General features: G+C 40.6%; 1 protein-coding gene across 12 annotated transcripts; it reads left to right on the top strand.

Moving 5' to 3' along the window:
* Positions 1–320: 320 nt before the first annotated feature.
* On the top strand, positions 321–46,289 carry gab1 (GRB2-associated binding protein 1). Of its 12 annotated transcripts, XM_034543541.1 has the most exons (14): positions 321–793; positions 900–1,054; positions 29,803–29,931; positions 30,872–31,037; positions 33,952–34,177; positions 34,344–34,436; positions 34,851–35,536; positions 36,839–36,933; positions 37,667–37,970; positions 39,994–40,086; positions 41,374–41,467; positions 42,026–42,149; positions 44,222–44,350; positions 44,447–46,289. In XM_034543541.1, exons 2-14 carry the CDS (start codon positions 983–985, stop codon positions 44,603–44,605), a joined length of 2,370 nt encoding a protein of 789 aa, XP_034399432.1. In that variant the 5' UTR covers positions 321–793; positions 900–982; the 3' UTR covers positions 44,606–46,289. The 12 variants fall into 12 exon arrangements, 11 of the variants coding, with proteins under 11 accessions (XP_034399432.1, XP_034399672.1, XP_034400113.1 ...); XM_034543781.1 differs by lacking the exon at positions 34,344–34,436; XM_034544222.1 differs by lacking the exon at positions 39,994–40,086.
* Positions 46,290–60,948: the final 14,659 nt, after the last annotated feature.

The raw sequence follows: 60,948 nt of genomic DNA, 5'->3' as shown, positions 1-60,948 counted from the left end.
TTACCTTGAAGGTGAGATCATGATCCACACATAGGCATTCATGTGGCCTTTGTTAAACTGCGTTTTTTACCAAATAGCATAACTAGCCATGACTCTGAAAGTGTTAACAGACGAGCATATATAAATGTGACTGTTAAATATTAACAAACAAAGACTAAATAGCAAATGTACACGTACAATGTCAGTTTTAGCCGTTAACATCGGCGCTATATAGCCGTGTAAACTAACTTTCGGGACGATACAGACATTTATTTTGAAAGAATCGTTGAACATCCGCTCTGCCGCCGTTCGGCCCGCGAGCTTGACGCCGCCATGTTTTAGAGGAGGGTGAGTTCAGGGAAAGACGGAGCCACACTGTCAATCACAATTAAGGAACCATGGGAGTAAACTGGTGAGGAAGCTCGGCGGAACCACAGTGTTTACGGTGAAGATTGTTTTAATTTGCGCGAAAACGACAACTATGCACCGGCACACTGTGGGACATTTACGTCTGGTCTCGCCAACTGGGAATCGCTCCACTTTGACGGGAATTAGCATGAGACGTTACATATAACAACAGAAACTTAGCGACTTCCAGTTGCCTGTGCCTTTTTTTCCTGCCCTCGCAGCGTCCCAGTTTGAACAAAATACACAAGTCACTGGTGATATTTGTTCAAAAGGCGGTGACGCGGAGGTTTATATAAAATCCAAGCCCTGGATATACCCGTGTTTTTGACTCCCAACTCGGTGAAAATCTGGTCCGTGCATTTTAGAGAACTGCCTTGTCGGCGAGTCGACTTTCGAAGGAGTGACGGTATTTATCGCTCCCTAAAAAACACCAAAAATACTTCACTCGAACTTTTTATACACCAACTTCAACGTTTGAGCTTTGTGCCAACGTGTATCTTCTTCTCCCCCAGGTACAAGAAGACACTCCCAGAAACAAACGAAGCCAAACGGCAGTCTTCGCTCCAACTTCAGCGAGAGCAAGAAGGCTGCAGATATGAGTGGGGGAGATGTGGTGTGTTCAGGGTGGCTGAGAAAGTCTCCTCCTGAAAAAAAGTTGAGACGTTACGTAAGTGCACTTTATATCCTATTTGTTACATTGTATTAAAAAAACAACAACTCCGCATTGCACACAAATGTGCCCGCTCTGCCCGGGACACCTTTCGTGTGTGCACGGTTTCGGGCGCAGTGACAGACGTGTGTAGGCCTCGTTCTCGAGTGCATTTCAACACGTTATGCGTTTTGGCATTTTCTGTACCTGAAACCGTTTTGTGACTTCTCCAAACACAATTCCCTGATAGTTAGAGCGGCTTTACCAATAATTACAACGTACTGTCGTTATTGTTTTGCTCAACTGCACTTCAACGGGGAACTGTTGCTGTTGTTTAGGGTCAAACCGGAGGCTCTCCCCACACCCACCCTCTTTATTAACTAGTTCACGCTCCCGCACAGCGCTCTGATCTCACAACATTACCTCTGATAATCTGACTTTCTTTGACCAATAGATAACACAATACATTCATTACTTTTGGAAGCGGTGCTTGTGACGTCACAGTCGGTGCTCGGTGTTTCAAAGGTGGTAGATCAGAGATACTCAACCTGCTTTGTCTGGGGCCACTTATGCGAAATGACTGACGGCCAGGTTAGTAAACAAACAATATTTATTAGAGGTCCAGATCTAATCCTTTTGTTAAAATTATTTCTTTTTCAATTTGACTGACTTATCAACTTGACACAAGGATCGACATGAGGCCTACATGACGGATACATTTGATATTTTACTGCATTTAACAGCTGCAGCTGCATTTTAGTTGTGAATGCTTTGGGTACATTTGAAAGAGTTTATACAACATTAAACACAGCTGGAACGTCTTACGGTCATGCAATCACTAAAGATATAGCCCGGACCAGATCCTTACCTGGCACTTAAAAAAAAGAAGAAGTTATATTTGTTTATTTTTGATACATTGTATGCACTCTGGCACCTTTTTTTTTACATTATTAGTAAAAAGAAATGCCATTGCGAATCAACAAATTTCATCGCAATTTGGAAAGTGGTTGGTGGGTCGTAAGTCTGTGGTATATGGTCACACCAAGGATTAAATGATTTACAAATCAACTGTGGAATACTTTGAATGAGCTCATTCTTGGACATTTCAAACAGTGTTTGTGAAAAGTTGTCAGATTTGCATAATTAAGTTGTTTGTCAGAGCTACTATAACTATTATGCTTACTGACTGATCACCCATACCCTTTCGCACACATTTACTGTCACAGCCTGCAGTGACATTGATTAAGCAAAGAAATGTTATAGCCGAGCAGCGTTAATGCAAAATTCAGTTCCTCATGTTAGCCGTCCTGTCAACGTGCTTTCATTATAGCTCAGTGGATATCTCTGTTATTGATATTTGAATTACAAGGCCCGCAACTTGAGCGGAGGGATGTTTTTACAGAAACCACAGGTCCAAATGGAGTGTTTCTTCTGAAAGTAGTAAAGCGGAAATCTAGCCTTTAAGACAGGGTTTTCTCCCATTTATAACAGATTAAAGTCTGATTAGATGTGGAGGAAGTCAAAATCCTAGTTCACTTACTAATTGTAAGCATCTTTCTAGTTTTTCTTTCTGTAGATTTTCACCAAAGTTCGGCAATTGAATAGTAAATATCCAGCTTTCCTCACCAACAACAGTTTCTATAATAGAGCCCAGTCATTGCCAATATATTGACCCATATTAGCTCAGTGCAGATATGTCCTTCCCAGTACATTTATTGATCACGATTGTGTAAAACAATTTAAGGGAATCATATGATATATGTTATGGTTTGTGTCAGGGAAATTAATAATGGGCGTTATATCATTTTGGGATTTTAGTATAGATAGTATAGTATTTCACATACGGTGAACATGTACATTATTTGTTACCTTTAGTACCTTGTAAAGCCAAAGTGAATACACAAATGATTACTAAAATTTAAAAAAAAAGCCCTATTTTGGAAATCGTACTATCGACCTAGAATTGAATGAAATCTAAAAATAGTGATTAACAAAAAACGTGGGTGTTGGGGCCAGTTTTTCCCATCCTGTGAAAGGTCATACTGCTTTGTCACATGAGGCTCTGTAATCCATGGAAGTGCTGAGTCTTCTTTTTATGGCGTGTGACACATTGATCAAACGTTACCTATGCAGCAACTCACCACCAGCTGTTTGTGTTGATGCCCAAAATGAATGGTCAATTATTTTCTAAAACAGAAGTCATGCAGCCGGTAATGAAGCATTGTGGTTTTAGGCTGGAAAGGATTTGTGGGATACCTATAAGGCTGAATACAGGAATTGTTTTGGTACTTTAAATGTATTGTGTTGTATTTGATGTTGTATTAGTTAGTTAACTGTATTCACCTGGAATCACATACACTTTAGAACAGACCAAGGGATGCGCTGATCTGACTTTTTCAGTCCCAATACCAATACCAGGGCTTTGGGAATCGGCCAATACCGTTGTTTAACTAATAAGCTGTATGCCTCACTGTGCGGGAGTGACTGGGATCATTCTTTTATGTGTAAGGCAGCATCAGGCTTGACCTAAACATTGCTTTCCTAATTCTGTTCAACAAAATACAACTAACACACGCATAGATAGAAATGTACTGAGTGGTTATTTTCTTTTAAATAATGGTATCCGATACCCGATCAGCCCATTGTCACAGATACCCGATCCAGCTATTTGAGGCCGATATTACTTCGAGTGCATCTCTAATCAGAACAGAATCCGATGAGCCAAATGAGAAATCTAATACAACTCTTCAGACGTGTGTCTCTCTCCGAGAGGAGAAGCTGGTGATGTCAGACGCAAGTTAAACGTGAAATATTTTCACTGTCACATGTTGCTGCTTGGAAGGCGAGCAACATGCCACGTTACGGCTACCCTTTTCTCCACCTCGGTTTTTAGTTAAAAACCATTTGATTCACAAGCTTCTTGATCTCCCTTTTCAGATGTTTGCTCTGCTTGGATTGGTCTCCCATCTCTTATTCAGAGTCTGCTCAGAAAGTGGTGACATTACAGTTCCTACACGCATCAGACGGGTTTAAAATGACGATCAATTACTGCAGACTGTATAAAAAAAAACATCACGTTGCCAATCAAATGCCTCAACTAATTACGCAGTCAAAGTTGTATGCACTTGTTTCCCACCAAACCGTTTATCACAGCGATGCTGATGAATGAATTGATGAGGATTTTGATTTGTAAGCAGAAGAATCCAGGGTTTGTGCACTTTCCTTGTAATCAGACTACAGTTGGTGAACTGTTTTCAACCTGTTTATATTTTCAACCAGTTTGAACCCCGGTCTCCATGTAGTTGTATTTAAACAGATAATCAAGCTCATGTAGTAACATTAAAACCCTTTGGAGAGATAAGAATAGCATAGAACACATTACAATCGTACGTGAACATGCCAACACCTTCAGCTCTCTTTCATAAATAAATCACATCTCCAGACTGAGCAGCAGTAAACTCGAAGCCGGGGGCCCCTGCTTACCTGACTTACCACTCGGGGGCAAACTTTGTCCCCGAGGCTCTGCTGCTGATTGGTGGAGCTCAGAGGTGACAGCAGTTCAGCAGACCGGCCTGTGTCTGAGCAGCCCCAACCACCAGGAGCTTGACACAAGCTAGAAGATGTTGCCTCTCTAATTGTTACCAATCAAGTAAATGTGAGGAGGCAATACTCAAAACCTCCCAATTCTGGTCACTTTAACCTGATATTGACCAATCAATCAAAAAAGGGGATCAGTCTTTCATAGTCCCCCTTTCCATCCATTCTGAGCGACATATTGAAATCGGACGCTTCCCCTTGGTCTCTGAAACAACTCAGTCAATATTTAATAAACAGAATGTATGCAGTATGTGTGATACAGCCTCTGTAATTGATGAATTGTTACAGTTAATGGACACTTCCTGTCCATTAATGTCTCATTCAGGGACAGCATGATGGTATCTAACCAAAAATGGCTTTTGTCTGACTTTTCATGACTGTATCCGCTGCGGTTTTCCATTTCATTGACACAGCATTTTCCGTCTGGTTCTTCTTTTCTTCTTTAATTTCTCTTACCTTTCAATCTGTGAATTTCTGTCAATGTCCATTTGTAAAAACCTCTTCAAAAGAACAGCTTAGAGTCTGGTATCTCCACGCCATGCTATCAGAGGGACGTAAGGAGTTGCAGGGATGAAGTTGCAAGGTTGTTTTTAGCATCACTCTGTTAAGAGATAGTACACATACAGTATAACAGTTCATTGCCACGTGGTAAGATTATATCAATATAAATCCTATCTATCTATCTATATCAGTCTATCCATATACACACACACACACACACACACACACACACACACACACACACACACACACACACACACACACACAGTGAGGACTATTGCTTTTGTTTGAACACATAGTTCACTGCATAGTTGTAAGGAAGCCCCAGCTTAAATAATATATCAGGGTTCCCACATGTCCTGGGAAACACGAGGAAAACAAAATAGACTGCATATCTTTTAAGCCAGACTTCCACAGAGAGAAGAGGAACACATTAGTGTATGGCGCGATACCAGCGAGTTCATCTCTGAAGTGTGTGTGTGTGTGTGTGTGTGTGTGTGTGTGTGTGTGTGTGTGTTGATTTTTGATTATATTTCCTATCCTTAATTTAGCTGGGCAGTTCCTCGGTTCTCTCCTCCCAGTGCACATAGCTATATGGATGGACCATTATAATCCCTGTAGTCCATCGGCATGTACCCACTAGAAACGGATAAGGATTATGTTGTACTCTTCGACCAGCCCTTAATAGGGCCTCAGCGCTGGAGTAGAAGGCTGCTGCGTAGACCGGAAGATGGAAAATATTGAACCCTGAAGGTCCTCATCTGATGGCTGTAAAGGGAGATTGAGGACATACCCCATACCCCTCTCAGCTGAGGGGGAAATAAATTTACAGCGTACAATACTGCAGGCATAAACCAGTACATTCGTCTGTCTGACTGGAAGCGACTGTCATTTGCAAAGTGAAGAGAAATATTTACGCAACAAATGTGACGGGGAAACAAAACAAGGAGCCATAGCTCTTTGATTAAGTAGAGGATTCAATAAATCTGCTTAGCAAGTGGAACCGAGAACAAACACTCTAACACCCACTTTGTGTTAAACCCCCTCCCCACATGCTTGAAGAAACAAACAAACAGGCAAGTCGAACAGGATGCAACAGAGGGGCACTTGTGTAGCATTAGCCTCTTAGGCTAGCATTGAAAAATGACTGGACTGTGTCCAGGCTGCCACAACGACTCTGCTCTCCATCTGGAGCGGACACACTACTGTTGTGTGATCGGCCACAGCTAGAAAATGGATTGCATGTGCCATTAATTATTTAATGTCCATTACAAACAAATAACCATTAAATATTCATATCTGTGCTACTACAGTAGTTATCCTTACCGGCCCACTTTTGTCCCAGACAAAGACCGTCGTCATTGTGTTATACATAGGCGTATCATTTGCAACGGAGCCACATTGCAAACCAGAATGGTTTCAAAGTTCTGTTCTAAGGAGTCACAAACATTAGGAAAACGGTTTGATTCTCAATTTATCGGCTGAGCTTTTGCCAGAACACACTGGGTATGTTTCTTTTCAGTCGAACCAAACTGATGTTTGGGCCTTTTTTGTTTCAAAACACAACAGAATGGAAAATGACTGTCTCAGTTTTCTTCTGGATATTTATAGAGGGTAGTAAGCCTGAAATCACGTTGTTGCATCACAAAGGAAAACACAGCCACAAAAACAACACAGCCAGTTAGAGCAAAGCCCTCTGAAAGTTGGCAGTTTCGAGCATTTTTGTGACACGGTAAATATGTCACCAGGGTTTTTGCAGATTCACATTAGCGAGATTATGTTTGAAATGTACCAGGAACATCAGACGATCTATATTCTACACAGTTTTCAGTATTATATGTGTGTTATCCATCTTTATGGGACAGCAGTTCTGAGAGTCTTGAAAACATGAATTACACGTATCGCTCCCAATTACCCAAAGGGCCATCCAGTGAAGACCGATCGACCGCATGTATCTATTTTGGATCGCTCATTGTCTCTCTGTGGTCCTTACAGCATTGATTCCCTAGCATTGAAAAACTAGTATTTATAAAAGAACCTGTAGTGAGAATACATACTTCAGACCAGGTGAAATGGTAAGAGGAGCTAGGCGATAAGGAGATACAAGGTGAGAGACATAGTAAAACAAGTTAGTTTTTTGCCAACCTTTTTAAGAGTGGTGTATTTTATCATTCTTTTTATTTACATTCGTGCCACACCTTCCCCCGTGACAAACAAGTGACTCGGGTGTTCCTACGTCAATCACTGGCCTTCCGTGGCACTCAAGAGCATGTGACTCCAGACATTAACCATGGGGGTGACCGGCTCAGTGGTAAAGCAGGGCCGTCCGTCCTTCAATCGGAAGATCGGCGGTTTGATCCCCGGCTCCACTCGTCCATGTTGACGTGTCCTTGGGCTAAGACGCTTCACCCAAATTATTGTGAAGAATTAGAAAGTCCCTGCATGACAGCCACTTCCATCAGTATACGCTAAGTACAGTCCATTTACCATTGGGGTATACATGTTACACAAGTTAATTATGTTATTGGTTGAATTACAATTGCATGCATACTGGTAAATTCTAGTCAGTAACAAAAAAAAAAGACTCAAGTGTTTTCCTCTTGAGTGGTGGTGCTATGTGCAGATTATGCACAATGCTAGCATTTTGTAAACAGATGTGTCTCTTTTTGCCTGGTGCAGCTGTTTGCTATCCTGTGTGCCAAGTGCACCAGCAGCTTGCGGTGAGACTGTAGAGAACTGGTTCTTATGCAGACTTGGTTTTCCTGTTTGAATCTTGGGAACCGAGTTGTTTCTGTTGGAATATGATTCTACTGAGTTGTAAAATGATCCTTTTGTGCCGCTTGGCACTGCGCCAAGTCGACCAGTTTCAAGTGCAACTATTATTAAATGCAGATGACGGAAACCTCAACTATTTCTCAAGGCTAATTGCACACGTCATGTGTTTTATCAATTTGTGATGGATCAGGGCGTTTTTTTAAATTTATATACAATGATGTGACAGATTAAATTCAAAGAGGGTATTTTCTTTAAATCAAATGTCCCACATACTTGGTTTACATAGTCTCATGTTTCAACTGTTGCAGCTAATGACACCAGGCAGTACAAATAGTATGTGTCATAAGGCTCATGCTTTCTATTTCCAGAGAAGAGTTGTAGTCTGTTCTGGACATAAAACAGGGCTGGTAGGAGAACACAGATGGCCAAAGATGGTCTACACTAACCAGACAGAAAGGCTGTAGGGATCTCTGTTCCCATCAGATTTGTGTGTGTGTCGTTTTAAGAAGAAATTTAAAAAAAAACAGACAGACGCATGTATGATGATGTGCATTCCCTGAATTCTTGGGAAGCAGGGGAAACCTCTTCAGGGCTACTGTTGCATGACTATAGATATGTATGTGACATGCAGGCTGTGGTATAGCACAACGGCAAGCAATAACCTCGTCGTCATTGTTGTGGAGAGAAAGCAAATGGGATGGGAAGGACTGGAGTGCTTCTCAAAGCAACACCATTAGGCAGCCTCCAGTGAGAGCAGCTCTCTGTTCTCTCCCTCTTTATTTCCGTTCCCTGTGCTTCTTGGCAGTCGCAGACAGCAGGAATGTGATCTTGCTCTGTGCTCCTCTTTGCCGGTCTTGCTGGGCTGTGAGCGCCTGGTCCTGGGCTGCTGGTCGCTCAACATTGGTGAGGATGGTTTGACTGCACTGCACTGCACTGCACTGCACTGGCTGATTGTTGATTCTGCAGCAACGGGAGGGAAGAGGAGCCGCTCCCTGGCGCCCCAACAAGGCATAGCCGCCCCTTCCTGTGTGAGGCGCTGATGGCTACCAGATGGCGGTTGAAGAGAGAGGAGGAGGGGACCTGTTCTCCCTCCTGATCTCTATTTATCCTTTCTTCTTTTTATATTGTTCTTTTCTCTGCTTGTATCCCCTACTTTTCTCTCTCAAAATCTTTATTTCTTCTTCACCTCGTCTTTCTCTTTCTCTTCCCCTTTTGCTGCAGCAGCAAATTGTTCTCTTGATAAAAGAGAACAAAAGGGAGAGTGAACCTGATGTTGCTGGCATCCAGGCTACACACAAACATGTTTTACATACCATCAGACACAAAAAGATGACTCGCTGAATAGTTGTATGCTTTGAAAGCCTATTTGGGACAACGTAAACTCTTTAAATGTAACATTTTAACACGCAGCTTTATGGTCGCTGTAGCTGCAATTCCTATAGATGTCTGCACCTGTTGAGTAGGAGCTGAGAGGTACATGTGATGTTTGATTCTACAGCAAGAAGTCATGAGGACTGAGCTCAGTGACCAGTTGTCTCTCTCTGAAAGCCTGCTTCTCACCAACAGGAGGCCCTCTAAACTCATTGCACATAGAGACCACTATCACCTCGTCAGCTGAGTCCCAAGGGTACATACATGGTCACAAATGACTTAACGCTCCTGCTTGATGAAATTAGCTCTAATTGCCTTGTTTGGAGGTTGACCTGTTTGTGCTTTCATGCAGCTTCTTCCTCAACTAGTTTTAAAGAGACATCAGCTACATTGCAAGATCAGCATGCTGCATTTCGTTGTCTTATCTCATAAGAAGACTTGCAGAAGAAGTTAGAGATGGAAAAGAAAGCAATTATTTGCTGCTGTTGCCTCATTAAGCCAGGCTACTAATTAAGCTGGACTTTTGACAAGGGAGACCTGGGATGCACACACCTGATTTAATTTCACTGCTGATTTTATTCTCTATTAATCCATTATTTGTTTGATCTCTGTTGGAAGATTGTAAAAATATGTTGTTCATTATTATTTTTTATTTACATTTGGAATATATTAAGTTTACTATCAGAAGTAAGAAAAACAGGAAATATAAAAAAATTACATCTGGAAGCAAAATGGAAGCTGTAGCCAATAGATTTTGACATTTTTGCTTAAATTGACTTAAAGCAATACGTTGTTCCTGTTGATAGCCTACTGGATTAATTGAGTACTGGCTTCAGCTCTAAAATGACATGCATTTATAAAGCTTTATTGAATTGAACAGCAGTGACACTTGACATCACAAGTTACATTTGACTTGATGTTAACAGTGGAAATTGATGAACAAATGTGATGTTTATGATCTGAAGTTGGTCTGACAAAGACTCAAATGTCTTGTGACCTAGGTCACTTCCTCTTTGTGGGGTTCTCTACTTTTGTGTCAAAAATAAAATGTCCACCATGTCAATACTACTATTTGTGCGCCTCAATTGAAGAAGCAGATGCAAGACGCAGGACATCAAATGATTCCCAGAACGTTAATTATAATTTACAATCATTTTTAAAAAGGGTCTTTCCCAGGGAACTGTGGTTGTTTTTCTCTGAGAAGTTTAGTGCTCAAGAATGTTGGACGATTCCTGTGATCAGGTTTGAGGGAAGCGTTTGAAGGTAGAAATATGTGCGACACTATCTGTTCACATTTAACTCCAACGGTTCACCTGTCATTTCCCACACACATATGCAGCTGGCACTCTAGTCATGTGGTGCTGTGTGATCTGACCCCAGCCGCTGTGTCTGCAGCCCCTTAATATAGCCCACTGCTGTCATGGTAGTTTTTGCCCCTCTTCTCTTGCTCTGTGCCGTGTGTGCACCAATTTGTGTGCACGTTTGTCCCGGCTGAGTTAGACAGGGGGTGTTGGGGTGTCAGCCTGGAGACTAGATGTGAAATATTGCTACTGACCTGTGTAATTTCCCAAGTTACTGTGACTCAGACAGGCCTTCGATAAGAAAAATACAAAGAAATGCTGGACCTATCTAATTGTAATTAATTTGTCTTTTTCTTTAAAATTCAATCATCTAATTTAGTTTTACAAATCAGCTTCAGCATCCTCAGAATAAACAAATAGTCAGAGAAAGACAGATGGCTCTTTGCTACAAACCATTGGTCCTGTTCTGGCCACTGTCCCTGATTACACATTACAGTTACTATGGTGCTGTCCGATATCGTCGGCATTGCCTCAAGCCAGAGGACGTGGTTAAACTTGCACGTGTGTGTGTGTGTGACGTGGTTAAACTTGCACGTGTGTGTGTGTGTGTGTGTGTGTGTGTGTGTGTGTGTACACACACACTGAGAAATACACAGATGCAGCAGACCCCTGGTCTCAGAGAGGATTTGTTTCTAGCCTCATTGGAAGCTGGGAGTGTGGAGGACCTCCTCCCCTTGTCCGCCTCCTTTCTTGGCTGTTGTCTAAACTTTCCCTGGCACTCTGCTCTTCTTTTTACACTTCTTGCTGGTGTGTCCAAAAAACCAAAACCTGTGGAATACCTCAACCATCCTTATCTCGGCTCATGCCCATGGATGGCATTTGGATAATCAGCTACTAACTGTTTGAAATCCAAGCAGAACTCAAGGTTGGTAATTTGTATGACTTGACAATTTGGAAATATTAGTATATACCAATTGTTATTTAGGTTAGGAATACAGGTCATATTGGTAAATACAAGAGGAAATATACATTTCATAATTCTAGAAAACTTGATGAAATTAGCTCTAATTGCCTAGTCTGCAAATACAATTATTTTGTGTTGTAATATCCTAGTGAAGTCCTGCCCAATACTGTATGAAGTTGCAAAGGGAACTTCCAGCATAATCCTTTTATGATCAGCAGGATTAGTCACAGGTGTTCAGTGTAACAGACACTTTTGTAATTTGGGAGAATACTACAAGTTGCAATAGTGGAGTCAAAATTGGAAAATATCTTGCTCTTGTGTATTAAATATTTGAAGTCGATTTGCACATGATTATGTGCCACTGTCTATGTTCTACGGTGACGGTTATTTCTGAACTATTGTGTACACATTTGTCTGGACTGCACTGTTTGACGCGCGTACAGGCAAATAAGGGCTGAAAGGAGAATTGTCAGCGGTCAAGGAACAGCGTGATCATGTGAACCAAGTCTGCCATGCCAAAGGAATGTGTTGAATTCTAATGATGCTGCTTTGACAAGAGCATGTGACTCAAGAGCAAGAGCTCAGATTGGCGAGGGCAAAAGAAGCAAAGGCCGATAGAGTTAGGGGAAAACGGTAAAGGAGAGAGAGAGAGAGAGAGCAGGTAATCGCAAGAAAGAATGCAAGGGGTAAAAGTGTCAAGGTTGTGGAGGAGCAAAACATGTTGACCTCGTAACATTTGTAAAACCAAAGAACAAGGAGATTCTGTGGGAATATGATGCATGTTTTGGGGAGAAACATATCCTGAAGTCATATGAGCCAGTCTATATCTCTAGTACAGCTTTGGTTCTCATGGCTGAGAGTGGGCTGCCATCTGCACTCACACAGTATGTAGATTGAATCGGGCACTGGATGAACAGGGGCAATTAAGTGCATTGAGTCTGGGACATTTTCAGCAAAGATTCAGATCATATAAAGTAGCCAAAGTAATGTTGGCGTCAACGTCTTTAGTCATGGAATAACACTTGAGTTTCTATCAGGGTATTTCTTAGTTAATATACACACAGTCAGATACTTTGACCAAGAAATCAAAAAGAGTTATTTTTTCATATTCATGCATCAGTGTGAAAAGAATGTCATCTGATCCTTCTGTGAAATAGGCAAAAAAAGACTTGGAAAAAAGAAAGAGAAATGCTTTTGTTTAAGTTTGACTTTTATGGGTGTTTTAAAAAAAAATTCTTTTACAAAATGAACAAAAACTGGACCTCGTGGTTTAAGCACAATGCGCATAATGGATGCTCAACCTCCATGTCTTCAGCTTAATGCTGTTTCCTACTCTGTAGGGTAATAGGTATTGATTGGTGACCTGGATTTTACCCTTGCCACCACAAACCAATGTGAGTGCATTTTCACCATGCTGGAGGAGCAATAACTATAAATTACAAGAACGTGAGAAAGACACTTAAGTGATGGCGCAAATGTTGCCTCGCCACAATTTGTCCTTTTGTGATCTTTCTACATTTTTATGTTTGTCATGAAGACTCCTTATTTGAAGCTGATTAGTATTTTATTGCTGTATATTAGCAATCCCTATCATTTGCAGGGTTTATACAATCCTTTAGCATTCGAATACCTCATGTACAGAACCTGTTGAGAATATACTGGACCATTTGGACACAAATATCACTTTTGTGTGAAGGATATAAGCACTTAAAGTGACAATCTTTTTGATAGTTCAGTCTTGCTAGTTTTTGGTAGAGAATTGTTCTTGTTTACTACAATATTTGAACTGTCTTAGATAACATAAATAAATTTGAATAATTTGTTCAGCAGATTATCTATTATGGAGTCTTTTTCCTTGCATCATTGAACCTTTGAAGTTGAATATTGCAGCTTTAGGTTCACGTTTCCCTCTGTCTTCTGTAGTTTGTAAACATGTGCTTTTCAGCACCACTGTGTGTTTTCTTCGGTTGCATCCAGACTCGTAAGGCTCATTTCTTTGTGTGTTTTTTTAGTTTTTTTGAGGGTTGCTGTGGTGAAGACTCTTTGGTTTGGGATTTGTGGTTGGTCTTAGAGGTTGTTTCATTTGAAAGTAGATGGATCCATAAAACGTTCAACTTTTAAATGTGAGATGGCGAGTGCAACTGCGTTGAGTGCAAGCTTTTAGATCAAATCTCCAGGCATGCTGGCACACACACCCAGAGAAGCCACAGCTAAAGAGAGAGGATCATGTTTTTGAAATGCTGACATCTTTTTTTTTGGTCCGTTTGCATAATGAATTAGTTAGAAAAATGTTTTGCGGTGTTGTCCTTGCTGGCTTAAACTGAATTCCACACATTCTTCACTAAATGTGAATCACTGTACAGGAATCGCATGAACACACATGCAGAGCACAACCTCTGAGGTATGTGTTCACACCACGCACATTCACTTTCAACTGAAAGTGAAGCGGTATCAACTGAATGTGACATGAGAGCGTGGAGGTGTGTACCGGTTTCTGGGGACTAGTTGAAAAAAGGAGGTGTGTCTTCTTTGACTTAACAAGCCTCGGCATGCTCAACAGCTCAGCTCGTAAAACCGGACACCAAAATCAGTTAATGCAAATACTAAGAATTACCATGTTTTATTTCTGATCGTGAATAAATGAAAATGGTAAAATACGATTTGAAGCAGCACAATAATGACATCATTTACACATTTTTCATCCTTCAGATGTTCCTGTTTTCTTAGATAAGTTCACATTTTCATTGACTGGAATAACCTAAATAGTACCGTTCCATCTCCTGTTTTGCTGAGTAACCAGATGCCTCTTCTTTGAATGCAACACCACTGGCAACAGAGAAGTGCATATCAGAGTCCATTTCCTTATCTCTTGTATGGCATCTCAATCCTCATCCATAGTGGATGGACTCTAGCCAGAGAGGGGGGTAATTAGATCATGTCTAAGGCAACCTCTCACTGGCCATTAAATGCAATTTGGAATAATTTTCATTGGACTGATTGGATTAGACTGCTGCTGCTCACTGCATGGATACCGATTGGGTTAGACACACACCCAGAGTGGACTAACACAACATTAACAAGGTACCTACTACCAAGCTTTTTAAAACCCTATTAAATTGTAACCAATCAAAAAGCCGTAGAATATATAAACCACACTTTCTGTTGCTGAATTGGTGTGTAATGCATACGAAGAAAATTGATTTGAACATGGCCTCATTAAAGATGTAAATACACATAAGTCCGCACACTCACCCACACATGCTTTTCATGACTGACTGTGGAGAAGTCATCCATCTCGCCGTGCAGTGGTTCCCCTACAGGAAGCAGTGGGTCCATCATGAGTCTGCGGTCAACCCACAACCTGCTGTAGTGTGAAACCTTCTGCTTCACTGAGAGCTGAGCCACTGCAGGCTCTTATTGAAACATTTGATTTTGACTTTTGTGGGCACAGCTTGTTGAGTAGTGACTGATATTTGTGGTTTTACCCACCTATGTTGGGCCGGTGTATTGTAGCTGTGCTGTAGTGTAGAAGTGGTGCGTAATGGGGGTAGCGGTGGGCAGTTGTTGCCAGGGGAGGTGGTGTGTTATTTTCAGTCCATTGTGTCTACTTCCTGCGGGTCAGGGGTTATTGGAGCAGGGTGTTGCAGACTTGACGGAGTAAAGAGGAGGGAAGGGAAGTCAGCAGGGTAGGCAGGAAAGTGGCCAGACTCACTCGACAACAGTGGCTGCTCAGCAACTTGCTCACCTTGCTTCTATCACAATGTTTCCCGTTTTTATCCGTGCAAAGCTTGGACTCTTCACAACCAGGTAAAGAGCCATGAATTGCATTTCGATGATGGGCAAGCTTGTCATTTAGAATTTTCATTCGAATTGCTGTTGCCGTCAGGATTTTCCAAACGTCGTTCACTTGTTTTTCTCAGCAGAAGGTTGGAGACGGACTTAACCGTCAATTCGGTTCCTCTTCGGTGTGGAGATGTTTGTTTGTGGCAATAGCTCACTAAAAATATGGAAGATAGGAAGTGGATGGAAATTTGATGACGCATAACTTCAATAGCAACTTAATAGTGTGTTTGGATCCTATGTTACAGCTGAACAGATTAATTCATTAATTGAAGTGAATCGTAGAGAAATGCAATCGTAATTAAACCAAATGGGTACAATGCAGTGTATGAATGACCCTTAGTGTCAATAATAATGAATATGATGTTTTTTCTCTATTACATCCTATAAAGATCAGTGAGAGCCTTGCCCATGCAAAGAAACAGTGACTTCCAGCAAGTGCAGTGACAGCTCTTGAGTGAAAATGTTGAAATGTTTGCAATAATGCATTTAAATATGAAATCTTGAGGCCACAGCAGCCTGAAAGAAGGAGCAAAGTTCATTCTGTAATTACGTTGTCTTCTCTGCAAGCCTTTGATCTGCAATCAGGGGACACTTGTTTTTTATGGTTAGGGGCAGGCTCTGTGCTGTGTTGTTGTGCCAATACATTTGATTGATTATTGTAACATTCCCGCACACAGTGTGGATATATTCATTATTCCTTTTAAGACATCCCAAAGCCCTTTACCGGCAGATCAACAGCTCTAAAAGAGATATTTGAGTGACACATAATTAGCTCCACTCTGTTGCACTTTAACATAAAAATAAAAAAGACTGAATATTACAAAATTACACACTAATTCCTATGTAAAATTATGTTTAATTACGTCAAAAAATATTGTTGTGTCAGGGCCCCTCGATGTAGACCCTTGCGGTGATATCTCTGGCCTGGTCGGTCTTTCTAATTAACATACTTGGCAGTATACGTGCATGTGGGTAGCCAGAAACGATGACTTCACAATTGTCTTTAGTTTAGTAATAGCTACAAACAACGACATCAGTAGAGGAGCAAATTCCCAAAAAGGCGTTTTTTGAGATACCTCTATTCAAGGTACAACAAAGCACAACCATGTATTTCATAACTTAAATATGTCCAATGAAAATATAGGCTTCTACAGGGAGTGTGCCTTATCACATGTATTTCTGGAAATGATCAGAATGTCACCAATTCATACCGGATGTTCACAGACAGGCACTGAAGCAAATATTTCATCAATACCTTTGTCCATCTTTGAAATGTATAAACGTTTAGTTTTAGTGGAGCTAGAGTAAATGCTGCAGCAGGTTTACTGTGTGAAGTTAGTTGAGGAGTGTCATTTTACAATAAAGAGGATCATCTCACTCCCAAATAATATCACATTTCCTGACCACTTCCCCTAACACAAGATGTGCTGTTTAATGTGAGCACAATATAAAATGTGGTTATTGAGATATCATTGTACAGATGTGATTTGCTCTCTTCTTTGTCCACTAAAAGCATATATAGTAACGGTATTTGAATCAAATACCCCGTGTTTTTGGACAACGTATGAGACATAAGCTGTTGCAGCATTAGGTGAATGTTAATATAGAAGAGGTTCTAAAGTTAGCTCTCGACCGACCCCCAAACACGACCACAGTGACAAAAGGAGGCAAAAGCGGAAATTGTTTTGCCCAGAGTGTGTGTTGGGAACAGATGACCAGGAAGATAAAAAGTGCTAACAAAGTGGAAACTTCCACCAAGGGATGTTATTTTGCCGTGTGTGTGTGTGTGTGTGTGTGTGTGTGTGTGTGTGTGTGTGTGTGTGTGTGTGTGTGTGTGTGTGTGTTTCTCTCTCTCTCCATTTCTGTGTTGCACAAAGCTCCATGTTTCCTGGAAAACACAGTGAGAGGTAGTTGGTTTAGTTTTGAAGAAAAGGGCGAACACTGTGACTGTTGAACAGTTTCCTTCATTATATATAACTACTGACGCGTCTATACTCCCTCAGTCATACATGATGTGAGGTTTTGTTAATGTTTAAACCTGCTCCCAGTGAGTTAATGCTTTACCCCGTGAGCAGGGTTTAAGTCTGAACCTAACCTGTCTGAAAGCTGCGTGGAGAGGCCAGGGGGTAGCTGTGCTTTTCAGGGGACTTATTGCTATTCGAGGTGGCATTTGTCAAATGTGGTTGATAGAAAATTGATTGAATCATCCTGGTTTTCTGAAGGGAAACAAGACCATCAGCCACAGTGCAGAACTACCGATCAGTACCTCGTTTCGTCGTGCTACATCTTCCCCACCTTCTCCCGCTCACTCACCCTCTCTCTTGGTCCATCCCTCCCTCGGTCTGCGGATACTCTAATGAATGGTATGGAATTATTAGTCGACTGAGAGTTCCTGTCCCCGCCCTCGGAGAAAGTGTACAGCAACGACAGCGATTACACATTCGCCTGTCCAAGACAGTAGAGTAACAGCGGCACCGTGGTCCTGGGATGTATGGGGAAAAAAGACTATAGAATTGGTTGAGAAAAGATACCTTTCCGACAAAGCCACAGAGAATATAATACCTGCTCTTGACAACTTTGGTAAGCATCTCTATTTCCTCTGCAGATAGTTTTTGTCAAAGTTGTGCGGAAGAAGTGAAAGTTTGAAAGTTAAATTATTCCAGAATTTAACGGAGACCCAGTCCTAAAGACTGGGTCTCCGTTAGAATATTTGTGGAAGCAATAGTTGTTGTCTTGACATCGACTTGTTATTAGGTCACATGTGAAAAGCCCAAAAATTAAGAACACCTGTTCGCCTTTCGGACGGTCTTTCATGAAAATGTTGGTCTTTGTGTGCGCTGTTTGCAGAGATAGCAGTATGACTACCACGGTCTGTGTTCTTTGGACAGTCACCGTAGATTGTTAGGGCTGGGGTCAGATGGCGCCTGACTGGGTGAGAATTTCACAGCTGCAGATGAAAGAGAGCGACTGTGGGATGGTAAGTTGTGGGAGAGAGAGAGCGAGGGATTGTGTTGACGGAGAAGGGAGAGAACCGACTTGTTTTGATCATGGGTGCTGCTTATGGATCAATACACTGTTGATGAGCACATAGCGCTGGTGTAACCTACACACTCAGGAAGAGCTGATTTTGTAGAAGCAGCTGCTCAAAGTTACCGTGAAGAAAAGTTTCTTTCACTTTCTGACTTCAAAGCATTCGGTATTATCAGATATTTATCAAACATAAAAACATGTCAGTTTGCCATTTTTTTTTTTTTTTTTTTAATAAAAGCAAAAGTGTGACCTCCATAGTATTTGCCCAGTTCTGCTCTTTTTTTTGGTTTGGAGCTAACTGGTTTGCCTTTGTATCCTGTGCAGAGGCTAGTGCTGTCTCACATTGCTGCACCAGTGTATTTAATAAAGAAGCCCATCAACTTGGTTATGGAATAATTCAATATTATTATTCATAGTTGTTTCATATAATCACATTTTGAGGAAATACTCACATTTGCAAGATTATGGTTAACAACTGTTGTTTCTAAATGCACGATAACAATATTTCCACAATCTCTTGCAGCACAAGATTCCAAGAACAGAAAGAAAAACCAACTGTTTTTCTTTTCTTTTCTTTAATCATAGGATTTTAATCTTGTTAAAGCCATTCAACCCAATGTATGAGCATGATTTATCACATGATGCTGATAGTTATTTCTATATTAATTGTGTCCATGTAGTCCACTCCAATTCTGGCTGGGATTCAAGGAGATCGTTCAACTAGATAGATCATACACCGTTTTCATTTTAAATTTACATTTCCCAGCAGTGTACTGGCACAATGTGCAGCCAAAGAATGAGGAAGTGACAAAGTCGTTCCAAATCATTGATTCTTTCAAATCCTTAGGCACATTTGTGTTCGTTGTCACTCTTGTGACAATTAATGCAACACTAGAACATGGGTAATTCGGAGCACATGCAGTATATAAGGCCTATTGTTATGCAAGGTTTGTCATTTGCAGTCCATTAAAAATGGATGCCTAGTTTCTTAGGAATTCTGGATCTTGAGCTTTTGGTTCTTCTGGAAGAATTGAGTCTTGAGATTCTCACTGTTGTGTCTCTGACCTGTGTGGGAAGATGGGGCGCTTGCACACAAAGCAAGGATGTGATGTTTCAGTTTAACAAAGATTTGTTCTTGTTTTCTCTTGGAGAGGAGAGAAATGAAGAGGTTGACTCTCACATGGGAGCAGTGCTAAGGGGTGGATACGGATGATAATTGATAAGTTCAGAAACAGTTGGGAGTTACAATATTTCTCTGTGGGTGTTTGTCAGATGGACATGTACGAGTTCAGTAGGACACACACAGTCACACCTAAGCTGGTGTTGCTGTTTGCCTGGGTGGTCCTATCTTTAGCTTGTTCTCACTCTATTTCTCTTTGTTTATTTCCTCTGCTGTCTTTGGCCTCAATCCTATTATGGGTGCAAAGAAAAGAGACGTTTATATTTCCTCCTAAATATTTTGTTGTCAATTGTTTTCATTATATCCATACAGGACTACTTTTACAATAGTTTGCTGTTCGCGGTAAAATGTTATTGGAAATATTACATTTAAATTCAATTTGGAAATGTTCAAATAATTGCTCATTATTATAATTATAAATATTATATTCTCATTATTTTTGGATAATTGCCCATCTTTATAGTCTGGCGTGTTGTTGAGGGCTGCTGCTATGGTTAGGGTTAAATCGTAGTTAAAAGTGCTTCTGTAGAAAGGTGCAGTCTGCAAAGCGTTCATGCATGACTTGGCTTCCTTAGGGCTGCCCAGCAACATCACTTGTTTTTGTGCTGAAGAGTGCACACTTTGTTAGAACAACATAATGAAAAGCACATTATTGTCACTGAAATGTAAAAAAAAGCTACCATCACACATGCATGCTGCGAGAGAATACAGGAGAAGACAGGATTTCAAATCAATGCCTCAATATTGGATGGAAATCTGGGTAAGAGCTTTCTTACATTTTCCTGCGCTCTGTAAGCCCTTCTTATCTCCTCACTTAAAAGACCGCCAGTAACGGACTAGCTATCTTTGCAGCATTAGCAGAAGTGTCCCGGCTTTCAAGGGAGAGCTTTTGTGAAGCAGGCATGTAGAGGAAGCTGTCCATGCTGTGGCATCTCTGACCGTTTTTTCATTGAGAGTGCAGATAGGAAACCGAATCGTAAAGTCTCTACAGGAAGCAGAGGAAGGATAGAGGATGGAGCCTTCAGATGCAACACTAGAAAGACAAATGCAAGGAAAGTGATTTGTCAATAATTCTGAGCTGCTTAGCAGTGAAATTAAGAAATTAATATTTTACTGCTGTAATCTGGGGACACGGGTGCATTAGAACCATTAAGACATGCAACACAAGTGGTGAGACAAGACAGACTTTAAAGCCCCTATGAAACGCTGCCTTTACTTCCTTTTAATGTGATGCGTTTCCTCTTAAAGCAGGATGCCAGTTATTGCATAACACAGTGCCAGATCATTCTAAATCAATCTCATTTAGGGAGACAAAGGCAGTTGGACAGTCCAGGTAATCTCTGGATGTTTACCGTGCAACCACAATAATCGCAGGTCTTAAGAGTGGAGGGTTGGCCCTCATTTACACATTTCATAGTGTGTACCTTGGTTTAACCCGACTTGTTAATAACCTGTGTGAACTCTCACGGTGCTTTGTTCCCTTCAGTCTAAAAGTCACCGTGGTTTTGTACTGTATATGGTGGCCATAAAAAATTTTTTGTTGCCAAATTGTAACATAAAAAAACCTTCAAAGAAATATTTCACTGTTATTTATTGGTGTGCACTCCCACCTCTTTTTCGTCGACTTAACGCGTGCTCTTTCGTCTCCCCTCTCCCACCCCCTTCTGATATAGCAGTGGCAGTTAAGAGGGTCTGGGACAACCTGATTACATAGAACAGGAAGTCAGAGGAGGGAGAGGTCTGGAGCTACAGACCCTTACACACACTGCTGCACATGATAAAGTCAGAAGGCGCAAAACAACAACAACAACAAACAACACGCAGCGATCGCTTACTCGCGTTCAGTAACAGAAACAAGACACCGAATGAAAACGGCTCTTATGGATATACAGCTTGCAAGGTAGGGTCACTGTTATTCACTCAAGTTCTTCAAAAGGATTCTGTCACGGATAATCTGTAAATATTTATGGGAATATTGAATAGTCTTTTTAAAAAAAGTAAAGCACTGTGGTGCTCTGTCTCAGTCTTGGTGATGGCGTTTAGTGTTTGGGCAAGAAGGTTGGTACTGATGCTGTGGGATCAGGACAAAGTGATTATTAGTTCATCAACGCTTGTTTAGAACACGTGTTATCAATTTCCATTTAATTTTGGATTCAGTTCCACAATTTTTTTTAACCTTTTTTATTATTAAGAAAAAAAACAGAGTATTGTATCTTGAAATTGCCAGTGTTACCAGTTCAATTGTCACTGTGTGGGTTTAGTTTACTTTAACTTTAAATTAACTAACCATATGGTTGCAAAAATAGTACACAATGCTTACTGCATGAAATAGACTGATTGGAGATAATTAAGGATGGAGATTTCAAAACCATCCCTGATAATCTATAGCCGGTCTAAACTGCCACATTACATTTGCATGCTGGATCCTAATCATTGTTGGTATATAGATGAACGATTGAGAACACCAAGATACATCCTCGCCATGGAATTAGTTCTTGTCTTATATGCACATGGTGGGCTCAGTTGAGGTGGCGTTTTCCAGACAGTTCTTTACTTTATCCGTTGTGAATAGAATACTGAGCTGTGGATGTTGTTCATGCCAGGTTGAGCAATGCACCGGGTTTAACTCTCCATCAAGAGTGTGTACTTTGCAGGCAGAAGCTGGCGGCAGAGTTAGCTGACTATTAACTGGCCACTGCTCAGGCGCGTGCATGTTTCACAAGAAGTCCCCTCTCCTACCAGCAGGCGGAGGGGCGATGACGTTGGCCGATCAGCCTCACTTAGCCAAAGGCCATGCACTCTTACTTGTACGTTAACTGCCCTCTCTGGTGCTCAAGAATGTAAAAATAGCAAGAATCCCAGTCATGTCTCGCTAACAAAGACTGATTTATTTTATTTGCGGCACTAAGCATAGAGGAGCTTTTGTCCCCCCCCCCCCCCCTCCTTCTCCTGCTCCAGACATCGTCACCAACGCTGTGAGCGCCAAAACCTCTGACGCTCTTGACACTCCTCTCTTAGAACACCCTTTGTTCAGCATAGTCGTACAGTCCTGATAGTGAGGCTAAGGGAAGCACTGCAGTCTACAAGATTGCGTATTTGTTTATTGCATTTGGGTCCGATTGCAGTGTCATGGAAATACTTTGTAGTTTTGTTACTTTTCTGCGTCATGCAAATGCAGTGATTGACTATTCAGGTGTTTTCTTAAATCATTGAAAATGTCATATGCAGTCTCTGAAATTCAGTCCTTGATTTTGGTCCCCCTAAACATTTTTATATGACGTAACATGACACATGACAAAGGTAAAGAAACTGTGTTTTGCTTAAGACAAAAATAAGTATTCCTGTTTTGGTGTAGCTGTAGTGTAACATTTCACAGACTCCTCCTTAATTATGAAATATTTCCTTTAAACATATTGACTCTGTTCAGGTACACAACTTGCTTAAATGTTTACACCTGAAGCAATTTAATAATTGAAGACTGAAGCTATTGCAACAAATAAAATAATATGAATTGTGCCGATATACCACTAAGTAATGAATGTCATCTATATATTTCACCTGATGCTTCATTTACATTTGCTCAGCTCACTCCTCATTCCTCCTAATTAGACTGAAGAATACACAAATATTGACACACCGTTGTATGTTTAATTTCCTGCTTGAGAGAGAGACTGTGCGACAGTGAGCGTAAGTGAGCCGCTGAGAGTTTTTCTTTTTCTTTTTTCATTTCATATCAAAAAGGTGGTTTGTTTTCTGCATGGCCATAAAATGTTCTCTGGTTGTGATTTCTGGCAGATTAAACGATGCCACATACTAATTTGTTCCGTTATCGCCAACATATTGACCTTCCTCCTCTCTTCTTCACCCATGCGCCCTGCCTCTCCCTCGCTCATCCCTTGCACTGTGTTTTTCTGAGGAACAAACAGAGAAGCTGTCCTAGTCTGCATGAGTCAGTGCAGCTGGGGTGCAGGTCATTTACCCACAGCCCACTCAGAGGGGACAGATGGCCCGGCCACTCGCATGCTGCTAAGTGCTAACGATGCACCCAGTCTGTGAGCTAAGCTAATGCTAACACAGAATGGGTGAACCTGATAATTCTCTCAAAACACTTATTTACTGTATATAGAGATGACTAATGCACCAGGGCTTCTTTTTTTTCATTTTATGTACAGTTTTGTGTGGCTTGTGCTGCTGATTTCACTTGGGAATGTACGATAATGACACTTAGTGCATTCCCAAGTGAAATCAGCCAAGACACGTATAATACAAATTCCCTTGTATTGTATTGTGGATACTGAGGTTTTGCAAAATATGAGTATTGTATGGATTGTGTACAGAGATATTCTCTCTTTATTTGTATTCCTGGTAGTCTTTCTTTTAAAGGTTCTTTATATGAAAGTCAGACCATTAATTTATCTATTTAAATATATGTACACCTAGAGTGGAGTGATGTCTACCTGAGCAGAGAACGAAGGCACTCTGCCTCCATGTGTGGGTTGTTATCTGAGCTCGTCCTTGCTTTGTTGACATCGTCGGGCTGGCCGCGTAAACCTTTTTAGTGCATGTGAGCGTGCCCCGCTGGTTACCCCATGGCTGCCACTCTGCACTCATATGGCGATTACAGCTGATAACGACGTCCTGACTCTTGCCGTTGTCACGGAAGCGTAGCGCCTACCGTAGCGCCTACCCCGTGTTAGTGCAAACAACGGCAACGGTGCGGACAGAGCTGTTAGTGCTGTTACCACTGTTCACTAGATATGCTCTGATTTTATTTTATTTTTTGCTTTATATCATGATAACACTAATCTTTATCTAGCTGTTTTAATTATCGTATCTTAACTGCATACTGAGACATAGATACTGGCATTTTAAAAGAAGCATGGAGCCCTAAGTGCCTATGTATTGTGATTTAGTGGCATATTTGCTGTGCACTTCCCTTAGCGATGCTTCTATGGTTATATGCTCTTGTTCTGTGTTCTCCTATTGCAAAAAGACAGGAAAGTAGATTGCAAGTATGGTTGGATGTTGTCTGTGCAGTTGTCTTGATTGAGTGCACATGCTGCACTCAATCAAGTATATGTATGCAGCAGCAGCACATATACCAGAACAATTTCAATCTATAAAGTCATAGGAGTAGCTTGTAAACTTGCATATGCATGCCTGCATTACAACTGACTGTCATACATGAGTCAGTTAAAAACACAAATGACTCCATTGTTGTTGTGTCAACAGTCATTTGACAGCAGTGTCAGAGAAACCTGTCCACGTCCTGAAGACACAGGCTTGTGTAATGTCCCAACTGCTGCGACTGCAGAAATAAGTATCCCACAGGCCTGTCCCGGTACCATTAGAGATATGGAGGATGAGTTTAAGTATGTAGTTTTACAGCCTTTGATGGCAGTACATTCACATTAGCAATTAGTGCACTTAAAGGCTTTTCAGGCCACATTAATCCATCTAAACCATGAAGCACAATTAGCCTTTTTAGCACAGTAAAACTGGAGTTGGTGGAGCTAGAGTGGTGTTGGCAGGATGGTTCACCAGGAACTAGTTGTATACATTTAGACTAATAGACTAGATCAAACTCTTTGGCCACACACGTATTTTTAGCAGCTGCGGGCTAAAACATAGAGCTCATTTCCACTGTCTTACTGCATTTAGGAGTCTTGCCAAGTCTTTAATCAACATGCAGTGCTACCATATTGTCTCATTCGATTCTCTACTTCTCCTGGTATGGATTCTGGCATGGCACGTTACCAAGTAGGACATTTCCAAAGTCTGATGTATGAATGCTACGGCTCATTTAATTCTTTATATCTGGCAACAGGGAAAAGACTCTGAAATGTTAGCTATGGAGCTCCAATAGATAAGACATGTCTAACAATAGCCAGATGGCTTTGTAGATAAAGTCTCTATTGATGCCAGCCACGGTCTAAAAGGAATAGTTTAACACTTGCATTGTCACAACCGCAACAAATGGATGTTTTCCAAGGGGTTATATGCAAGACTATTTCATGGCCGACTGCTGGCTGTAGATACAATTCAGTTTATTAGACAGACACGAGAGTGGTGCCAACTTCTTATTAAGTAAGCAAATAAGCCCATTTCTCCAAAATGCTATATTAGATTGTCTATTTCGCGTATTTTCTCCATCCTTACGCACGTAACCGACTTCTTTCTTCATCTTTGCCTTTGTCATGCTCCAGTGTTGTTAGGTCAGAAGGCCTCTGACGGCAGCGTGACTCCACTCAGTTGGCATCTCCCCTCAACCCTCCCACCCTTCCTTCCCCTGTCATCTTCTTAGTCAGACCCTCAATGCCCTCTCTGTCTGGCCCCATAGGCTGTAGGTCCTGGGTGGGCGAATAGAGGGTGTCTTCCTGTGTTTCACCCTATCAGAAGACACTGGGACGCTTGGAGAAAGGGGAAAGGGGGGGATGGACAGGGGTTGGTGGGGACAGCTGCCATGCTAGGGGAGCCCCCACCACCCCAGTCCAGTATCGTCCCATGCCGTCCCATTCCCAAGCCTGGGGCCCCGTGAACACCAGACTTCGACAAGTTGAAGTGGGCTCTGTGATTGTTGAGTGAGCTGAATGGTTCACAATCAGTTGGTGGATTAAGGAAGACTAGAATGGATGTGTATCTTTCCTTCAGTCATTAAGTACTTGACCCTGGCTCGGACCAGTTGGGATTTAGACATTAATTCGACACTGGCTACAATGGAATACACAACAAAAAGCAGAACAAGATGCCTCATCATGTTCTTCATGAGCCTTGACAGGAGGTATGTAATGGTGGACTAACTACTCAGTATTTGGCAGAGGTCATCTGCATTTATTGTCTGGGATTCTGGGTCAAATTGACTAAATCGAGTCAAGGGAAAGATTTTTTCTTTCTGGAGTAACCTGATTTATTGACCACAAAAGCAGGTTTCCAACAAGTCTGACACAAGAGTGTACATGCATGACATATGTTCATAGTAAAAGCAAATCATAGGGATAAATGGCAGAGGTTACTCGTAGTGTTGCATCCTTGCATCTTATATTTGTAAACCCAAAGTGCAACTACAAGTGAAAGAAATGCTCTGATAAATTATTGGTATCAGTTTTTTTTCCTTTTTATGCAGGCACATTAGGGCAAAAAAGTGTTGTCTCACTACAAGTGCCTGTTCTCCCACTGCGCTCTCAGTCCAAATGCTTTTAATAAAAAAGAAAAAACAACACTTCTGGCCGCAGCGCATATCACTAACGCACTTAAAATCTGCCCGCATTGGTTCAAAAATATGGTGGATGGTAGAGGAGAAATCAAATTACTGACCAGCTGCACCCAAATGTGGATTTTACAGTAACCGAGTTATTGCACTGCATGTAAATGTGTTTGACTTCCTGCCGTAACCTGATTTCTTCCACTTTCCTGTTGTCTGTTGTGCATATAAATGAAGTCACTGTCCGTATGTATGTTTCTGACTCTGGAAAATCGTTTCATCTGTGTATCATTATATAGGTTTTTATTTTTATGCACGTGTCTGGTGATGAATGGGTGGTACAAATCAAAGTGGTGCATAATTGTGCATGAGCAGAGCTGTGTGAAAGTCCACAGATGGAGGAGAGATGCTGAAGCTAGCACACAGCATGTCATCCCAGAACTACTCCTGTCTGTGACCATGCTAATTCAGAAACGGTGGTTGCAGATTCTCTTCAGGGATGCTCTTCTTTGCATCAAAGGCCGCTGATTGTAACTGTGGTTGACCCTTCGCGCCGTGTAACGTGGGAATTTCCAATTTCATTTTGATCTTCGATTTCTTTTGGGAGTTTCCATAGTTCCATTTCTTCTTCATTCCAACTTATTCTCAATTATTTTGAGATGAATGCATTTTGACTGCCTTGCCCCAGGAGTGAACGGCTGTTGACACATCCTCTTTCTTGTTATCTTTTTTATTATTTCCTTGCTGTACTAATTATGGCCCAATACATCTTTTTATACATCTTATTTGGGGCAGTTATTTTAACTATTTATCTTTTGGCTTCCTTTTTGTCTTGCTGCATTAATCTCTCCTTTGTTGTACGTGATGAAATGTTTTGATGTTTTTCATATGATACTCTACTTAATGTAGCCCCTTTTTATAGTTCTTTTATGATCTATCAGTATTATCAAGTGCTGTTCTTAAAAGCTGTTTAATTTTGCAGAAACTGCAGCCACCTGTGTGATGTATGTTTGTCAAGTCAATGTCAAAGAGCAGTCCAAGCAATACATTTAGAAATTCTCAGATATCAACATTTAAATATTGATGGTATCTTGTGTTTTTGGTCCAACACAAAACAAATATAAATGCAACTGTTTAAGAAGTGTAAGAAACTGGTTGGTTTCTCATGAATTTGACAAAGAACTCTTACTCAATGACTGTGAAGCAGTTTGATTAAACAGGTCTCACTTGCCTCACTTGTCCTCAGCGTGCACAACTTACCCAGTTGTCAACTTCTCACCCTGGGCGGGCCTGGCCCTGCTGTAACCTAAGCTCTTGGTCCTTCTGTTCCCCACAGGGTAACTTGACCCAAGATTGCTTTGTCATGAGAGAGAGCGAGAGAGAGCGAGAGAGCAAGAGAGAGAGACTCTCCACGCCCATATCAGCGTTGTTTTAGCACATTCACTTTAGCTATTACGGTTAAATTTAAATTTGGCATTTAAGGAGGCCTGCCTCAAAGAATGTATTTAATAGGTTTAAGCCTCATTTGGACTGTGTGGGTGTGTTTGTGATTATATAATGCTGTCCTTTAGAACTACAGTGTCTAAAACATGTGCTGCACGTGTGTGTCAGTGTTTAAAAAAATAAATAAATAATTGTGTATGTCATTTCATGTTTTTGTCCATGGTATTCCTGTATGTCCGTGTGCCTGCACTTTAAAAGCTAGGGGCCTTTCAGATCTACAAGTTGTTTTTTCATTCTGTTTGTGCAGGGAAAGGTCTGATGCTCATCATGCTGTCTCAGTCAGGGGCTTGGCCCACTAACAAAGAGCACCCTGTGGATGGAAAAACAGCTAAGAGATGAAAAAGAAACGCACATCCACAGCATTGTTAAATACGGTCAAAATCCTACCCCGAAACAATAACAAAAAAGCTTCAGTTTGCATTCCTCACACTCTGTTAGTCTGCTTCCTGGTCTGTCTGATCTCTGTGCTGGTTGCTTGTGTACTTGGTCTATCATTTACTCACATCTTTCAAACGGGACTGGGAAGGTTCCTGGTATTCGATCAGTTATTTGATTTGTTACGAGTACTACACGATTCGGTTGGTACGTACTTTCCCTAGCTTCAGCAACAAAGGGGAGTGAATCATTTTTTAATGACTGTCTTATCTTATGATAAAATCCAGCAGTTGCTCAGACAAGTTTAGCTAGTATTTTGTGGAGAGCTTATTTTGAGCCACAAAACAAAACATTCAGCCCATGACTTGGCAAAATCAAAGAGTTCATGACCCTCTTGAGTCTGCATATAAATGAACGACTGCTGGATATGTTTTCTAAATATAACTCCAAACACCATGAGGTGGAAAATACAATCTAGAAAGAGATCAGTGTGGCGTCGTATTTACTTCTGAAGGTCTGAATAGGAATAGGCTTCTCACTCTCACTGACCTATATCTTTGAAACAACACATGATATGACTGCTATGCGTGATATGTAAACAAGTTCTGAAGCGTGATGATTTGTTTTTGTCTGCCGTGAGTAAAATAGCTATATTTTGAATTGCAGTGGGAAGTTTTTATATTTCAGTAATGACTTACTGATGTATTAAATTGTTGCAGATAAAAAGGGATGCACTTTAGGATAAGGAATTAATTAGTTAAACTCTTTTTTTTCTTTTCTTCTGCTTTGTGGTCCCTTTTTCTCACAGACTGCAAATCCCATTTGAAAGAAAATACCCAATAGCCTGTTCCTCTTTTAGTTATTCACCCCAATCATGGTGCTAGGCCACACTATGTGGCTTTTGTTCTGGACATCCCAGACACATATTTCTGGTTTGCGGGCCTCTTTCCTCTGGCCTCGAGTATTCTTCAGTGAGGGCAGTGCAGCTGGTGGAGAATGCACACAGAGACACAAGCTATGCTAGGACACATTGGCTAAACTGGAAGCATTTGGCCAGAGGTCAGGCAAGAATGGAGCAGTCATTGTGAGAACACACATATAACCTTTGGCCTCATTTCTCTGCAGGCATGGAAGAAGCGGTGGTTTGTTCTTCGCAGTGGCCGTCTGACAGGCGACCCAGACGTATTGGAGTACTACAAGAATGACCATGCCAAGAAGCCCATCCGTGTGATTGATCTCAACTTGTGCGAGCAGGTATGGTTCCTCTGCAATCTCAAAAGGCACGTTCCACATTTCTAAATCTATGGTTAATTCTTAATTTGAATTTAGTCCAATCTTGTTCATGTGAGCATGGCGTTTTTACTGTACATGGCGGTTTTACTGTACGCCATAGGTAGACAATCTCTTTGGGCCGTGTTGGCCAAGGGTACTGGTGAATTTGTAAAACATTTTCCTTTCTCGTCACTCCAAATGATTGAAAATCTGTAATGGATTAAAAATGTTTTTGTGAATATTTATTATCACACCAGGAGTAGGTTTTCAGGTGCAAGGAATTTGCTTTAGTGTGTTAGACATTTACAGTACCCTGGACTATTCCGCATTAAGAGCTCTCCAGTAGTAGTCGGCTGTCGACCCAACAGCCGACTACTACAGATGAACACAATCGGCCGCCGGTTGTAACCAAACGCTTTCAGTAGTTCGGCCATGACCAGTGACTGGCCACCGGTCAGCCTTATATTTCATAAAGCTCACAATTTGTCAGAACTGCAAGTATAAAATAAGCTGTGAATAACAACAGTACAGATATTTAGAAGAAACTAACTTAATCAGATGTATATAAAATATATATTTAAGAGGGAATTATGATCTGTTTAACTTCCCAGCACTAGCTCCACTTAGCTAATGATACATAAATAAAACTACTAATGCCAATAGTAATCATAGTAAGTATTTACATAGAAATATAATCATTTTTCCCCCTAATTTGAATCAAGGGTATTTATGCAAATAACTGATGTAGATAACAGTTTACACCGAGTTTGGAAGGGCTATTTATTTCAGCTCTACTACTTATCCATGCAAATAACTTCCTTTTTCATTGGCTGTAAATATGTAATGCATTCATATATTTGCCAATATATTTGTTTGCGACTGATACGGATATTTAAGTAAGCCTTGTTTGTTACCGCTTCAGGTGGACGCTGGGCTGACGTTCAACAAGAAGGACCTGGAGCACAGGTTCATATTCGACATCAAGACCATTGACCGTGTCTTCTACCTGGTGGCTGACACCGAAGACGAGATGAATAAGTGGGTTCGCTGCATCTGTGACATCTGTGGATTTAACCCCACTGACGACGGTGAGCATTGGCATTGGATGGTTAACCACACATCCCAGCTGTATTACATCACTATTGCTTCAACCTGAGGCACGTTGAGACAAAAGGGATTGAAGTTTTTCTTCACTGGGACAGTTTTCACACGGCGTTTAAGTTTAAGCCACATGCAATCACCCGCATAGCATGCTTTTTTTAAAACATTTTGTGCCATTTGGTCAGATAGCTTGGGGTATCCAAATCTGAGTGTTTACATTCTATTTCTATGAAGAACAGGACTTGAAAAGAACCGATTGAAAGTGGTAGATATGGTTTAATACATCTTATGTGATGAACAGCTTTGAACACATGTATTCTGTTACTTTGGGCTCTGAGGCAGATGCCTGTGATTGATGAACCAGAATTATCATTTTGTTGTTGACTATAATTTATTGCTAAAATGATAAAATACCAAACAGGAATCGTCCATCCTCTGAGATCCTCAGAGCAATTCTTCAACCATTATCCACCTGATGTTGCCACGGTGACAGTAACCAGCACTATGGAATTACCAGTGTAATATGTAAACAAAGAAACATAATTCACCAACACAAGAAATTGCTGTGGAGCAGCTTCATCACCAGCAGTCAGTTTGATTGGTCTCTCTTATTTGATGCCACTGTTGTGCCTCTCAACTATCTGCCTCTCTCTCGCTCTCTCCCTGAAGGAGTTAGGCGAACTAGCTGAATGTGCCAGAAGGCCTCTATTCAGCATAGTTCTCAGCAGAGCTCTAATGATCCATGTGTTGATCCATGTGTTGCGTTAAATCTCACGTTACCCTCGTCCCCAATACTGTATAATCAAATCATTGTATCTCTGTCGGTCTCACTGCCCCGCTGGCAACCTGGCAACTGAGTCACAGATTATGCTCCTCCAAGGTCGGCTTTGACTATGCCCCCACCTCTGTTACATAGCTAATGTTGCAGGGCAAACCCGATAACGCTCTTCAACGCAATCATTGAAACTGGCTGTTAAAACCCTGATGTGCAAACAAACAGTAAGCCCATTCAAGGAGAAACTGGGTCTGAAGACAAAAATCCTTGCAGATAGCCCTCCTCACAATTCTTGTTACAAAAGAATGTCCTTGGCTCCCTCTTTAGCGCTCGCTTTCACTCCTCTGCGTGTGAGACCCAACTCGGTGCTCTGTCGTGTGTGGCCACACTAGAGTGCTTCATGGCTGGCCTGGTATTAGAGGTGGGAATGTTTGGCGAGACAGTGGAGGAGGTAAAGATGAGTATGAGCAGAGGGGATTCTCCCTTTTCCTGTATGAATCAGCACACACAGCTTCAAACAAATGTGGGGGGGAAAAGGGAAGAGGATAGCAGAGGAGCAAATGATGTACCGTGATTAGAGAAGTCGACTTTATAAAGAGGAGAAAGAGGGGTTTTCTCCTTGTGTAAGAGAAAACCATGTCGGTTATCGAAGAGAGTGGGATGAGAACTGTGAAAAAGGAGAAAAAAAAAAGAAAGATGCGGAATGAATACAGATATACTATTTCACCAAGCATACGCATCAGCCATCTTGGCTCTCAGTGCAGTGCAACAATCAGCTCGAGCAGAAGGGTTTGAAAAAGACTCTGGTATTTATGTGATAAAGCAGAGACCTTGAGGAAATGCTGTCTGAGAAGGATTGTGTGGGATTCTGAAGGCGAACGCCATATTCAGGCTGTTCACGAACAAATTTTGCTTTTAAGTGGGGTTTCATGCGTATACGTGTGTTGGACGTGAAGAAAAGGCTGGAGATATAAATTCATGCTGATTTTCTTTTTCTTTTTTTTGGAGTACATTCACAGCAATGACTGGATTGCGTGAAGTTCGCTGTCAGTGTTACTGAGGGAATCTTGTCACATGCATGTCACACCTATGTATATCATGCCCTTCCTCTCAAGTTGGACAGTGCGCTTTACCTGAAAAGGTTTGATTTCTCTCTGAAGTCTTCCACCCAAGAAGAAAGTGAGGTTTTAGATTCTCGTGACTTCAGGCGAACTGTTTTGATTTTTTGTGGATTTATTCTAAAGAGATATCTGAGATTTGTCCTCGGGTTGTTGCGTCTACACACATCCGCCGCTCGGGTTCAGATAATATGGACATGTAAAGTTGATGTAGTGTCAGTGTGGTGACTGTAGACTGTTACATTGGAATTGGGTTGCTAGGAAACAGCTTGGGTCCAAGTTTACTCAGCCAGTTGACATCGGCAAACACCGTTTGCTGTTTACTTTCTGCTTATTATCATCAGTCAACAACATCACCGCGCGGACTCAGTGGGCTTTACAGATCCACAGTAGGAGCGGGGCTCGGCTTCCTTGTATGACTGAGGGTTCAGTTGGAGCCAGAGGTTATTAAAAATACAACAATGTGGTTATTATCCAGCATTATGCTTATATTAGCACAAATTCAGTATGAGATGTCCATAAAATAAATAGGACAATAAAAGAGCTGATGGATCCTTCAACCTTACATTACATTAATGTGATATTCTAATGTGTGCAATATGCTGCCATGATTAATAAACGCAAAGCCACTGAACAATATGCAAGCCTCAACAGCCATTCATAGACATCTGCTGAGCCGCGTCTGAGAGATCTTGATGGCCTCTCATCTTTTGGCATCAATTTAATCACTTGATTACAGTCCTAAGAATAATGCAATTAATTAATTAGTGACCTTTTTTTTGTTGTACAATATAGCATCCCTGAAGGTTAAGGCTTCATTTAATAAAACGTGTAGGAAGTTCTTTTGTTTTTATTGGAGGTGATCGATAATTCAGTGGCAGTGGCCCACCTCCTCTCTAGTCATCTGTGACAAACCTTGTATTTTCTGGTTTAATATACTAAAGAAGATAATACGTAAACAGTCGTGAGAGGAATTAACCCCCAGTCGCCTTGTTTTGTTTCCTGCAGAGGCAGCAAAAGCTGCTCACCAGTCAGCCATTGGAGGCCTGGTGGTGGACACCCCACCACACCCAGCACTGGGTAATATCGCCGGTCCAGCAGCAGTGCTGTCCAGTGTGCCTCCTCCATACCAGCCGGTCAATGTGCGACACCTGGAATCTCAGTCCAGTTCAGAGGAGCCGCAGGATTACCTGTGGCTCGTCAACTGTGAGAGCAAAAAGCCTGAACCCAACAGGTGAGTTTGTTTGTGCTTATTATATGTATGAGTCTCTGTATTCACTTTGTTGGAGTGTTACACTGTGACATAAGCTTCTCTCTGTATTTGTCCAACCCATTTCTTCTTTTTGTACATTTCATCCTTGCTGCCACTCTCGTCCTTGTCTCTGCTGTGTGGCGTGTAGCTCAGTGCAGCGTCACTCTCCATTGGAGGGAGACCAGGAGTATTTGCTCCTGGAGGAGTGTGAGAGCAAGACTCTTCCTATTCAGGCTAGTCTGTGAGTGGCCAGCCATCCAGCTGGAACTGCCTGCTTGTGTGTGGAGTGCTACATGTGTTCAAAAAAAACAAGACGGATCAACAGCAACACTCAAACACTTGACGGCTGTAGATTTACATGACATCTGTAGATTAGAGCTGGATTTGAATTGTCCGATCCTTGTGGATCAGAACTGACTGAGTTGTACTCTACCCAACACTTTTTCGTTGCCTGCATGTTAAAAACAGCATTTACCCAACATCTTCTGAGAAAAGAGATGCTAATATAGCAAGAGGTGCCGTGTTATGTTATGTTACTAACCTTGGCTTGCAGACAATGCTGTGAAAGCTTACCTTGACTGAGTGGATTTCTTGGCTTGCCAAAATCAATTGTGGATATTTAATTCTCTGGTGCATTTGTATATTGTCTCCTCAGAGCTCATGCTGAGTGTTCCAAGTCTACCTCTTCAGAGACGGACCTGAATGACAACCTCCCATCTCACCGCACGCCCACATCCTCCACCTCCTCAGCTAAACACACCTCGCACAATGGCTTCTTCCCACAGCACCCGGCCCCTGCCTCCGCCTCCTCCATCTACGACTCGCCTCCATCACGTTGTGCCTCTCTATCAACTGACGCCGGCCTTTACCACCTCCCTCGCAGCTACTCCCAGGACACTGTGCTGCTCCCAAAGTCAGCCTCCTCCCCTGTGGCCCATCCGGACAGCGGGGATGCCTCTGAGCTCTATGTCTTCAACACACCGTCACGGAAGCCCTCAATGGAGTCACAGATTCGCAACCTTTCCATCAGTTATGATATCCCACCTACACCTGGCGCAAACTGTACCTACCAGGTGCCCCGCACTTTGTCAGTGTCGACAGGTGTAGGAGGCTCTGAGGGTGGGGGAGATGCAATACCCCCTCCCAGACCGCCCAAGCCTTCGCTCAGTTCCACCTCAGGACCCCCACCACCCCCAGCTGAGCGCTCCCCTACGGACACCTATTTTGTGCCTCGCTCAGCATCAGAGACGGACGGAAACTACTGTGTGCCTACTAGTGCTGGGAATAAGGCTTTACGCAGCAACACTATTGGCACAGTGGACTGTTCACGCCTCCGCAAAGGTTTGTGTCAGGAGAGTTTATTTTTTTTCTTCTTCTGTTGTTGGAGTAGAGATTTCCTATGCTTTGGAAAACCACTATGGAAGTAGAAATTATGCTTTATGGTCTTAAAATATTGAAATTAAATGTAAAGTTCGAGAGGACTCATCGCCAAAGCCACTTTCCTTTATACAATGTTGACCTTTTAAGTGCAGTGATATTTTGTGTTAATCTTATATGGCTTTTGCAGTACCTTTTTTACATTCTTTTGATGGATGATATCACAGGAACTCTCGACATGTTTTCTTCATACATAAAATCCCTATTTTTGCCCTTAATCTGTTCAAATTCTCAAGAGTTTATCAGATCGTAACACAGAGCAGAGAGTTTTCTGCAGATGTCCTGACGATTAAAGGCTGTGACTTTATACGTTCATACGTTAAGAATCCGATTAATATGTCCTCGCTTGTGAACAAGTGCATCCCCTCTGTTGCATCATTGAAACTACAGATATATTTAGTTATTAGCAGAACCCTTTTGGTTGTACATATACTGTGCTACGCCGTCACTTACCTTGAGAGCATTGGGGCTGTCCTCTAAATCTGACAAAACACCATACATGTGATGCATGTATTATATATTAACATAACAGCAATGTTTGTGCACCGTCATATCTTCCACTGTGTATCAAAGCAAGAGAAGATGCTACTAAAATTGGAGGTGCATTTTGTAATGAAAGTTGAGTATATTTAGAAAATAAAGTAAAGCTAATAATAAAAGGTTACATTTATAGCAGCGATTTAAAAAAATGATTCTCAACAACCTTTGTAGAAAAGCTCAAAATAGATGGCACACAACTTTGTGACAAGAAGAGAGAAACTTATGAAGTGATTGTGGACACAACACAATGTATTCTTCCACTCACTCCTCCCTCTTGTGGTGACACATGTCATTACAGAAGTATTAGTGGCAAGATAATTCAATGTGCGAGTTCACATTGAATGGACTTGAGGCTGTTGTGAACATTTCACACAACACAAGACAGGGTGGAGCGATTTATGTCTACTCTGCATCCCTGATGACAAATAAACAGGCCAGGGTGCAAATACACTGCAAAAGGACCATTGAATGGTTGAACTATTTATACTGTAAATGGGATTTCACCTGACCAATTTTTAAACTCTACGTTTTCACGTTACAATATTTCAAAGAAAGGACATTTCTCATTGCAATTATCCCCAGTCTTGATATGGGGAAACATTACGTGCAGTATATTATATGGACGTATATATTTGGTCATTTTATTTTTATTTTTATTTTTTGCAGATTTTGGATCCCAGGACTGCTACGACATTCCTAGATCATTCCCCTCTGAGAAAAGCTGTTCGTTTGACTTCAATGAAAGCTTCAACAGCTACTTTGTAAGTGTTGTTCCAAGGTTCACTGGTTTATTAACTCTGCGTTCAAGTAGTGCTTGCCTGCTTAAAGATACATTTTTTTGAGTTATGAATTTGGCTGTTTTTGTTGTCATGAGAGATGTACCATTTCCAAATGTGCACAGAGAAAACAACTTTTCGGCTTCCAATAAAGCTCAGACTTTTCTCCACTGTTCATACAATACGCTGTACTCACTGCAAATGCTGCATTCCTGTCTCTGCTCCCATGATGCTATTCTGCGTTGTGGGGCAGGGATTAGTCCTAATGTGGGAGAGAAAGCCATCGACGTGTATTACAGTTTCCTGTTTTACTTCATTGCTGCCCAATAGCATACTGCCCTACTTCATAAGCAAGCCTGCAATCATACATTATTAAGTATTTAAGTGAAATACACTGGTAAAACAATGGCTACAGTCTGGTGTTATGATAATAATCAGAAAAAAACAATTCAATGATTAATTGGCTACTGCTGTGATGTTTGCAAAGAAATTGACATCAGTTCACTTTATTGGGGATTGAAGTAACGTCACGTGTAAGAGAGATACCAGATGTACTGCAGCAGTTTCTAAAACAGTTTGAGTGTGTGTGTACAGATGACTGCTCAGTGTTTTGTCTCAAATTAAAGTTGAATATCATTACCTTGTGGCCGGAGTTTAGAGGCACATACCAGCTATGTTTGTCCATTGTGAACATGTCCGTTTGTCTTGTCACCCTCAGAAAAATAAAGGAATGATGCCAGTGGGCAGCCAGTCCACAGAAGAGGTACTAGACCAGAACTACGTACCCATGAGTGCCAACTCGCCATCACACCATAACTCGGGCACTTTGTCGGAGCCAATGCATGAACCGAACTATGTGCCCATGACCCCAAGCACCATGGAGTTCTCCTCCCTGGGAAAACAGGTCCCCCCGCCCGCCCACATGGGCTTCCGCTCCAGTCCCAAGACCCCGCCTCGCAGGCCAATGCTCAGTGACTGCCAGCCCCCGCCTGTGGACCGAAATCTCAAACCTGATCGCAAAGGTGAGAGGACAACAGGTGTCCATGCACGTGTGGTTCATACATGTTCTGTAGGTTTGATCAAGTTCTTGCTGCGGGGGTTGATGTGTGCCGGAGTGTATTGTTGCTTCAGTGTGCTCAGTATTCACTAATGCAACAACTGACCATGCTTTGTCTCGCACTCGGCTGCTATTCTCAGTGCTGGCTCATGGTCATAGAGCCATCTGCACAACATTTAATCATGTCCAACCATTGTTCATCATACTTCTGTGGACAAACGTGTTTACTAATTATGTCTCTCTTGGTTTGTCTGGTGTGTTAAATACCATTGTCTTCTTCTGTGCCCGTCCTTGACCAGCTTATTTCACCTCTTGATGAATGAGTTTAGTGCCTGCTACATCCTCTTACACCCGACACAGTAAAGCTCCTTGTAAAAAGCACTTTTGTCCAGAGCTCCAGAGGCCTGTTTTGTTTTGGAGGGGGCTGGTCCCTGTGCCATGGAGTGACCGAAGCCCGGAGTGGTCACCTCAATCCCCTTTGTTCCCTTCGTCTGAATGGAGCTCTTTGATGAAAGACCTAATAGCAAGGGGATTTACAATCTAGGCAGATTGAAAGGCTGAGTAATGGGCAAAGAGAGAAAGGGAACTGATGAGAATGTCAGGGAGACGGGGAGTCATCACGGAGGCAAACCAAAGGCCATGGCGGTCAGTGTCATTAAAGAAAGATAGTGCGCGTTCTCGAGGAAACAGTTCCCCAGTAGGGAATCCTTCCGTGCACAAACTTTTATGTGACCTCTGAATCCGTCATCTCCAAATTTGGCATGCATCATTGCGGGACTACCATGACTAAAAGTTATAAAAAGATTTTATTTTCTCCAAATCATAACTGCAAACCTTCAGTGCTCCTGAAATTTGGATGTACATTTTCAAACGGTAATACTACATCGTTAATTTGTGATTGTTTTGGCTCTAGTTCAACAGTGCAAGTTTATTCCAGAATGTATAAACTCTAATTAGAGGGGGGGGGGGGGAATCAAAGCTACTAGTAGCCAATAAAAAAAATTTACAAAGTTTTTGCCCAGTAAAAAGCCCCTTTTGTAGTTTTGACCCTGTCATTTGTAGTTTATCTTGCTATGTATCATTTCCTCTCATTGGTATTTTCCCTTTTTCTTCGCATAATCTTATTCGAATGTCTTCACCATGGTCATCACTATTTTTTGTTTGGTGTTCAAAAAAAATCTCAAAACACTCCTCCTCTGATGACATCTTGTTGATGCATTTTAATTTTATAGAAAGCACTTTGCAATTGATAATTTGAAAATTGCACTATAATAGTGAGTAACGATACTATTTAGATATTTATTCCCTAAACTGTGTTTTAAAGTAGAGAGTGTGGGTAAAACATTGTTCAATCGGTACAATAGCACATGCTCTATTGATTTTTACCTTGGATATTGTTAATTAATTAATTTACCATGAGCCATACAAGATTCCTCTGTACTGTGGACTAATTGAACTCACTACCAGCCATGTTCATCTTCTTCTTCTCTCGCTGCTTTGGTTCGTTTTTGGCGTTTACTTTATTAACGCAATGATATGTACAACTGACATTAATTGTCGTACTTTGAGATTCGTGGCACATTTGTGTTTTTGCGCTCGCCAGCGCTGCAGAACAATGTTGTGATAAGCGCCGTAATGTGAAAGGAGCGACAGCGTATGTGTCTTCGTAACGCGACATTCTCAGTGTACTCGCAGTGCTTGTACACAGCTCGCCGTGCATGCACAGCTGTGATGTCAGTCTTTGTGTGGGAAGACGTGGTGCATGGAGTGAGGTGCATGTTGGGCAGTATGTGTCCGTGGTTGTCATGACGATCCTCCTCTTGAAAACTGTGCTGCACAAAAAGGGGTTTGGATGTATGCGAGGGTGTAATTTTGTTGGTCTGCAAAGTCTCGTCTTTTGCTTTGCATGACAGGACAGTTGTGACAGTAGGGCTTAACTGTTGTGATACATTTTTTTATAATAAGCAAAGTCTTTTTTCACCAATCAGGTCAAAGTCCTAAAATAATAAGAGCAAAAGGTGTCGGTTTAGAGCGAACCGACTCTCAAACCGTAGGTGAATTCCCGAGAGGACGACGCAAGGGTAGGTACTCCACACTGAACTGCCATTGTGTATCTTTCTTTCCATTCCTTGACCTCCCTCAAACTCTACTTCATCTCGACTCTTTGCATGTTGTGAACTATTGGATTTCTCTTGTTTCTCAGGTTCGATAAGAAACCAGACTCAATTAAACTGTACCTTTTTTAATGTTTGCTGGATGCGATGAGCCCATCCATCCAGAGCTACCCAAATAGGTTTAAGAAGAACACATGGGTGTCAGAGCTGTTGCACTAATCCGGTTTTATTTTAAATCCCAGCAGGAGGGGACTGAGTGTGCACTTCATACACGGTGGATTGGAGTCACAGCATGCCTCTCAGAATAAACTGTTACTACCACCTTACACTAACTACCTTCTCCCTCTGATATGAATTCTTACACACAGTCAAACAAATGCTTGCTAACAATTCTCTTACACACATTTCTTTTTGTGTTTTTATGTAACAACACACACATTCAGATGTAGCAATCACAACTGAATTATTGTCACAAGAACACTCGCATGTCTCTGGAAAGTAGTAGATGGCTCTTCAAGAGGAAATTAAAGAGATATAATCTAATAAAAGAGAGACTCAGATAGATGATCTCTTCTGCTTGTGCACATACAGCGTGCGCTAGCAAGTAATTTACCAGGTCTTAGTCTGACTCCTTGCACACAACATTGCACATTTTGCATTGTAGAATTGCTCAATTGATTTCAGTTTGTATTGTTTTTCACCTTTTTTAAAGGAATGAAATTGATTCTAACTATATTTCTCTGTGGTTGTTTTCTTGCTACTAAACTCTCGCCACAGTTTGGAGCAGATAAGAGCCGCTTGTTTTGAGATCTCTGGGTGGTAGAAATTAAAGGAAGAGAACTGCTGCTGAATATCATTAATGAATTTATGTACTTGTAATTTATATAGATAATACCAGAGAGAGTTGCTATTTAAATGGCATACATTTCGATTTTCATCCCGATTTTCAACAATTTGGTTGTGGATTTTCAGCCGTTTGTTTAAAAAAAAAAAAAAGTAATGAGAATTCTCATTTAGTTTACAAAATACGGTTGTTTACATCTACATTCATTATGCAGTCATTTGTTCCAGTCTTGATCTGCATTAGTAATAATGATACGATTTAAAACTATTACAATTTAACATTCTGAACACAAAGGTTGATTAATTTCACATTTACAACATTTCAGTCGTAGACCTTTCTCAGCCTTACATACATGTAGCTAAAGTATGTTTCTTGAGCAGTGGCTGACTGTTATGTGTACTTTGCTTCAGGAAGACCAGCTCCACTTGAGATCATACCACTGCCTGAATGGGAGGAGCCCTGCACGCCTGTCCGCTCGCCTGTCACACGGTCATTCGCTCGGGAGTAAGTATCTAAGATGATCTGCAGCATTTTTTTTGTAGTTCTGCATTTTGTTAACAACTAAGGGAATGTTCACGCCACTCTGTTTCCTGAGCCCTTCTTATTAGTTGTGCTTTAAAAAAAGAAAGAAAAAGCGAAAGCAATAAAAATAAATGACTGCACTTCTTCTCCAAGGGACTAAACTTACGGAAACAGCGTGCATTGTTTTTACATTACCAACAAAAAATACAGTACTAGTAAACATATTATTTGGCGTGAACATTCCCTTTTGTAATACAATTAACTGAATAAGTAGGCACTAACACTTCATGCTTTACTGTAGTCACCTTGTGACCGACGTAGCACTGCTCATACACGCTGGTCTGGGATATGCCTGAGAGCTACATTATGCTGAATGCAGTTTATTGTCTGGTATTAGGTCTATTCCTGTGCTTTGTGCTGCGGGAACTGCAGGCTGCAGTGGGTTATAGCTGTGGCTGTTATGTCTGTGATGTATCTTGTGTTCACCAGAGACTGTACTTGTCTGGAAGTCAGTGTGTAAACAGTGTGAATGCTGCTCAGTCTTTCTAGGTTTCCAATGCCAACGAGACCCGCGTCAGTGCATAGTACGGCCTCCAGCACTGACTCCGAAGACTGTGATGAGAATTATGTAGCCATGGTCTCTAATAAGTCCACAGATGAACCAGTATGTAACACACACCTATCCTCTGATATAAGAAGTTGCATGATTATTGTTTTCTAATCTCAAATCGCAGATGATCAAAGCGCCGGAAAAATGAGCTAAATGTCCTACTTGATTATTATGGAAATGTGTTTTTGTGGCTTGTTTGAAACTATTTGTACATTTCATATACAACAATGATTTAAAAGACGGCACTGCAGGTGCACTGTGAATATATAGTAGAGTATGTATGAGGCAGGCAAAGTGTTCAAGGTTGAACACCTTGCAACCGAGAATGTTAAACTGTATTTGTTGCACAGAAACTATTAGAAAGCTAATATGCTTACAGGCATACATACATACATACATACATTAGTGTGGACAAATAACTGGTTGCTGCAGATGGACTCCTCACCACTTCAACTCTTTTCTTTGCAATTTCTTCTTGTTCTGCAGCTCTGCTCTCTTTATTCTCTATTTTGTTTTTTAGCTTTTCAGGTATTGAGGTCTTAAAAAAAAAAAAAGTTTGTTTTTTCAAATAAGTACCCTTACTTCGCTTTTAGTTTCTTTAGGCATCAAAATAAGATGCATTTTAGTCATTCTGTGATGCCTCTCTGTAATAGGCACTATTGGCTTATGTAAGCATAATAATATTGGGCACATCAGCCATACATTGATGGGATGACATTTCATTGGGGTTTCTTTCTCTTACATTTTGGGTATCAGGTGAATACTTTTCCTGTTTTTCTTGCTGTAACAATTTAACCTTTTCCAACATTTGCTTTGATATTATCTGCTGACTTCCTGATCTTTCATCACCTATGTTAATTTCTTTCTCCCTAGTTCCTCATTTCTTTGGCTTCACCAGAGCTCTGGCTTCATTCGTTTTCTTTTTCCCGCATTTTGTTCTTGACCATCTGCCGTTTCTTTTTTCCTTTGTCACTGCTTCCTTCTCACTCTGTGTAGAGAGGAGTCCTTCTACTGCACAGTCCCCATCACCCCTGTAAAGAGGGAGGTGGAGGACCTTTACATCATAGAGGAGGTGAGCAGGGTTGCCAGGTTAGGCGTGCATGGCCTGCTCTGTGAGAATACCAGGGGTTACCAGTTTATCATTTGATCAGACATACTTTGCTGTGCTTTTATCCCTCCCAACACCAGCTAGAAACCATTGCAGTGCAGTGATTTTAAGATGTGAACTACCATTTACTTTCATTACAATTATTATGCATTATTCTGTCACCATCTTAGTTCTAATAATGCCGATACAACTAGTTAGGAATTAACACTACCTATAGATCATACATTTACCTTAGTGTTGTCACAATACCATAATCTGGTATAATCTTTTCTACTAACACTAAAGCTCTTTCTCCTTATCTTGAATTTGCTGTGAACACAAAGTGATGTCACTTACACACCACTACTTTATTCAGTTTACAAACGGGAAAGCATAATAAACTAAACAATAACCCACTCTGCAAGTTAAGTACAAAAACCTTTTCAGAATTTAAATTTAAATTATTAGATACTTTGCCAAGTATTTTGTATGTAGTCTATTGAATCAACTGGAGTTTGGGCATGTCACTCTCCATTTTTGTTTGCTGTATCAGCAACATGATGAATTCACGCTTCAGCGAACAAACTTTGTTTGATTGGACTCGTGAGATGAAAAGATGTTCGCTGATTAAACAAATCTATTCTTATAATGGAACGATGATCAACTTCATCTAAGTAGTGTTGTTGTTCACGGCTCCAATTTTGACAATTAGTATACATGGACAGATGATGTTGACTAATTGTACACACACGCACCTTTTGGGTTAATTGTGTTAATGTTTTCATTCTTTAAATGTTCCGATCCACAAACCATCAGACCTGTAAGTGCCTCGTCTGACGTTCTGAAGGGCTCGCAGAACAGACTTTGTGAAAGTACCAACTTTTTGGGAAATCCAATCGGTCAATCTCTTGCAATCTTAACAAACCAATATTAGTTATTGTGACAATGCTAGATTGTATTGAAGTATGGCTTTGCTTCACTGACACTGGCTTAATGTTCCTATTCAGTGAATAAAAGCATCTTTTTCTGGCTAACGTAGAACATGAAGCTTGGTGCCCCCATGACTGCGGATGGTGGGAGCAGTCCTATGGTGAAGCCTAAGGGAGACAAACAGGTGGAGTACCTGGATTTGGATCTTGACTCCGGCAAGTCTACCCCACCTAGGAAGGTAGGAATCAATCAGCCCTCGCATCCTGAGCCATGTGTTCACAAGTAACTTTAAAGGAACTTCAAGACCGACCTGTTTTGTGTTTTCTTTACGAAGGTCAAAAGCAATGGAACTGGAATGGCGGTGTCGGACGAGCGTGTTGACTACGTGGTTGTGGACCAGCAACGGACACAGGCCCTTAAGAGCACACGAGAGGCCTGGAACGATGGCCGCCAATCCACTGAGACAGACACCCCTTCCAAGGGACCCAAGTGACCCTGTTGTCCCAACTGCCAACCCACCCTCCAAACCCCCAAACTGTTGGGCCTTTTACACTAGTGTAGGCTCTGATGTGTGCTTTGGGACGGTCCAGCTGTCACCTTCCACCTCAGCAAGATGCTTAATGTGTAGTGGAGCTTCATAGCCACTGTTTAGTTTACACTGCTGTTAGGCCTAAGACAGCACTGTGTGTACAGTCGTAGGAAGTGGTATGAGCCAGGAATAAGCTGTTTGCAGTATGAAAGCAGGTGGAATGACTGGACTTGTCTTCGAGTTTAATGTAAGCAGACCCACAAACTTTGAACATTCACTGCCTCCTATATTGGATTACTTTTTTTTCTTTTTTTTTTGTTCTGTTCACCTTTCAATGGCTGGTGGGCGGATCCACAGTTAACATTTCCTTAAATGATCATACTGTTTGATGTTTTGGAGTATAAATTGAATCACTTGATAACATGACCACAATACTTTATCAATGCAACACTCTACTACTTAGCATAGCTGGTTAACAGAGTTGATTTTTGTTTTAGTTACTCCTGTTTGAATGGAGGGAAGTTTCCATGGACACTGGTCACAGGTCAGTTTTATAATGTTTCACGAAGTCGTTGTGAATGGCTGAAACTCACCCTGAACTGTGTCTATGGCAAACTTCAAACTTGATCTCCAAGATAATCCAGTGCGACAGAATTTCATAGTTTTATTACTTTTCTTCTCTTTTTTTCTTTCAATGTAAAGGCAGTTGAACTTGTTCATTTTTACATGTAACCAATTGCTCAAATTAAGCTTTGGATTCACTCAAGGTTTAATCCACTGAACATGATTTGATTTCCATTTACTTTGTACGTGGAGATGCTTCAATCTGTTATAGTGGAACTGCAAAGACTGTACAAAAGTGTTATGTATATAAACAGGAAAAGTGTCCTTTATTTGTATGGAATATCCAGCGTGTTTGAGTCGAGGGTATGTGGATTCTGCAGGGTAGAATCCTGTGCCTGTCTTAGGTGGTATCAGGACTTGTGATAAATGAATGAATTACTGTGAGTTTTTAAAAGAAAGTGACAGGTTTTCTATAAGTTATGCAAAGGTATCAAACTTAGACTAGAGAGAGAAAATCAGGTACTTATAATACAACTAACCATTTCTAATTTATTTCTCAAGTTATTTCATCAGGTGGATGTCTTGTCCACTTTTAGCTCAGTATTCTTGATTTAATTTGCGAAAGTCTGTTAAAATGCGTAGTTTGACAAGCGCCGGTCAATTAGTTTCACAAGTTCATTGATATTCCTCATTTCTCTCTCATCTTAGGTTTAATTTATTTCAAATTGGACTGGCATACAGTTTTGGGAAATTGACTGTCTCATGTAGTCAACGTGATACATCTTTTATATGTCTGCATAAATCTGTGCTTTACTAACCTGTGAACTCTGACTCGGAAGTCCCAAGCATGTGCTACCAGAAGATAAAATAATTGCTGTACATATTTTGCCATCAATTAGAATAACATGTATCATTTAAAAAAAATGTGCCTACTAAGTCATCTTCATTCTACTTCACTCTTTCCTTATTGCAGTCTTTTTGTGATACAGACTGCAAAACTGATGATGCTTTATCTTTTTTAATGAATCTCGACAGAAAATGTAAATTTTGAAAGTGGACTAAATAAAATCCAACCTCTTATGCATGTGTTGTCTTTCTTCAGTATGATTTCCATGATAAGAAAATGGAAAAGAGAAGGTGAAGAAATGTTAAAGTAACTTTATGTCCCGTGCATGGTGAGTGTTCTTTTATTTTGTTTTTCATTTCTGTCTTTTCAATCGCATTCATATTTCCAAATCGGAAATACCTTTCCACAAGCTCAGACCTTGATATCTTGAGAATTTCAAAGTTATATTGAAAAGTTGTATAGAGTAGTTTATCATGAAAATTGCCTCGACATCCTGAGAAATTATAGCCTGCAACTATGACCATACCAGAAGTCCTGTGTGTTCAATAAGCTAACAAGTAAACTGGACATATCTTGAATGTGTGCATTTCTAGTTTCCCTAAAATATGTAATTTGTCTTTGAACTGCAAGTTACGTTTTTGACTTCTTAAACCAAATGAAGGTTGGCGGCATGGACGTGATCCATAATCTTTTTTGCACAAAGCAAGCTTTAGATTTAGATATGATATACAAATATAAAATGATGGCAACTTTGATGGATATATTTCAGGTAGACATTTTAGTGGTTACAAGATCATGGCGTACAATGCGTCACTTCCGGTTGCCATCTTTGTTTCGTGCAAAGAAAAAGTCCGAACTTCAAAAGCGGGCTTAATTGAACTCTTTATAGTTGAGTTCCTTATGGCAGCAAGGAGATTATTTGTGTGCTCTTCTTGCACAGAAGATTCAGGAAATGTCTTCCTTACAAAGGTAAATGTTAACACTTCTCATAATCTAATAAAATAATACGTTTTTGAGATGCCTTAATTAGTTATCTTAGGTTAGTTAATTTATTGACGCAGATGTAAGTCTCCAATGAAAAACACGAGACATCGTCAATGTGTCGTTAGGTTTGGTTGTAAAAGGTGACGGGTTAACGTTAACTGACCTAACTCTTTAAGGTTAACATCGTTAACTAGCTAGCTTAGCTTAGCTAGCTAGTTAAAAGCTTGGTGACCAGTGAGCTGGAAAACCCCCAGATTCGTTGACCGTGGAAATGGTCGTCAGTGGTTTTGAGAAAATCATGTTACCGCAAAGATTAACTTTATTTTTCAAATGACTTATTTATTTACAATAAAACGAAAGCAATAGCTTTAACGCTAGTTACATATTGCGTTATTCAATCACAAGGTTTCTTTTGGGAACTAACGTTAGAGACACTAGGCTCGTTCGTTAGAGCTGCGCCTCGCCTGGAATCCAGACGAGAGCAGGCGGCCGCTGCAGGGGGCGTGGCCACAAAACTGCGATCAAGTCGGACAGTTTCCAGCTGCCTTCAATGAACACACCGGAAGTCAGTGTTCAGGAAGTCACAAAAATAGTTGGAACTAGTTTAGTACTAGTTTATAGACCTACGTTTAATAACTATGGCTGGAGAAATAGCGTTTGCATTCTTGATCGCCGATGAAATTGAGGCAGAAGAGATCCCTCGATTTATGTCGTGGTACTAACAAGAGTAGTACTTTTCAGCAGCTGAAGTTTTAGTAGTGGTCGTAGTAGTAGAAGTATCAGTAGTTCCAAGAAGTAGCAGCAGTAGTATCAAAAAGCTGAATCATACAGTAATAGTTGAAGATTGTGTCAACATTTAAAAGTTGAAATGTGTCTGAAATGTGTCTGGAGATGAAGTTCACTTCACAGCATTCCAACAAATATATTTAACATAACTAATCATCTTAACGGGCATATTAAACAAGGTTTGGGATATCTAATATGTAATCTCACAAATGGACCAAATGCATTTTCAATCTGTTGAGGTCACACAAATGGGATTTTCCAAAATAAAATAAATCTACTTTTCACAGTGGTCTAAATTTTTATATCTTTTAATTTATTTGACTATGTTATATTGAGGACAAAATATTGGCCATATTGTAGTTGTTGGATGCCATATTTATTTACACATTTATATAAATACATATATGTGAAGATAGTTGTCATTTCTCTATAAATTATTTATTTACAGATGCTAAATAAATAACCTTTATACATTATTATTATTATTATTATTAATAATAACAACCACATCTTTGCACTACATGAGACAAATAGCGAACAATCAAATGTTAAGTATTACTACACAAAATATGGATTTTCTACAACACGTGGTGTTTGCTGTCAAATCTAAGAGCCAATCAGCTCTCTGATGTGGCGATAGCCAGGTGTTTCCCATCATGCACTGGGCCACGCAGTCGATGGAGAGCTCCTGCGGCGCCTGGCTCTAAAATCGACTGCCGCCTCGCTCTCGTGAGAGTGACCACTTTTATTCACAATTTATATAAACAGTATAAATCAAAGTGTGCCAAATGCAAATTTTCACTTTTATGCAGATGAAACTGTTTACTGCTCTGCTCCTACACAGCATCCGGGCTCTCTTTCAGTTGCAAAAAGCATTTGATACTGTTCAACAGACTTTTTATGAGTTCAAATTAATTTTGAATCCTGACAAAACAAAGCTGATGATGTTTACAAACTCAAAGAAAGAAAAAAACGCTGAACCTTCCAGCTATAATTACATTTCAGGGCAATGTGATTGAGTCTGTATCGTCATATAAATACTTGGGATTCTTAATTGATGATTCTCTCTCTTTTAAACCTCACATTCATCAACTTGTGAAGAAGTTGAAGCTGAGGCTGGGTTTCTATTTCAGAAATAAGTCTTGCTTTTCTTTTGATGCTAAAAAGAGACTTATTGCTGCTACTTTTATGTATATATATATACATAATCCATCACATATGTATTTGTGATGGATTATGGTGATGTTTTATATATGCATGCATCTTCTCAATGTCTTCACTCCTTAGATACTGTCTACCATGGAGCATTGAGGTTCATAACCAATCTTAAGGCTCTTACTCACCATTGCTCCCTGTATGCTAGGGTTGGTTGGACTGCATTGTCCATCCGTAGACTGAATCATTGGCATGTCCTTATTTACAAGGCAATTCTTAACGTACTTCCATCTTATCTATGTACGTTAATTCATCAGAAAAATGCTGGAAGCAACCATCTTCGCTCTGTGACACATGCGCAAGGCCTCCTCTTGCTATCTGTCCCTAATGTTCGTCTGGAAAAGGGAAAAAGGGCATTTAGGTTTGCTGCTCCTGCGGCTTGGAATCTGCTGCAGACTGATTTGGGTCTACGGGAGCCGGTCTCTTTAGGTGGTTTTAAAAAGAGATCGAAAGAGTTGGAGGAAGGTTTATCTGGTTGTAGATGTTTTGTATGACTGAGGCATGTGCACCTGTGTGTACTGGGATGTGATGACTTGAATGTTAGTTTTGGTTTTACTAAAGTTGTTATTGTCTGTCACTATTTTATGTTGTATGTCTGAAACTTTGTTAAATGTGCTTTTGCTGTCTTGGCCAGGACACTCTTGTAAAGGAGATTTTTAATCTCAATGAGGCTTTTCCTGGTTCAATAAATTTTAAATAACAAAATCGTTGACCACGTGTGCATGACGTCAGAGCAAGTCCGGAGCAAGTCGGACACAAATCTAACCGGCATGCATTGCGCGCCGATCGCTGGCACCACAGTGAGAGGTGACGTCACGATACTGCGTTTGCAAAGTCTGTACGGTCGACACAGCATCAACTTTATCTAGAAAGTTTTGTTTATGGTAAACTTGGCAGATGTCATGTTGGCAGTATTGATCCAATGTTAAAATATGCACTGCTTTAGTCTCCCAGTTGTATTAAATCTGCTTAAAATAAGAATTTGGTGTATTTTCACCCTTGGCTTCACTATTCCTAGTTTTTGCTCCGGTTCTCACTATAGAACTGTATGCAGCGCATTGTTTTGGGAGAGATGCCCTAAAACTAAAGCGTCTCTTGATGCAGCATCCAAAGCAGCATAGCAATTAACAGCATGGGCCACCTTGCACAGAAACCCAAATCAGTCATTTCCAATGTTGTGGCTTTACTAAGGCGACCACTAGATGGAGCTGTTGCTTGATGAACTATACGGCTCTCCTTCGCCTCTATGCTTTCTTTTTTTAGTGCAGTCACTTCTCTCGACGTCCTCCTGTCTGAGTGGCTCTGCAGTGTTGTGGCAGTTTACATTTGATTTCCAATGTCGTCACCATGAGCTTCACAGGCCAAGGTGCTGCTCTCCTGGGTTACTGCACCACAAAGACCCTTAAAATCCACAATTAGTTTTTGCTCAGTTGTCCATATGTGGCTATTTAGAATAGAATATACTAAGGATCTTAGTTAATTTACTAGTGTTTGGCGAGCATACCGTATCTAAGACCATGGTCTGTACACTAGGAGGATGCTTACATATTTTCTTCAAGGAGCCACCACAAGGATCAGTTTGGGTCAATTTTTTGACACATTTATTTTGATGTACTAAAAGGCCCCAAAGATAATCTAATAGTGTGTCATAAAGCACAACATTTCTGCACACATTTTTACAAATTTGTGTCACAACGTGCGGCAGTGCTTCAGTTAAAGTTTTGTTCCCCACTAAATGTCCTATTATCATTTGAAGCAAAGGTTATCTTTAGATATGTTTATATTTGTTGAGTCATACATAGGGGTGGAGCAGCAAAAAAAAACAGATCACAAAAAATCTCTTTGCATCTCTTGATGGTGTAACTCCATAGAAATATTCAAGGACCCTTACAGGTGTGCTTGAGCATGCATGCATCGTTTTATTGTAGTGTTGTTATGTGTACAAGGTCGCTCCCATTTTAACTTTGATTTTGGTGATGTATGTCAACTGATGGAAATATCTCAGTCAGCTAATTATCATATGTTTATAGATTCAGGACAGGCCTCTAGTTTAATCAAATGCAACATATGGGCTGTCTGGCTTCACAGTCCCAATTAATCCCATACATGTGTTGTACTTTACATTATGGGATAGCCTTTACGCCATCTCACGTAAGTCTGTCTTTCTTTGCACTGGCTGTGTATAGCCATTTTAATTTATTTCTAAACGACCTTATTAAAGCTCATATTTGGATAAGATGACATCTGGCTGGGAAATGTATCCATATAGTGATGTGAGACCAGATGTCGTCTTAGATTATTGATATAGTTATATTGTCATATGTAGTAATAAGGGTCGTCTTTTCCTGGTTTTAAATGCTGCATTACAGTAAAGTGATGTACTATTCTGAATTAACCAGACGGTTCTAGCTTCTGTTCACATTTGCCTTCACCTGATTAGTCGTTATGTTCACACTACTGATTATTTATCAAAAATGTCATTGTATAAATATTTTGTGAAAGCACCAACAACCCTGCAATATTGCAGCTTTTCATATCAAGGTATTTGGCCAAAAATATTGTGATTTTAGATTTTCTCCACATCGCCCGGCCCCAGGATTATGTTTGTTACCATGACATCCAGCAGATTGCAAAATGTTGCCAAATCAGGTGGCTTCATCCTTTTGTTGAAATGAAATTTAGAAGGTTTTCATGTTGCTGTCGGATATGAACACCTGTTATCCCATCAGCCATATCATATATACATGGCAGGTTTGACTCGTTTTCTTTTTAATTAGCTACTTCTTCACTGCTCATGAGAGTTGCTGGTTTGCACGTTTAATGTGTGAGAACTAGATTACTGGTAATGCCATCATCGAGGGTTATGCCAGTGCTCTTTTTTTTAGATCACTTTTGACCTTGGGGACCACAAGAACACAATCCTCATCTGTGAACATGTTTCCAAGGCTGCTTATAGTGAGTTATACGGTTTCTTCGCTATCATGAACCGCGTTTTCAGCTCTCTTTTTCTCAACAGCATATTTGTTTAAAATGGAGAAGAGAACCACACGTCCAAATCCAAAGGGAGGTTACTCTTCTGATCACTGATTGGGTATGGGCCTATTTGAAAGAAACTATAAATACCGCATAGAAACAGTTCAGCCTTTCAATTTAGATCCTATTGAGCATAAACACTTTACAACACATGCAACATTTTGTCCTTCATTTGGTTAAAAGCTTTAAGGTGTTGCGAGCCAAGCATCTTAATCACTGCCTTTGTGCCATAATGAGGCAATGTTTAAAGTTAAAGCACACCTTGAGCTTGCTCCGTTTGTTTACACATGTGCCTCTACCTACACAGTCGCAGCTGTGTGGTGAGGTGGCCTGGGGAGCCTCTTTGCAGTATCTTTGGCAGTGTGTGAGTAATGGAGCCAGTGAGAGAGTCTCTTAACAGGACCAACAGAATAATTATGAGGCGGGCTGCGCGGCTGTTGGTGCGCAGCAGAGAGCCTGTGAGCCGTATTGGGCCGAGGCCCGGACCTCTGCCTCTGTATGGTGGACCTGTGTGTGTGTGTGTGTGTGTGTGTGTGTGTGTGTGTGTGTGTGTGTGTGTGTGCGTGTGTGCGCGCTGTCCTGTGGGGCCAATTACAGAGCAACACATGTTCAGGGGCAAAGGTGGTGTGCTTTGGCCTAAATGTGGGTGAGAACTACGACATAGCTAAACAAAATTTCCAACCCAATTTCAAAAAACGGTTTTGTCAACGCTCCAAAAATATTGTGCTGGTGGTGATTTGAACACGAAATTGCAATGTGCTCTTGTCAACAAAATCGGGCAAATCACTTGCCTGGTTAATTAACTTCATTGGTATGAGGGAAAAGTCAGCACTACGGACTTCAGTAAATTATGCAGATGTGTTTTCATATTAATGGGGAACACACCACAAGTGTAAAAATTGAACATTCCTCAGGAGACATGTTCGCCTTTAGTGGGCATCATTGGGCTGGCAGAGCAGTTCATTGATGGGGATGAGGCGGCTGCATGTGTCTCCTGCTAGTTGCACCAACTTGAGTGCAACCGGTACCAATGTCGATATTTGTGAGTTTAAAAAATGTTTGATTGTTTAAGATTTTCTACTGTGTAAGAAAAAATGAAGATACTAGTTTTACATTTGTGGAAGAAAATGTTCACATTTAAAAAAAAAAAGGTGGAACGAGAGAATTTTTACCTGATTTAATTATACTGTTACTGATTTTGATTATACAAATATTTTGGCTGATATCGCAATTGCGTTATGATTTGCGATGTTAGATGGGATGATAGTTTTTACATAATTAATAAAAAGATGATGTGTGTTTTTCGCGGTGATATGTACCAATCAAAGTTTTCTAAAGTCAGTGGAATATGATGTGATGCATCACATCATATTCCTCCTGCGATGTGAACATTTCAGTAGGCCATTGAAATGTTGTAATACAATTTTAGATTGATTGTGCAGCCCTAGTTTAAGGGCATGCTGTCCAATTTGACCTGTGAGCAGCTGGTTGTTTCCAGGTGTGCATTTTCATCACAAAGTGAGATTACCTCAGCCCCCGCAAGGCTACACCATGTAACTGTTATCCTGGAAATGATATTTTCCAATATTTAACGTGATCTTTTTGGGAGGTTCTTTGTGCTGGTCTTATTGTTCCACTGTTGGCCAGTTAGTGGACTTCTCTTTTGATTCTGTCAATATTTTGGATGTACTTCTGATCAAATGCATCTCATTGCAGTACTTCTTGGTAGCACTGTATTAAGTCATCTTAAGTTGTGTTTACCGCATCTGTTGCACTCCCATATCCTCCAATTCTGGCAGCCAGTCCGTCATTCTCTTAAGCCTCAACCCGCCCAGTCAACCTCCCCACTCACCGGCATGCCATCTATCTGTCCACTTTTCTTGCTCTCACTACCTCTCCAGCTTTTCCTCCTTTCTCTCTTTCAAACCTCTAATCACATTAAGGCAGAGCCAATGTCGGACTGAATCTAAAAGCAACTCCCAACAAAGCATCAGTGCTCCGTCAGTCCAGATACACATTTTAATTTTCTACTGTGTTCAGACAAAATCAATTGCTCCTCCTTGTCCACCTCTTAAGTTGTAAATACAACAATGTGCTCTTGACACTTACTTTCCCAAAGCACAATTGTAAAATCGTCACCTGTGGTTTTACCGTATCAAGTAGAGGAAAAAGATGGATATTTTCGTGTGCATGATTCTATGTGAAACTTGTTAAAGTAGAGGGCGGTTTACATTTGCATACATATTTAATACTCAGTTTCCCGTCCTTGTCAGCGCAGAGATGGATTTGATTGTACATAAAGAAAAAAAAGAAGCATGTTTTCTATAGTTCTGTTTTCTGTCTATTTCTAGATCAAAGCAGCTCTTCTCCCCTGGCGGGTCCCTACCCCTCAGCGATGACTTGGCCCAACCTGCCTGCGCTTGCCCCGTCTTTGACATTATGCTGTGGATCCCACTTCCTGGCAACAGCCCAGAGGAGAAAAAAGTGAGTGATTTCGAAACCCCCTCTCTTGCCTTCTCACTCTCACCAAAGCTGGCACGAATCAGATTTTACGAGGGCTCGAGGCTTGAGTTTTCGTGTGTGACTGCAATGTCATCAGATGAGATTTGGAGCAGTAAAACCATTTCTGTATTGAGAAAAAGTGATAATTGTATTTAGAAAGCAGCATTCTATGGCGACTTGTAATTTCACCTTTTATGATTTGCGTCATTTTTCCACTCCACAGTTTCACTGCATTTCTTGCACATTTGCACAAGTCCCATTAACTAAGCTGATGATTATTATATTACCTTGGATATAAATGCACACCTCCATTGAATCAGATTCTACATTTATACTATGTAACGAGTCTCTATTCATTTTGAATAGCTTAAAGAATTTGCCTGAAGATAATTCAAAGTTGATCCCTGCTGCTAATGCCCCATTATGCTTAGGCTAACATCAATCTTTCCATGCACAAGAGGACAAAATGTTTCCCAACAGTTAAGTGATTTATGAATGGGATTAGTCAATCAGCATTGTAGATTATCTGCTTCTTAAAGATGACGCAGAAACCTTCCCCCTAGATGAGAAGTTGATGTCAGTGCAGTATTAATTGCTGGGGAGAAGGAGACATCAGTTGTGCATACTAAGATATCAATCATTGATTTTACAGCTGCCTGAGGATGGCATAGCATTTTGTGCCTCCAGAGTGCACACTGTCGGAGTCCCTTGACTCAAATATAGATTGGCTCCTTGAGTCTGCTCTTGGATGTATCTGGATATGTTTCTGCCTCTGTCTTCATTTTTTGTTTTGTGGTATGTCAGCTTTTCATCAGTGGAGCTGGTTGTCTACCACAGCAGCTTGGAGCTCGGCAGTCTGACAGTGTCAGCGGGGCTTGTGTCAAACTATTGTCAGGAAAAATCTTAAATCTGGAAATATATATATATATATATATATATATATATATATATATATATATATACATACATACATACATATATATACCGGTGTGTGTATATATGTATATGTATTTATATATATATATTTGTGTGTGTATATGTTATTGAAAAGCCTTGTCTCTAAGACTTGTTGGAAACTTAACTTCAACATTGTGAAGGAAACATATTCAAATTTCAATCTTGATGTGAACCATAAATGCCATAAATGCTTGACAGACTTTGAATTACGTTTCTCATTGTGGACTACACCAGAAATATATATATTTTTCCAGAAAGCAATTATCTACTACAGAAAAAAACGCCAAAAACGTACAACCTTTTATTGTTTTTCTGGGGAGGGGGTTAGAACATGTGGGCTACACTTTTCCGGTCCAGGTGAACAGCTGATTTTGTGGCAAGCTGAAAAGTGGTATTCATGTCACATCTGACCGGTTTTCAGTTTGTTTCTCCCGACAAAAGCTATCTCTCAAATATATAACGCAACTCTTTCAGCTCTTTGTTCCTGATACAGAACAGGCAGATGGGGAAGAACAGGAATACTTTTGTTACTTTAATTTACTTACCAATTGGTGTTCTCTCTTCCAAATAATCCAGCCACATAACTACCTAATTATGGTAAATCGCACACATTAGGATCCTCTTTCCCTCAGGGAGGGAGATGGAGAGGGAGAGGTAGAGGGAGAGAGAGAGAGAGGTAGAGAGAGATATAGAGAGAACTCACTAAAACCAAAACATTCCTACTTTATATTACTTTGAGCTTGATATTCAGTTCCAGATTCATCAAGATTCTTCACTTACGTTGAATGTGATCATCTTTTTCCCAGCTCCAAATTATGATTATTATGATTATTATATTGGCCATTTAAGAATCCATTATCGGTCGACCTCTACTGAATATGCTGCAAGTATGTTAAGCCTTGAAACTACTCATCTGGTAAGACGCTGTCTATAATGAGTTTTGAAGCTGTGTTGCGCTGCAACTTCCAACCACTTACAGTTCCATATTATTGATCATTGGCGCTGTGATTAGGTAGCAGCACTTTGCAGCGTGGCAGTGACTGTTGAAAAAGCACCTCATCAGATATGAGTTGCCGGAAGTGTTTTTACCTGGCCAGCCGGCGAGGGACACTTGACAGGAAACACAGCTCCGTTTGGCTGCTCTGTGTTTTCCCAGTGAAAACAGCCGTCTGTGTAATAGGCCTTGTCAAAGGTTCACTTCGCTCTCAACTCGGCTGCGTTGGCCATCGAAAAGTGCTCTGATGAGCTCTAAGAGCCCCTTGAGGCAGTGAGCACATATCTTGACAGTTGTTGTCCCTTTCTCATTCGGTTTCCATTGTCGAGACTTATCCGCGCACGCTCTTCTTCCTCAATGCCATATTTGATGCGTAAGAGGTGAATGCATTACTGACTTTATTATTAGCTCATGCTTGAAATCTTAATTCAAAGTAATTTGCAGTCTTATTGAATAGTTTCACAATTAACAGTTTCTTGACATAATTGTAGGACTTTGAGTGCATTATCTGCCTTTTTGAGTTCAGATTTTAATCTTGTTCACAGCTGAGCTGCCAGGACATTCGGAACATTTAATTTCTGCTATGTCTTTTGAACTGCTTGACTTAGTTCTATCAGACATGGATCTAACTGATATAATATGAAGTATTAGTGTTAGCAAGTTGCATAATTCCCTTTCTAATTTCTATTTTATTCTGCCATGAAAAACTTCAAACAACTGTATTTATTCAAGTTTCTCGTCCAAAATTACATTCTACAAGAATACATTTGAACGAAGTTGAGCTTGTCACTGTAATTACTCTGAGCAGCTTGCACGGAAATGTATTACACTTTAATTAGTGTCTGATTTAAATTGGTTGCTTCAGATGTTTTTAAGATTGTTCCTCCACGGCTTATTTTAGACTTGATGAACTTTTATTTCCTCTTCACTCACTGACACATGTTGTGTTAGTGTGTGTGTGTGTGCGTGCGTGCGTGCGTGTGTGTGTGTGTGTGTGACCGGCAAAAAAATAAAAACGGTACTATGAAACTGATTGACCAGCTGTGGCAAATCAGCTGCAAACCGCCCTTTTCGATCGACAGCTGATCAATAGGTGTGCATCTCTCGGCTCTACCGGTCAGCACAGTTTTGTCAAAATTCATACCCAAAGGCAAATTTCATACTGGGGTACTTTCTACACCTTTTTATATCTTCCACCCATACCAAAAAATGCACAAGAAGAATATCCCAGATCAAAATGATTGACACTATTTTGTCTTGCAGTAGACTGCAGTCTATGGACACACATGAAGTGGACAAAAGATAGAGCAGTATTGGATTTCTAGCCTTGGAAAAAAGGAATAAACAGTGGTGTGCCCATTCTATTTAAGCTGTATAGAATTGTTTCTTTTTTACTGGACTTTTTTTTCTTCTTTCCAGTATTTTCCAATACAGATTAAGCAGAGGCCTTCCATTTAGTTTCACTCATCACTAACACATTCACGAGGGAAAAAAGGCCTCGCATAACAAATGCATTTGACCTCCTGCAGTGCACTTTATTACATTTTGTGTTTAGAGTGCAGTTCAAAACAGGGTTAGATCAGATATCAGAGCTCATTGTCACGAAATGTGGTCAGGGCTGATTAGTTAGAATGATGATAAACTGTCTTTGAACTGTGTGCCGATCTTGTTGCATGTAATAAATGGGCTGTGACCCTAAACCTTATCTTTAATCTCTATGCCGGTTGGATATGGCCCCACGTTGACACAATAAATAAATAAATATGTACCCAAATGCTGCCTCTCAAAAATATCAGTGTTGACGTCTTGAAAAGAACATCGTATGTGAAGACCTTTTGTTGTTGACATGTCAGTTTCATTAGTGCAAGTGGGAATAATAATAAAATCAACGATGGATGAATTCCATTTAGCTGCTTACTTGAATAAATGGAGCCATCGTTGATGTTATTAATAACACAACTGGTTGAAAAAGGCCTATTGATACTCTGTATGAGCCACTGCCATGAGTTTAGGTGTCAGGATCAGGAACCAAAGTTTATTTGAAACAATTTGTTGATTGGTTTTTGGCAACTGTTTTGATACTTAATCGTTTCAGTAATTCTTCCAGCAACAATGCCTTCATTCTTTGTTTTTTTGTGTGTGATGATTTTCAGCTTTTCTTTGTTTTATTTGATCGTTGAATCAATTTATGGTCAGAAAAAAACAAGCAATTTCAAGATCTCACCTTTGGCTCGTATTTCTTTGATAATGAATGAAGAAAATAATTGCCATATTAATGAGCCACATACATTTACCACAAATTAGCAATGTGATTCTCGCAGGTGGCGTGAGTAAGTGGTGCTCCAGCTACTTTGTGATGCAGCTGTAAAAACATCTGCTCAGAGGAAACTGATTTCCTAAGGTGCAAAATTCAAAAAAAGCGAATATATGGCAATGAAGGAAATGGTTAAATATTACATGAAGAGCCAAACAGATGTCGACAATGAATACTATTACATACACCCTTGAAACAAAAACCTTTGAAATGTACTGAACATGGATTAAAACCATCACACTATTAACAAGCTTCTCACAGTTGTGGGCGACTGTGGTTCAGTGGTGAGCAGGGTCGTTAACAAACTCATGTATCCAACAATGAAAGGCAATATTAAAACACTCTTAATACGCTAGTGAAATGCTCTCAACCGCTGTGATTCAAGAACGACAGCAGAAATGCTTCAATGCCTCTGGAATTGAAAGGCTATACAAAGCTTAAGCTCATGTGTTTCAATTAATTAACAAGTATTTAATTAATACATACAGAAAGTGATTGCAGCAGATATTTAATTTCTGCATATGTATTTACTGTCATGTCAAAGAAAAGCACCAACAATGACAAAGGATTTATCAGTAATTCTCATAGTTTCTTTTATAATTAACATTTTTGACAAATCCAATACTTTTTTAATGACAATACGCTCACAAAAACTGTGTCATTTGGGAAATTAACTAGTAAATGTTGTTTTTTTTGTATGCTTGTAATTGCAAGAGTAATATTATCGGTTATCATGTCGACCGACAAACACAATTGGTTGTAGTTATCAGCCCTGAAATTCCAGATCAGTGTCCCTTTTATTGTAATTATGTGCAAAATATGTGTATGTCCATGTCGCATTACACAGCTTGTTCTCAGTGAACGTTTGCATTTATATGAGTGTATCTGTGCGTGCATGTAAATCCATTTACATGAACATTTCATCCAGGCTTCTATCTAATATCCAGCACTTTCATGTCAGCAAAATAAGAGCCAGGGGGCTAAAGGAAAGGGCGACCTTAGTTCATGGTGTGCAGATAATAATACATCACACAGAACTAGGTGCATCCTGAAGGACTATGTGCAGGGACTTTTTCTACGGTGAAATGCCTTTTTTTAGAATGTGAGTCTGTCCAGTTGTCTGTGACCATGACGCTGTTTTTTTTAGGAGCAGAGGGAAGAGAAGCAGGACTCTTTACCTCTGAGGTTTTCCATTTGGTAAATGATGCTGAGGTGTTCAGTTTCCTGTGTTGACCTGGGCCTGAAGCTGCATCTGCACTAATGCAGAGTGGGTAACACAGCACTTTTGTCCACACGCTCTACTAATAATGTAACAGTCTGTCGGTTTTTAATGAATAATCATGCAGCTTTTCACATACGGCTGATCTAATGCGGTTTACATTTACTAGTATGGCACAGAGAGGCGCAATAGAAAGGCAAGAATGAAGGCGTAAATTGGTGAGCGATTTGATGCAGGATTCTTCTCCATCCAAATGTTTCTTTTATGGACGTCATTCTGCACTATTCACCTTGGACAAATGGAGTTTTGTAGTATTTCAGCATTAAAATAAAAAGCATCAATTAGCATTGAAATGCAGTCTACTCCTTTGTGATCAGCAGAAGAGCATTCATGCCATTTTTCTTAGAGTTTTTTAATGGATTAATTTGTTCTTACTATTTGTCTGTGAAATAATTTATTAAATAAACTCCTTATTATCCTTGTCACTTTGGTCTGCTAGCAAACAACCTAACACCTGGCATATTATGGGATGCACTGCCAACATCGTAAAGAACCAAGAACTACATTTTTATAAAGTAAAAAAACTGAGAGGCAATAGCAGGAATAATGGGGGAACTGTGGGATCCTGACACCCGGTATGCCTAACGCTATCTGTGCAGCGAGCATTTTGTCCGAATATCAGTATTTAGGCCAACTATATTTCTGCAAGTTATCATTTTGATGGAAAGCAACTTGTGTTGTAGTGGAATGTGGATCAGAAAGCTTTGCAGTCGGCTCTTATGTTCGCAAGTGCCTTTGCTAACTACTAATTACTCACACAGGTAACATGAGCTCGCTGGGCCTATCCCATCATGGTTTTAGTTATGAAATGCACCCATGGTACACATAGGGG

Source organism: Cyclopterus lumpus, chromosome 1 (genome assembly GCF_009769545.1).
Source record: "Cyclopterus lumpus isolate fCycLum1 chromosome 1, fCycLum1.pri, whole genome shotgun sequence".
Lineage (NCBI taxonomy): Eukaryota > Metazoa > Chordata > Actinopteri > Perciformes > Cyclopteridae > Cyclopterus > Cyclopterus lumpus.
The sequence above is the reverse complement of the archived record's forward strand: the minus strand, read 5'-3'. Positions and strand labels throughout refer to the sequence as shown.

Excerpts from the sequence above, each read along its gene's own strand:
- gab1 (XM_034543377.1), top strand. The coding sequence starts at position 21,373 with ATGATAAAGTCAGAAGGCGCAAAACAACAACAACAACAAACAACACGC. Across the intron at positions 36,934-37,666 it reads AAAGCTTCAACAGCTACTTT|AAAAATAAAGGAATGATGCC; the intron begins GTAAGTGTTGTT and ends TGTCACCCTCAG. Across the intron at positions 40,087-41,373 it reads CCCGAGAGGACGACGCAAGG|GAAGACCAGCTCCACTTGAG; the intron begins GTAGGTACTCCA and ends ACTTTGCTTCAG.